General features: G+C 33.1%; 9 protein-coding genes and 1 long non-coding RNA gene across 10 annotated transcripts; 5 read left to right on the top strand and 5 right to left on the bottom strand.

Moving 5' to 3' along the window:
- Positions 1-6,096: 6,096 nt before the first annotated feature.
- LOC142632105 (cyanidin 3-O-galactoside 2''-O-xylosyltransferase FGGT1-like) lies at positions 6,097-8,841 on the bottom strand. Its single transcript, XM_075806523.1, has 2 exons — positions 8,699-8,841; positions 6,097-7,675 (listed from the first exon to the last, which is right to left on the bottom strand). Exon 2 carries the CDS (start codon positions 7,668-7,670, stop codon positions 6,297-6,299), a length of 1,374 nt encoding a protein of 457 aa, XP_075662638.1. The 5' UTR covers positions 7,671-7,675; positions 8,699-8,841; the 3' UTR covers positions 6,097-6,296.
- A 3,817-nt stretch (positions 8,842-12,658) lies between these two features.
- Positions 12,659-19,819, top strand: LOC142630540 (polynucleotide 5'-hydroxyl-kinase NOL9). The gene is made up of 10 exons (XM_075804530.1): positions 12,659-12,969; positions 14,268-14,365; positions 14,516-14,549; positions 15,385-15,554; positions 15,735-15,915; positions 16,494-16,674; positions 16,945-17,044; positions 17,948-18,075; positions 18,892-18,945; positions 19,535-19,819. Exons 1-9 carry the CDS (start codon positions 12,782-12,784, stop codon positions 18,943-18,945), a joined length of 1,134 nt encoding a protein of 377 aa, XP_075660645.1. The 5' UTR covers positions 12,659-12,781; the 3' UTR covers positions 19,535-19,819.
- Positions 19,820-22,150: 2,331 nt separating this feature from the next.
- LOC142630539 (putative myosin-binding protein 5) lies at positions 22,151-27,542 on the top strand. The gene is made up of 5 exons (XM_075804529.1): positions 22,151-22,909; positions 23,336-24,238; positions 24,415-24,646; positions 27,000-27,125; positions 27,219-27,542. Exons 1-3 carry the CDS (start codon positions 22,165-22,167, stop codon positions 24,621-24,623), a joined length of 1,857 nt encoding a protein of 618 aa, XP_075660644.1. The 5' UTR covers positions 22,151-22,164; the 3' UTR covers positions 24,624-24,646; positions 27,000-27,125; positions 27,219-27,542.
- A 775-nt stretch (positions 27,543-28,317) lies between these two features.
- Positions 28,318-29,315, bottom strand: LOC142632899 (RNA polymerase II C-terminal domain phosphatase-like 4). Its single transcript, XM_075807217.1, has 2 exons — positions 29,022-29,315; positions 28,318-28,953 (listed from the first exon to the last, which is right to left on the bottom strand). Exons 1-2 carry the CDS (start codon positions 29,313-29,315, stop codon positions 28,318-28,320), a joined length of 930 nt encoding a protein of 309 aa, XP_075663332.1.
- Positions 29,316-32,229: 2,914 nt separating this feature from the next.
- Positions 32,230-33,390, bottom strand: LOC142632898 (RNA polymerase II C-terminal domain phosphatase-like 4). The gene has a single exon (XM_075807216.1). It carries the CDS (start codon positions 33,388-33,390, stop codon positions 32,230-32,232), a length of 1,161 nt encoding a protein of 386 aa, XP_075663331.1.
- A 2,411-nt stretch (positions 33,391-35,801) lies between these two features.
- Positions 35,802-40,419, bottom strand: LOC142632047 (serine/threonine-protein phosphatase PP2A-2 catalytic subunit-like). The gene is made up of 6 exons (XM_075806473.1): positions 40,013-40,419; positions 38,056-38,170; positions 37,298-37,406; positions 37,112-37,189; positions 36,370-36,561; positions 35,802-36,285 (listed from the first exon to the last, which is right to left on the bottom strand). The coding sequence occupies exons 1-6, from the start codon at positions 40,266-40,268 to the stop codon at positions 36,112-36,114; spliced, it is 924 nt and encodes a 307-aa protein (XP_075662588.1). The 5' UTR covers positions 40,269-40,419; the 3' UTR covers positions 35,802-36,111.
- A 2,608-nt stretch (positions 40,420-43,027) lies between these two features.
- LOC142630380 (5-formyltetrahydrofolate cyclo-ligase, mitochondrial-like) lies at positions 43,028-47,051 on the top strand. Its single transcript, XM_075804367.1, has 8 exons — positions 43,028-43,338; positions 43,479-43,619; positions 44,558-44,722; positions 45,240-45,281; positions 45,389-45,434; positions 46,326-46,396; positions 46,491-46,617; positions 46,693-47,051. Exons 1-8 carry the CDS (start codon positions 43,062-43,064, stop codon positions 46,703-46,705), a joined length of 882 nt encoding a protein of 293 aa, XP_075660482.1. The 5' UTR covers positions 43,028-43,061; the 3' UTR covers positions 46,706-47,051.
- Positions 47,052-50,975: 3,924 nt separating this feature from the next.
- Positions 50,976-51,870, top strand: LOC142630735 (germin-like protein subfamily T member 2). The gene has a single exon (XM_075804774.1). The coding sequence runs from the start codon at positions 51,049-51,051 to the stop codon at positions 51,712-51,714; it is 666 nt and encodes a 221-aa protein (XP_075660889.1). The 5' UTR covers positions 50,976-51,048; the 3' UTR covers positions 51,715-51,870.
- Positions 51,871-57,632: 5,762 nt separating this feature from the next.
- Positions 57,633-58,536, top strand: LOC142630897 (germin-like protein subfamily T member 2). Its single transcript, XM_075804957.1, has one exon. It carries the CDS (start codon positions 57,715-57,717, stop codon positions 58,381-58,383), a length of 669 nt encoding a protein of 222 aa, XP_075661072.1. The 5' UTR covers positions 57,633-57,714; the 3' UTR covers positions 58,384-58,536.
- Positions 58,537-64,734: 6,198 nt separating this feature from the next.
- On the bottom strand, positions 64,735-67,031 carry LOC142630671 (uncharacterized). Its single transcript, XR_012843397.1, has 4 exons — positions 66,873-67,031; positions 66,572-66,772; positions 66,304-66,357; positions 64,735-65,119 (listed from the first exon to the last, which is right to left on the bottom strand). It is a non-coding gene; the product is annotated as an uncharacterized LOC142630671 (long non-coding RNA).
- Between the last annotated feature and the right edge of the window lie 3,636 nt (positions 67,032-70,667).

Below are 70,667 nucleotides of genomic sequence, written 5' to 3'. Positions count from 1 at the left end.
GTTTGTACATGGAACCATATGTTTAACATTAAATATCTATTATAATTGTGTTTGTATATTGAAAATCAGTTATTGAATTACAAAAATAACTTTGATTCTAGGAAATTAAATTAAATACTAACAACCTAATTAAATATACAAAGGCCTGAAATAAATTGCTATTGACCAATAAAAATCCAATTGATTTCCAAAATAAAATAAATTTGTAGTCAAACTTTGTCCCTTTTTCAAAGAGCACAAGAAAAGTGCATAAAAAGAAAAAGACTAAAGAAGAAAACCAAAGAAAAAGAAGAAGAAGAAGAAGAAACAAATGGGTTTAGGAAAAGACAAAAATTAAAGGAATGAAGAAAAAGACTGAAACAGATGGGTTTATAAAAATACAAAAATTAAAGGAAGGAAGAAGAAGAAAAAGAAAAGAGGCCAAAGAATTTATGACAAACTCATATACACTTACACATGAGTTTTTAGTCTTTTTCTTCATTTGGAGTTTCCCTTTTAGTTTTCTCCATATTTTGGGGGAAAAAAAATTTTAGTGGACTAAGAGCATTCACATAAGTCTCCTCAAATATTTAGCTAAATTAATACAAAAAACTTAACTTTTGCTAGTTTAGTTGTCTATTATTTTCTTATACATATATCAGTCTCAATACTTTATTAACATTGAAATTTAATGTAGTGAGGATAGAGGCTCACTAAATGTAGAGATAAGACTATCCTCTTTAAAAATTTTAGTTAATTTAGTGAGGCTGATGTATGCTTGTTTTAATTAAGTTTAGATAAATGTTTACTGAAATATTAAATTGGTGAGATTGATGTAAATGCTCTAAGGAAGAAAACACCTACGCTCCACCAAAATTTCTTTCCTCTCCTTCCTCCATTCAAATACCTAATAAACATAATTACGTGTCTAGTATTCACTGTTTATAACCTTTGTCTACAACTATAAAAGTTAGACTCTTTTGTAGTTGTATTCTGGTTATATAATGTATTATAAACTTGGTTTAAAACACTAATATTACTTTTTTTGTGTGTATTCTAATAAGTATTACTGTTTACTAAAAAAATGGATGATTATCCCACGTTGATTGTGTGTGTCTAATGTCCGCTGTTTATAACCACAGTCTACAACTACAAAAGTTAGGTCATTTTGTAGTTGTACTCTGGTTATGTAATGTATTATAAATCTTTTTTAAAACATTAATATTATTATTTTTGTGTGTTCTAATAAGTATTACTGTTTACTAAAAAAAAGGATGATTATCCCACATTAGTTGTGCATGCTTAGTGTCTGCTGTTTATAACTCCAGTCTACAACTATAAAAGTTGGGTCATTTTGTAATTGTACTCTGGTTATGTAATGTATTATAAACCTAGTTTAAAACACTAATATTTTTATTTTCATGTGTGATGCATTGGTGTGTGTGTCTAGTGTCTGTTGTTTATAACCTCATTCTACAACTACAAAAGTTAGACCCTTTTGTAGTTGTATTTAGTTATGTAATGTATTATAAACCTGGATTAAAATATTAATATTTCTATTTTCGTGTACTTTCTAATAAGTATTACTGTTTACTAAAAAAAAAAAGGATGATTATCCCACATTGGTTGTGTACGTCTAGTGTCCGCTGTTTATGACCTCAGTTTACAACTACAAAAGTTAGGCCCTTTTGTAGTTGTACTCTAGTTATGTAATATATTATAAACCTGGTTTAAAATACTAATATTACTATTTTCATGTGTGTTCTAATAAGTATTATTATTTACTAAAAAAAAAAGATGATTATCTTACATTGGTTATGTGTGTCTAGTGTCCGCTGTTTATAACCTAGTCTACAATTACAAAAGTTAGGTCATTTTGAAGTTGTACTCTAGTTATGTAATGTATTATAAACTTGGTTTAAAACACTAATATTACTATTTTTGTGTGTGTTCTAATAAGTATTACTGTTTACTCAAAAAAAAAAAAACCTCCAACTAAACAAACCCTTACACAACTCCCCCAACCCCAAAATTCAAAACTTCTAGTCCACTATCTAACAGGGTACATTCTACAACTTGGCCTCAACGACACTACCTAGATTTTTTGTGGACATTGATCTCGTCATTTAATTTTTATATCTACATATCTACACGCTTGTTGAGTCACATCAGCTGTCATATCATTCACCCACTTCCAACATTCTATCTCTTTTTTAATACTTTTTTTTCTTATTAATTTCTCAACTTAATATCATACTTTCTCCAACTTTCCCCCTCCTTTTTACCTTTTCATCTCTTTACTACTATCTATCATAATATCATTTTTCCTCTATCCTTTTATCTTCCTTTATACTATAAATTTACAATTCTCTCTCTCATTCTATACATAGTTTTTCCACACACAAAATATTATCTCTCTCTCTCTCTCTCTCTCTCTCTCTCTCATTTTTTGTTGGATTTTTTTTTTTTTGCATCTCTACTTTAGGTTGATAAATTTTTGTATTATTTGGAACTCTACTTTAAATTGATGTGATTAAGTTGTGTCTTAAAGTTGTTATATTTTTATCTTCTCTCTCTCTCTTTTTTTTTTTTTTTGAGAAACAAACACACACACACACACAAGGAAGAGGGAAAGTGGTTCTCTTTGATTTCATAGATGTTATCCTATTGCATTATATATAAAGATAGTATATAAGAATATAATTTTATTTTATAACATAACTTTGCATAACATGACTTGGATAATTTAGTGATTATTATAATATTTTTTATTTTTACTTTTTTTCTTTTCATATTATTTTCTATAAATTTTTTATTAATTCTCTCTTGAAAAGTGATTATTCTCTCTCTCTCTCTCTCTCTCTCTCTCTCTCTCTTTTATTCTTTCTTGCAACTCTGCTTTCTATTGATGAATTATTGTGATTTGTAATACTCTATTTTGGGATCATATGTTTTGGTGCTGTATTTTTTAGTTCCCCATAACAAGTAGTATATCTCTCTCTTATAGTTTTGGTTTGATTTTTGTTTGAGTTAATACTTGATTATTTTGGAAGTAAGAATTTGAGTTTATATCAAAACACAATCTTGGCTATGCTAATAACAGATTGGCATTTGGTCCATTTTCAATTTTGGTCCAATTTGGCCCATTTCAGTTCAATTAGGTCCATTGGTCTACTTCGGTCAATTCAGTTCAATTCGGTCTAGTTTGGTCCATATAGTCCTGTTCGGTCCATGTTGTTCAATTCGGTTCATTCAGTCTACTTCGGGCCATTCAGTACACTTCTATCTATTCGGTTCAATTTAGTCCATACGGTCCACTTAGGACTATTCGGTCCAATTTGGTCCATTCGGATCACTTCAGTCTATTTGGTCTATTTCAGATCACTTTGGTCAAATTTGGTGTAGCTACTTAAGAATGACAAAATACATGTTTGAGTTGATAGCACTATTAATTATTTGAGTAATATCAATTGTAATTATATGATTAATTTTGATTATCATAATAATCTCCTTAAGAAAATGGGAATTTGAATAATAACTTTGAAACTTAAAAATTCTAATTATACCAAAAGAAATTAGGAAAATAATACATAATAACAATAATTAGAAGAATATAAACCATTTCATAAAAAATATCAATAAAAAACATAAAAAAATGATAAAATTATATATTTGTAAAAATAGAGTAATGAAAAATACTTTTTGAATTTGTTTAATTTTTAGGAAGAACAAATTATCTACAAATCAATTTAAAGAATAAATTAGTCATATTTAGTATAATTTTATTATGATTTTTTATTATCATAATAATCTCTTATAAGAGAAGGAATCATTTGAATAATTTATTTAAATAAAAATTAGACATACACACACACATACATACATACACACACACGCGCACACGCACACGCACACGCGCGCGCACACGCACACATGCACACGCACACACACACACACACACACACATATATATATATATATATGCTTGAAGGTATAGTTAACCTCATGCAATTCATTTAAAAGTAATGACGTTAAAACAAATGAGTAACTACCCTAAAGATTAGATTTGTATATTCATAGCCTTAAGGTTTAGAAAGACTTTCACTTAAATTTAGCCGGACCGAAGTGGACTCAAATTGCTACATTAATGTGGCTCAACAAAAGTGTAGTAATAATAAATGTTATGCTTAAGATTTTAGATATTATGAATTTGAGATATGTATTTTTTTTTTTAATAAATTTAGATTTAGAATAGATACTCTCAATCCAAACATGTCTTTTCCTTATATGTAAGTGCACAAAAATAGAACAAAGTGGATCAAAATAGCCCGAAGCGGTTCGAATGAACCGAAGTAGACGCAAATGGAACGAAATGGATTGAATGGACTGAATAGGACCCTATGGGAACAAGGTGGACTGAATAAGACAGAGTTGACTAATGTGGACTAAATAGGACCGAAGTGGACGGAATAGGAACGGATAGATAGATTAAGACCAAAATGGACATAATTGACCAAATAAGAACAAATAAGACCGAATAGGACCATAGTGGATCAAATAGGACTAATGTCGATTGAATAGGACTGAAGTCGATAGAATTGACTGAATAGGACCAATGTAAACGGAATAGAACTAAAGTGGACAGAATGGACTGAATAGAGCTAATATGGACCGAATAGGATTGAAGTGAATAGAATAGGACCAATATGGACTGAATGAACCCAATAGGACCAAATAGAACCAAAGTGGATAGATTATCAAAAAAAATAAGAACCAAAGTGGACTGAAGATGACAGGATAGACCAAAGTGGAAAGAATAGGACTTTTGAATATGTACCATTTTTATTGCATTTTTAGGGCTCATAATTCTAATTTATAATGTCTATTTTTTTTTGTATTTTTTTAAACTCAAAACTAAAGAGTTTAGCCCAAATATAATAAAATTTCATACTTTTCAACCCAAAAATTAAGAAAAAAAATATGAGTTTTTGAGCTAAACTTGAAAAAATAATGTACAAAAAGAATCAATTTAAGGCCCAATTAGTTCAAAATGGAGGGAAGGGGACCGAAATTGACCGAGTGGACCAAACTGAACCGAATGGGACCAAAGTGGACTAAAGTAGACCTAATTGGACCGAAGTAGAGCTAATTGAATCCAATAGAAATTGTTTAATTTTAGGGAGAAAAAAATTATAAATTATATTACAATTACAAAATAATTATTAATTCTCACGCATTGTGTGAGTTTGCGACTAGTTCTTAAGTAGAGAACATTTATGTCTATCTACTTTGTAAAAAGTGATGAATAGATCACAAATATAAATTCTCAACATGCATGATTTTAACATATACCTCAGACAAAACTGTAAGTAGCTCCAAGAATTCTGGTATGTATTCAGGATGAGATTTCATCTCATCTTTAAACCAATTCACGATACCACTTGCAAGCCAATTAAGCATAATAATATCCTTTTGGTTTTATAATATCACAAGATTTCTATCACTTGCTTGCTTTCAAAAAAATATGCAGCACCCAGATAATGATTGACGATTTTTTAAAGTGGTATGGGAACCCAAAAAAGTAATTTTTGATGCATGAGATCAATTATCTGATTCTTTAGCTACCTCTACTAAAAACATAAAATTCCGGTATAGGTTTCTCAGACATGTAAATGGACTCAATTTGCCTCAAATTACCACAATCTAAAAAAATTAATGAACAAGAAGGACTGGTCCAATTCAAGTGCTTGGTTAGACAGAAATTGTGTTCTGCTGTAAGCACATAACTTATGTTATAATCCAAGTGTCCCACATATCTTAAGTGTAAACTTAACCATGTGTATATAAGTCCTTGGACACCCTTCCTTTGCAAGTCAGTTTTCAAAGGAGAGTTCCACCCATTTTGGATCAACTTACAATAAAATATTATTAAGATCTGCAACATCCATCAATGAGATGTTTATGCTGTCAAATACCAAGCAACACTCACAAAGAGCTCTCAACTTTCAGCACAAACACAAATCCAACCTGCCGGTCGAAACCTTTTTTTCATGCTGTTGTAAGATGTTTTTGAAATTAATCCTTCAAAGATAATCATTATTAGAAGTCCCAATACAATATATTTAATCTTTACCTTCACATCCTCATCACTCAAATTCAAAATTATGCATTCATGCCTTACATGTTTCTTTAAAAAAAAAAAAACAAAATGAGTTTTAACAAGACGACTTAGCAAATATTGGCTTAAGAACAGTCATGATGAAATATCCGAGCTTCTTATATATATAGCTAACTTCCAGAATATAAATACCATAAAATCATTTGAGTAGAGAGTACAGCTTTTGAACAAAGTTATCAATGTAGGAGTTTTCAAGCCCTTTGCTGGACAAGAACTCTCTCCATTTAGCATGGTTAGCTCTCACCTCTTTCCCCACTTCACTATAATCATCCATTACAGCTTTCACTGCCTTGCACACACCTTCCCTAGTAAACAGCCCATCTTCCTCACCCTTCTCAACTTCAACTCCCACTCTTAGATCTCCACCCATCAGCCTTGCATTGATAATTTGATCCCCAGCGTGTGGTAACAGCACCAATTGGCACTCGGTCACCAGTGCCTCTGATAAAGAACCAGATCCACAATGTGTCACAAAGCACCCTACAGAAGGATGGCTCAGTATCAACTGCTGCTGAACCCAATCCCCATGAACAACACCTCTTCCTTCTACTCTCTTTTCAAACCCTTCTGGCAATGCAGATTCAATTGTTTCAGCCTCCATTGGTGGTTTTAGTGCAGCCAAAAAAGGCAAGCCTGTTAGCTCAAAACCCAAAACCAGTTCTTGAAACTGATCTTTCTTTAAAATGCATTCACTTCCAAATGCACAGAATACCACAGTTCTAGCCTTGAAACTATCCAACCACTTTGTCCATTTCTCCTCTAATTCTATAGTTGGTGGCTTAGGCACTACTGGCCCTGTAAGAATAACGGGTTTTTTAAATTGTTCTTCTACATAGTCACAGTAAGGCCCTTCCATCTCCATGCAAGCTCTGAAACTAATCGCATCAGAATTGTTGAAAGACATAATTTGGCGTTCTGTGAATGATGTGTCTGGGCCAAATTGCTTCACTGCTGAAAAGGATAGATGTCGAGTTTCAAATGGAAGTAACTTGATCGATGAAGGTGGGAAACATGGTGGAGGTTCTTTATAATCAGCTGCTGTTAATGGTTTTTCATTGAGTTTTCTTTCTGGGCTTAGCAAAAACCCTATAGACGCCGGGCTAATGCTGCAATAATGTATAGACTTAATGCCTAGCCGGTGTGCCAACGCTGGTAGCCAGTGAGTGAAATCATAGAATACAAAATGGGGTTTGAGGTCTCGAAGAGAAGCTTCAATAGAGGGTGCTGTAAGGTCCATAGCAGTCATTAGGAGAGAAAGCAATGGGAAAGGAACATCTGCGGTTGTTTCAGCACCAGGAGGGAGGCCATCTACATGTGGAACAATGATTGGGATGAAAGAAATGAGGTCTTTGTGAAGATTAAAAGACTCTAGCTTAGCTTGAGTTTTGTTTGGCAAGAAGAAAGAGATTCTGTGGCCTCTCTCTGCAAGTTTGTTGGAGATGTGGAGGAATGCGGTCAGATGGCCCATGGCAAACCATGGGTACATAACTATGTGAAAGGTTTTGTCACTCATAATTGCTGCAAAACAAAAATACACATCAGCTGGTTAACTAGATTTCAATCATGTTAGAATAATGGTTAAGTGATTAAATTTACAGTTTCTTATCAGTTTTGAAAATGCTACTTGTAGATAACAATTGTTTCCCACATGCTACCACTACTAAAAACATAAAACCTCAGTATATGTCTCTCCCGCATGTAAATGACCTAGTTACTACAAGCTCAAATTAATGAATAAAGACTGATCCAAAGTGCTTGAATCTAGAAAAAAAGGATTAAGATTTCTAACGGCCTGAGAACAATAGATTAAGGATTCTAGAATGCTAGTGGCATCAAGAAGGAAATTATCAGCAACCTAAATTGGAAAACAAAATGTTAATTTATTTAAAACAGAACATTATGACACATATGGCTTGATGAGCAGAAAAGCCACAGAACAAGAAATTAACTATAGAAAAAATTCTGATTAGAGTGGACTACAGAACAAATTATGATTAGAGTGGAAAAATATGAATAGAAACCGATAAAAATAAACCATCACGCAACACCAATAAAAAACTGCATAAACTAAACTTTGAATACTACAAGTTATTGAAATAGAAGGAAACCAATAGTTTTTTGAATTTTTTTTTTTGGGGGGAGGGGGGGGGGGGGGTTGGTGGTTAGGAAAATTATGAGTTTACATTGAACTATCAATGTAAGATTTAAATTGTAGACTAAACAGTACATAAACGAATAATAAATAAACCTTTCAAAAGCTGTACATGAGGAATAAGTTAATGGAAAAACTAATATAATCCAGGAGAAGGTAGTTATTGTAGAAAACAGGGAGCTTGCGAAAGAGAGATAAAAAGTTAACTGCTGGAAATAAATCAAGTCTAAAGCATTTTTCATACTAAATAACGATTTCAGTCTAGTATGATGGATTGAATAGAAGAATGAGTTTCAACTTTCAATTAACTTGGAGAATATTGTGCTTGGAAAAACTCATAATTTTTATGCTGCATAGCCACAAATAAAGAGTTGATCTCGTATATGTACCTGTGATTTAATTTTGCAATTTTAAACACAAAGGGAAAACTTGAAAACATGAACTAGCTGGAAGTTTTGGTAAGTCCAGCAGATAATTTGTTGGTGCCAAATTCATTAATTTGGGTTCATCCATTCTAGCAGGTTCCTCCTAAAATTTGGCTTGATGGAACTGACTTTCAGTTTTGATGGAGCCCATATATAGGGTCCCTGGCAGTGAGTATATATCTGAAAGAGATCAACATTGCATTAATAATATTACTATTTTGGGACAACAAAATGGCTGTTCTGTATGCAGTTTTCACTTGTGATCATAATGAATAAGGGAGACGTACCTAGAAGCACGAGAATCACTATCAGTATCAACTGCTTCGTATACACAACACAAGGGAAGAGAAGAAAATTTATTGCATGTAGTTGGAAACTTCAAAGGGGACAGATTCATTTCCCTTATCTCCAAATTTATTTCTAAATATTTTTTCCTTCATGACAACACAAGAAATGGTCTTGTGATGATCCTATTTATACGGCTGTGGTGGTTGCCCTTTTCCTTGCATAGTCTCCAAAAGTGTTATGAATACCAAATTTTAACAATATTTTTGCAACAAATCATAAATAGTAAGTTGTCATTGGTTCTAATTTGAACTCATCACTTAAATTACTTTTATATCCATCAATAACAACTATGGTCGAGTTCATCTAGGACCATAAATTTTGCTACAACTTTAACTTGACAAACTATGACTAGCTAGTTATTACTTTAACTTGACATACTATGACTAGTTATCTATTACTTTCACATCAACTCATTATTTTTTCTCCATTATTCATAATTATCCACATCAAGGTTGTATTTACTACTTTTTCTCCATTATTCATGGCACAAGAATTGTGTCCACAAATTTTCTCAATATGGTCCTCTACCTCCAAATACTCTTCTTCAAGCTTCAATCTCCAACGAAGCTTTAGTGTAATATATCAAATATGGTGTAAATTTACTTGTTTATTTTGAAAGATTTTATAAAAAGATATGGATTGTTTGGATTTTGTCTCATTTATGATATTCATTAAGCTTATTTTTTTACCCGAAAATAAAATTGAGAGTTAGAGGGCATTTGGGTGCTACGTTTTGCGTCCACGTCTGGACGCAAAACGCGTTTCAGTATTTTTTTTTTTCGTTTCTGCTGCGGGGGGACAAAACCGTAGTGTGCGTACTGTATGCGCACTGTTTACGCACTTTTTCAGAATTTTTTATTAAAAGTGGGTCCCACGGTACTATTTACATATTAAAAAATTATTTTGCTACAGTATTTTTCAGTTTTCAGTTTCAGCTGTATCCAAACGGACCCCTTAAAACCCATAAGCTTGATTGTTAATAGTTTCTGATGATGCCAAAATCATCAGTTGAATCACTCGTCCAATCCAAAGCTTTAGACGATCTTGTAGGACCTGTAAGATAAAGAGAGTTGATCGAAAAGACCACCGGATTGTACCTGGTGGGGGAGCCTCCGATGCTTAAGTTAGTATCAACCCATATTTTTCGTAAATAGATAGCATTTTGTAGTGGTTTTTGACGTACCTTAGAGCATTTGCATTAGTTCATACAAAATTTTTGTAAATTTACACATCTAAAACCTACTTTTTCTATTTTACATACTCATTTTTACAAAACATTCACATCAGTTTATCTATTTTACACATTTATTCAATAAAATATTCATTTTTTCCCCATTGTCATCTCTCTCACAAAATCAAGACAACCCACACAGCTGCCATCGTCCAACCACCCAACCACCATCATCAAGCCACACAAACAACCTAGCCACCATCCCATTCAACCAAGCTACCATCAATGAAATTCACATACCCACTCAACCGAGCCACCATCATCACCATCATCAACCTACCCAAATCTAAAGATCCAGAAATCCATTTATTAGAAAGAGTGAGGGACGACAATAAAGGTCAGAGAGATAGAACCCACAGATCAAACAACAAGATCGACGGTGAAGCTGGGCGAACGACGAAGCACTGTGAAGCTTGATAGAGAGATCGAACCCACTGATCAAACAACGAGATCGACGCCTTTAGCGATTTATGAGATGAGAGAAAGAGAGTGAGGTGAGAGTCAGGTACAGATAGGAGAAAGGAAAAGAGAGTTGATCTGAGAGAGAAATAGAGAGGAGAGAAAAAAAAAATTAAAATAATAAATAGAAGAGCTATAGTAACCGTGTAAATATACACGGTTACTGTAGCAAGTGTATAAATTTACACATCTTTGCACACTTTTAAAAGCACTGATGTGGAGCATTTTTGAGGCAAAAAGTGTAAAAGTTGTGTCTTTTTTTATTATACAAGATTTTGCATCCACTTATGTGGATGCTCTTAGCTAGTGAGACAGATTGTCTCTTTTATAGGTGACTTAGGTAGCTGTTGTACATAAATTAGGGTGATTATTACCTTGATTATAACATTCTTTGTCTTGATGAGAGTTTAAGACCTTTGATGGTCATTATTGAATGTGTTGAGCGGTTATCTTTGATAGCCTACTAATGAAGTAAGGTCGTCCATATTAATGGACGACCTTAATGATTTTTTTGGACTCATTAGTTTCACTTAATATGCAATTAATATGGATGACCTTAATGATTTTTCTGGACTCATCAGTTTCACTTAATATGCAATTGAGAGAGAGATTAAAATAAAGGCCAAGCTAAAGAGGCACATGTCCATATAGAATGGATATGCAGTGCAAGTTGACAAGTTCTATATATTTTTTTTTTGTTTGATAAATTTGATAATTATTATAGGGAGGAAATATTTGAATCATGTATGTTTCCATTAGAAACATCAAAATTTGACATGTGTTATAAGGCTCTTGACAAATAAAGCTAATAATTTAATTGTTTTTTCTTTATCTACATTTTAAATTTACATAACATTTAGTTATTTGAATTTCATTCACATAAGAATGTTATCCCATTATATCCAAATTGTGCTTTCTAATAAGGTGTCAAATGGGTGGGTATAACAAGTCATCTTCAATCAATTTCCATTTTGTAGGTTTTGAAATGTTACATTAAAAAATTTTTAAAATAACAATTGCAACCAAGTCTAAATTTAAACATTTTTGGTAAGTTATGGATTTTTGACAGATTAGCTTGAGTTAGCTAAGACCTTGTTATTATTATTGTTCAATTTATCTTGTTTCCATGTCAACAATGAGTAATATTATTTTATTGAACATCTTTATTTTTTGTTCAAACTTGGTTTTGCCATTATATAGTAAGGTTTGAAGACAATTTGATGTTAGTGTTTGAATATGTAATGAGATTAGACTTCATAAACATTAAATATTCGTTTTTTTATTTTTATTTTTGTTAATGATGATATTAATATTTTTTAATTTTTTTTATAAATATAATAAAATTTAAACCTATAGAGTTTGCTCCATAATAATTAGTTTAACCATTAATTAAAGATCCTAAGAGTCAATAACTCAACTGGTTCTTTTTGGCATTTTTAATAAAGACGTTACGGTCAATAACATATTGGGATCAATTCCCGCCTAAACTAAAAACTGATTGATATTTTATGTTGATAATAATGAATACAACCATAAAAAATAAACGTCATAAGTCAAAATATTATCAAGACATTAAAGTTCAAATCCAATTATCGAATTATAAGAAGAAAAAAAAAATTAGTTTAAGACATCTATGAGTTTTAGTTTGATGTAGTTTCACATTCAATATCAAATAATTTATTTAACTATATAAAACTTTTATTATTATTATTATTATTATTATTATCATAAAACTTTATAAAAACTGAACTAAAAGCAATCAATCTCCAAAATTGATTGTTTCTCAAAAAAAAAAAAAAAAAAAAATCTCCAATTGATTTGTTCACAAACTCAACGTGTCCCCTCTTCACTCACTCACGCATGTTCCACCACCATAACAACAACAACAATAACACACATATTATAAATTGTCGCCAAGCTTATAGAAACAAAAACAAACAAACAGAAACAGAAAAAGAACAAGAACACAGCGAAAGAGTTTGAACTTTGAACTCTTGAAGTTGAAGTTGATGGCTTCGCTTATAGAACCCGAAACCCCATCAGAGAACATTTACATACCAGAGGAATGGTCCGATGCCGCAGACTCCATAGCTTACGATTCTGTCACTTCGCCGCCTCCCATTGCTTTTGTCTGCGGCGCCAAAAACTCTGGCAAAACCACCTTCTCTCGCTACCTTCTCAACATCCTTCTCCAAAGGTCCATTCCCATTCTCTCTCTCTCTTAATTAATCTCTCTTTATATATATAAACTATCTTTGAATTTGTATGGATACCATGTTAGTGAACCTTTAAGTATGTATTTGCTACTAAAATTTGTTTCTTTTTTCCTTTTTCTTTCATGGGTATGCTCTCAATTTCACAACTTTTATGCCTGGTAATATTTGTATGTCTATTTAGTATGTATTTGCTAGTGAAAATTGTTTCTTTTTTCCTTTTTCTTTCATGGGTGTGCTTTGAATTTCACAACTTTTATGCCTGGGAATATTTGTATGTCTATTTAGTATGTATTTGCTAGTGAAAATTGTTTCTTTTTTCCTTTTTCTTTAAAGGGAGTGCTTTCGATTTCAAAACTTTTATGCTTGGGAATATTTGTATGTCTATTTAGTATGTGTTTGCTAGTGAAAATTTGTTTCTTTTTTCCTTTTTCTTTAATGGGTATGCTTATAATTTCACAACTTTTATGCCTGGGAATATTTGTATGTCATCAATGAAAAGCTGCACTGAAATTTTACTATTCTCATTTAATATGTTTTTGTTAATTTCTTACCCCCAAAAGGGTTTTTGTCAATTAGATTTCATATCTGATAGAAACAGTTACCTTGATCTTAATTTGTTAATTTATTATATTTGATTTGTATGTGATAATGTGAAAAGCCATCCATGTTCTACATGATAAGTCTGATGTTTCTTTGTTGCATTGCTTTATTGAATTCAGTGATTTTTTTTTTTATTGCAAGATTTCCTCGCATATATTTGACAATGAGTGATGCTAGCGGTACTAATTTATTTATTTATTTATTTTACATAAGCATTACAGACTAATGTGTCAACTTTTAAACACAAAATACAAAGGTAATTAAGAAATTATTTATTTTGTTAATGTGGTGCCAATCACATTCATTGTTATGTCAAGTTGTAAGCTGTTTGTAGTAAAATTGGTAGTACCTTTAATATTTTCCATTTGATTATATTGTTTTAATTCAGAATATGATCCTCATTAGTAGACCTGTGTGGATAAATTGAAGATGTATCGTCTACATAGCCTGTGTTGAAATTTGAAATATATCCCAGTTGTTATTTCTGCCAGTTGAAGTACCGAACCAGGTTTATAATCTTTGATATTGATGTTTTGTTTTCCTTTTTCATTTGTTTGTGAAGTGATGAGGGTTTGGGAAATAGTTTTGTGAGCTTCATGCTGCTTTTCTTTGACTGGTATTTTCATTTTCTTACTTATAGTTTTTCTCCCCTAAAAAATTCAATTTACTTCTGTTATAGGTATAAGAAAGTAGCTTATTTGGACACAGATGTTGGTCAACCTGAGTTTACACCTCCCGGTTTTTTATCCCTCACAATAGTTGACCAATTAACTCCAGGTAATTATTTATGGTTTTAAGTTAGTTAACAATCTTGTCAATTCATTGTGTTACTATAATTTCACTATAATTTCACTGGAGTATTATTGTTTGTTCTTTGTGATTTTTATAATTATTTATCCAGATTTCTCTTTCGTTTCATTGAATTAGATTTGACAATCCCATGTCTGAAGACTCCAGAGAGGTATGAACTGTTGAACCTTGTCCTCCTCATTATTAACCTCATTCTTAAATATTAAAAACTGGCACTGTTGCTAGTGGATCAATTATGTAACCATGTGGTATGGTATAGAGTTGACAATCTGCAATGAATAGGAGGTATTGGGCTAAATGAGACTGACTGGACAGTATTGTCTTTAATGAGAAGTAGGTTAAACAGTTGCTTGTCGTCTAGCATGTGAAGGGCATTGTAATGATGGATTTTTCATGGTCCTGTCAATAGGCCTTTCTGGCCATAACCCTTGATTAATCCATTGCCATTGTTATGATAACATTCACATAAGTTATAACATTATACCTGTCATTGTAATTTTTTTCTTATAAAAATATTTTGAGGATCAAGTGTTTCAAAGTGGGCACTATAAGCTTAGAGTTTGGTTTTGGTATATAACTTTAATTGTGGTGGAATTGGAAACTCTAAATGGAAGTTCCTAATATTATGGAGAAGTGTATAAATTATAGTTTGGATTCCCACAATCAGTACAAAGTTTGAAACTTTTTTGGTCTGTAGAATTTAAGATGGGATCTTGCTACTTTATGAATGTAGATCAAACATTACTTGTGACCTATTACATGAGCACTGTCTGTTGGATGCGAGCTCATACAATTTTTTTTCTTCCCAAAATGTAATTAGTCTCCAAGGGTTTACTATCACATGCTATCGATTAACTGTTCAACTATTTCTCTCTTCCGCTCCTCTTTCAATTCCGCCTTATGTTGCAAGTAGGCATTTACATGTATATGCTAGATTCTATCGAAGAAAATACATGTATTGACATACTATTTTCATTTCCTCTTAGATGCTTCTTCTTCGGTGATGTATCTTCAAAAAGGGATCCAAAAGCGTACTTGAATGCTATATTTTCCCTATGTGATTACTATCAAACGGAGTATTGCTTGTCAAACAAGAGTAAAAACCCTACTAAGACTGAATTGCCTCTTGTCATAAATACTCCTGGTTGGGTGAAAGGTAGCCTTATTTGAGTGGTTAATTGCCTCTCTTTTTTTCTTCTGATTTGCAATGTGATAAAATTTTCTCCAAATTCCAATCTTGTATTACTTCTTTACTGGGTACCGATGTATTTACATGAATATTATTTGATTTGTTTCTGTAACAACACTATTCTCTCCAAATTTTCTCATGTGACAGGTGTTGGTTATGACATATTGGTGGATATGTTGAAATACATTGCTCCCACCCATGTAGTTAAAATAAACATATCCGCTGAGAATAAGAATCTACCAGCTGGGGCATTCTGGTTAGATGAGGATAAGGAGATGGTTAATCTAATTGAGATCAATTCAGCTCGCCAGGATTCTTACAATAGATCGTAAGTTCTTAGCTATCTCCTGGTTTATTACATTGTGAGTGCAGTTTAGTCTCTACAAAATTGTAAATCTTGATTCCTTTGCGTTATCAAATATATATCACTTTGTCTTATGTTGGTTTTCATTCTTCATACATGAGGATCATTGAAATTATGACCTCGTTCTTTTCTTCTGGAGTTTTATAATGTAACCTATCCATAATAAAAAAGTGTGTTCTACTGATCACATTAGTTTGTTCTTTTACTTTTCTCTTTTTGGTAATCTTTGCTTTGCTTTGTGCCTTTTATGCATAAAGAAGCTTTGTGAATATACATCTTTCTTACTTATCAAAAAAAAAAAACTTACTATGTTTTAAAAGGAATTTACAGTTTATTTGGCTGTTTGAATGTCATAATGTCCTGGGTTTATTTTGGATCTTTTATGCAAAGAGTTCTTGGGTAGTCAATCCTAAAAGTAATTGTGGTAGGATACTATACAATTTGTTGCCTTGATGAGTGGCATATTTATTGCCACAAGGCATGGATTTTTGTTAGAGTTGTGGCTTTTCTTCTTTACATTTTATCTTCACTTTGTTTTCCAGGGTGCTTGTGCAAAAGGATGCACGTTCTTTGCGGGAATTTCGTATAATGGCATATTTCAGGCAGTGCTTTCCTAGTAACCTGAATATTGCCACAATCAAAGAACTTGCGCATGCATTAGCTTCACACCCACCTTATGAAGTTCCAGTATCAAGCGTCAAGATCAGGCATCTTCATTGTGAGGTCAGTTCAAGATGTTGATTAAATTGCTGCAGTGTTGTTTTTAAAATTTATTTTTCAGTGCATACCACTTTGATTGTAATATTACGTTCCTATTCAGTGTAGCCTAGGATATATTAAGGCAGAATTCAGAGAGAAATAGATCATGTCATTAGAATTTGCTAAACTATTGCTATTAACTTTTTTTTTTTTTTATCCATGTCACAGGAATGTATACATTTATTTGTTAAATTATTTCAAGTTCTTAAAAATGTTTCAATTTTTTAATGCTAGGTCCCAAGTTCTGAGGTATTCTACAGTTTGAATGCAACTCTCGTTGGCTTGGCAGTTAGCTCTGAAGGCTCTGAAAATTTACCTTTGAGTGTTGGCCTTGGTGGGTCACTTTTACTTTATTGTGTCACCTTGCTAAATTGATCATTATTTACTTTCTCTCAGCTGCATAGCTCTGGCCAGTGTTTTTAATCAGTCATGATTTTTTCCATTGTAATGCTAGTTTGTCTGGGGAGATGGAGGGTAAAGTTTTATTGTATAAAATAAGCTAGAATCATTTTTCGTAATAGATGGCTACAGATTTGTGATCAAGTTGTAGTACTAAAGTATATTCTATTAATTATTTCTTGCCCGATGATTGCATGTTATTATTATAAATTAATTACATAATATCATAAGAGATATTTCTAATTTCCACTTACAAAAATTCTAATGGAAATTTTAGTGTTTTAGCATGCCAGATGGTGTATTTACTATCCTAGCATGCCAGAAGCTCCTCCTATGAGCTTACTTCTCTCTCTCAATTTCATATATGATATTGCAAATGCTATACCCCTCTTTGGAAGATAAACTCAAGGAGATTTTTATCCTTCATGGTCATCATCTTATTGTTCTTGGTTGCATATCATCTAACAATAACACTTTTTTAGAACTATATCCCATCATCAATTTCCTGCAGAGCATTCCATGCCTTTTCATCCTTAGAGTCACACTGGAATTATTAATTGCAATATAAAAGATATTCTGATTGGAAAAGGTTTTTACTTGTGAGCTTTAACAAGTTTTGAGGGAGTAATAAATGTTTCATTGCTTTTAAAAGATGGCAATGTTTCAGTATTTATTTAAGATAGCAGTTTGTACTTCCAATTTTTTTTTTCCTCTTGGAATTGTTTCCATGAATCATTTTATATCCATTATCATATTATGTTTCCATTTCCTTATTCAATGTAATCCTTAAATTTGATGACTCTGACAATCCCACGAACTTAATTCCATTTTGTACCAGGGATAGTGAGAGGCATTGACACTTTTAAAGGTTTGCTATATGTAATCACACCTGTCCCTCAGAGCACTCTGGAAAAAGTCGATCTCTTTCTGCAGGGTTTTATCCAAATTCCTACTGGCTTATTGCAGGTAACATACCACCCTCCTCTGTCATATCTTGTCCTGGAAAGGAAAACATGTTTTTTCTGCTAATCATTTATGTGCTCAACTTTCTGTACCACGTCCTGCTTGATTTCTGTCTGCATGCATTTGTTTGTGTGAAAGATTTGGGTAATTTTTAATTTTCTTTTGCATTTTTCCTGCTGCAAAATTGTCTTTTAGGATCAAAAGATGCTTGTCCATTTTTTAAGTGTACTAGTTACCCTAATATGCTTGTTGCATATGTTGATGAATCAGTTGTTGGGATGTTATGAGGTATGCATATAAGGATGAGTAGTTTAGGACAGACTGCCACATGCTGGTTACTGCGCGGGAAATTCATTGGGGCAAAAATAAAAGGGAGGTGTATTTTGCTGAATTTTTCAGCATCATTGCTAAAGGAAATGTGGGTGTGTAGGATGTTTGTATTCAAGCTCAACTTGATAAAGCTTTAAATCTCAACTATTCGATTATATACATGATCCCTTTTGCCATATCATTTGTCAAATCATAAGCTGTCTGACCTTTCTTATTGCAATAATCTGCACTCTCTTCTTTAAAACCATAACACAGAACGTGCCTTACTATTCTCTAAACCATAAATGGGCCATCTGTGCCTCAATTAGCTCATAAGCATTACATGATATAGGAATGACCAACTTGCTGTGCTTACTACCTTATTCATTCACATTTTATTTAAAAGCATTCGAGGACTCCTTTTACTCATTTTATTCTTGTCATGACAATTAGATCCTTAAATTTTGATTACTGCTGTAGTCCTTATTTGAACAATTGACTTCTTTTCAGGTCCAGGGATGCGTTTCACCTTACATGTCTGCAAATGTTTTCTCTACAAGCTAGGTCTTATTCTACTGATTTCCAAGTATATTCTTTTTGGATTTCCTTTGCGGTTATCTTCTTTTAGGATCTCCTTTACAGTTATTCAGCTAAGTTATGTCCCAACCACGTAAGAGATGGGTTGCATAGTGGCTGCAGAAGCCAGTCTTATATGATTTTAATAGACATCAAAGACTCTGTTATTCTTTTGTTTGATTAAAATTTTGATCCTAAGTATTATTCTAATCTCTTATATGTTAGGAATACCTGTATTCACCAGCGTTTCTGTATCCCATTATTAATTTTAGCCAGTATGATATGTGAAAGCTGTGTTTTAAATTTCTAACTTTCATGTGATGAGTAGAATGTATGAATCATGTGAGAATAGTTCAATCTTTTGGCTGGATGATGTGCCAAAAAAAAAAAGATGTCAAGAAACCAGAAATGAGAGTGACTGTTATGTAGAGGTTGCCCTTCCATGGTTTTTTAAACCAGGTTTCAGTGGTGTGGGTGCTGACCTGCTAGTTAACTACTTGTCTGTTATTTGTTCGGTTGAGCTACTTAATAAGTCTCATGGGTGTTATCTCTCTCTCTCTCTCTCTCTCTCTCTCAGGAGGGTTGTTCTGGACTCTGGATGTAAGGCAAATTAAATTAAAATTGTGAAATGGTTGTGATGGACCTGACGGTGGAGTCAAGTTTGGACTAGAAGAAGGCTTCTTGCATTTTACTTCTTGGAGTTAGGCAGTTGACATGGTGGAGCAATGTTAAGATTGGAAACTAAGCTGGGAATAGAAAAGTCTAGTGAACAACTCTGTTTCTGTACAGTAAAGATTTTAAAATTCCATTTGTATCAGAATCATGCCCTTGGAATAAAAGTTCTGTCAGTACAGTCTTAAGGGGCGAAAATAGCAAACTAGCTATAGTTTCCAAAGAATATAATTAGTAGTTACGGTTTATAAACTATATTTTTTACTAGCATCTCGAGTCTAAAAGACTCGATTTTGGGCTTAAAAATCGAGTCTTTGAGGGTCGATTTTTACATCTGATGTGGCATTTTTTTCACGTGGAGCTTACCTGGAAATCGAGTATCTAAGACTCGATTTACAAGCCAAAAAAATTTTATTCTCAGTCTCTTAACATTCATTCCCAGAAAATCCCACGTCAAAATCCATCCATCGTAGGAAGATCTGAGCAAAACTTAGCGCAAAAAAAAAAAAAAAAAAAAACCCAACGCCAGCAAGCTCATATCCATGGCTGCGGCCTGGGCGCGTGGTGGCCTGGGTCGTGCGAACTGGCACGTCGCGGCTTGGGTCGCGCGACCTGGGAGTGGCGGATCCGATCAGAGTAGGTGGCCATGGATCGGGTTCAGCCGTGGATCGCGATCGTCGTCGGTGAGTTTTTATTTTTATTATTTTTATTTTTATTTTATTTTATTATTATTTTTTTCTCTATCTTTCTTCTTTGGTGGCGGATCCTCCGATCTGTTTGGGTTTGGTGTTGTTGGATTTTAGGTGGTGGTGGTGGTGGTGGTGGCTGCTGTGCTGTGGTTGTATTATTATTTTTTTCTATCTTTCTTCTGATTCTGATAGCTATTAGGATTTTGGGGATTCAGAAACATTATAAATCGAGTCTCTAAGACTCAATTTCCAGGTAGATGCCACGTGGAGAAAATGTCACATCAGACATGAGCAGACTATGAAAATCGACCCTCAAAGACTCGATTTTTAAGCCCAAAATCGAGTTTTTTAGACTCGAGATGCTAGTAAAAAATATAGTTTATAAACCGTAACTACTAATTATATTCTTTGGAAACTATAGCTAATTTGCTATTTTCGCCGTCTTAAGGCATACTTAACAAAAGTCATCTTTATAATATTTAATAGAAAAAAGTTTACGGATGTCATAATGGCATTGATTTAGAAAGTATTTTAGAAACTTTTTTATGGGCAAAGAAAAAAAAAATTGACTACTTTTTATACTTCTCAGAAAAGTGGTGTCAGAATTTTCATAAAATGTTTTATTAACAATATTTCTAAAGGCACATGTTAATAGTACTCTATTGAATATACTTATCTCCTCTTTGAGAAATGAGAAGTTCGTCACTGCTCCTTTTTGTTAAAATATAAGTACTAATACGTTTTCTTTCTATTAAAAAAAAGAAAAAAAGGGATGAATTTCAAGTATTAATGTCATTTGAGAAAACTTAGGAGGTGTTTGATAGGGGTATTTAAACAACAGTTTTCGTTGTTTAAATAATACAAAATGTATTTTTACAACATTTTTTTACTCACACGTATTTTCAAAAAACTTAAACAACATTACCAAACAAGCCCTTATATTCCAATGTCAATTATCTCTAGAGCATACTTACCATCTTTATGCTTCTCTTTTCTTTTCTTTCTTCTTGTTAAGTAATGAGACTCCATGCAAGGACTTGGCATGCAGTCAATTACAGTCCTGAACTTTTAATTACTAATAAAAAATTTTATATAAAAAGATAATTGTACCTAAAAATAGCTCAGGCCAAGATATAAATTGGCTTTTGGTAGAGGTAAAATTTAGTAAAATTTTTAATATAAATTAGATAAAAAGATAATTGTACCTAAAAATTACTTAGGTCAAAATATTAATTGATTTTTGATTTAAGCAGAATTTTTCGACGACAAGAAAATTTACTAGTTGAGATATAACTAAAACACATTGAAGCAATATGCTTGACAACTTATCGAAACACATTAATCTATATAACTCTCACATCTAGCCCACCTTTCCCACCAAATATCTACAGGCCCCAGATTCAAGTGCCAGATATGTGGGCAACGGGACATGCAAAAAGTTTCCATGAAACAATGTGGATTGACTGTTATTTGGTTGGTTGGAAAGTGCTTGATGGACCGTTATTTCAGCTACATGATCTGCCTAACAACTTTGATAACTTTGTCTATTTATAGACCAATGGAATACACCACCCAAATTTAGAAGTCTTTGCTTTGAAACATCAAAATCTCCTTCCTAGTACTCTCCTTCCTCAGACATAAAATCTCACAAACAAAAAAGGTCATGATCTCTGTTCGGTTCATCCCTCCAAGGTCATCATCTTTCATCTCACCAACCTGTAGGCACTTGATTTCATTTCATTTTAGACCCATTTCAATTTCAACAATATAGATTAAAAAAGAAAGAAAAGAAAGATAAGATAAACGTCATTGTCAGTATTATTTCATTTCCCTGTGTTTGGATCCAATGGCGAAGCGATCATTTACACGTTATGTCGAACAAGAGCTGGGAAAATTCCCACACTTCCTGGTCTGTGCTGTGCTCGAATGGGTGTTAATAACTCTGCTATTCATTTATGGATTTCTTGTGTTTGTTGCAAATGAATTCGCCAGGTACTTTGAATTGCCAATGCCTTGCTTGCTTTGCACGAGAATCGATCATCTGCTTGTGAATAGAAAACCTGATTCATACTACAATGATTCAATATGTGAAGGTCACAAGAAGGAGGTTTCGTATTTGGCATATTGCCACGACCACAACAGACTGGCTGATATAAGAAAGATGTGTGAAGGGTGCCTTTTTTCGTTTGCAACTGGGAAGCATTCTGATCGCGATACATATAAGTCTCTAGTTGGGATTTTGCATAAGGATCTTGAGGGCTTTGTTGAGGATATTAACCCAATTCATCTCAGTTTGCCTACTCTAAAGAAGGATGATACTTTGGAGGTTGAGAAGAATGGCATTAATTGTTGTTCTTGTTGTGCTGAGCCATTGAAGGTGAAATCATCTTATTCAAAAGGAAAAGTTTCTGGTGCATATTCACAAGCTCCTGCTCCTTCACCTCGAGCATCGTTTGTGACATTGAAAAATGAGGAATCTTGCAATTTGGATTTGCCTCACATCCGATACACAGAACTCAAATTTATGTCTGGCAATGACTCACCTCCGGAGGATGAGGATGGCCTTAGTGCAACTAATTCTGATATTCAATGTGAGTTTGGATCTAAATTTTTGTTATTTTTCTTTATGAACTCATAAACTGATTTCTAAAAACAGAACTCTTCATACTTTTGAGTAATTTTAAGTCTGCGAGAAATCTTAGGTAATTAGATATAACCCAGAACAATATGCCAGTTATAGTTCAATCATTTAGGAATTGTTTATTGATATTGTAATTATTCTCAGTTGCTTTTGATTTGCTTTAGCTTGATTATACTCCTTTTTTCTTTACTGTTTGCAATGCTTCTTGCTTTGCTTGAAAGTCTTGTACCTCTAGCCTGTCATCTGTACTTTCTTGCTTTGCATTTGAAGTTTTCATTATTTTCCCCCTAAAATAAAAAATCCAAAATGCCGATTACAATCCAATATATTTTTGTAATCATCTCATTGATTTAGTGTCTGGATTTTGTATTTCCAGTTAGGGAAGATGTCAAAGCTGCTACAGTGCCATTATTGTCAGAAACTGTGGATTTGAATGATGATGCCTCTAAGACTTCTAACTTTGATAGAGGGAACAAGTTTTTTGGGATCTCACTAACAGATTCACCTGCTAATAGTCCTAGGTGGGCTCCTAAGATTACAAGGAAATCGTCACTTTCAAAATTAGCATTTGCTTCGGAGTCTGTTGAGGGTAAACTGCCAAATGAAGCTGAAAGTGATTCCATTTTGCATTATTTGACGAAACAGGTTCACTTGGATCGCAAGTCACTGGTGGCTTTGTACATGGAACTGGATGAGGAAAGAAATGCTTCAGCTGTTGCAGCTAACAATGCAATGGCCATGATTACCCGGTTACAAGCAGAAAAGGCAGCTGTTCAGATGGAAGCCTTGCAGTATCAGAGAATGATGGAGGAGCAGGCAGAGTACGAAGAAGAAGCCCTAAAAGCAACCAATGAGTTGCTTGCCAAGAGAGAGGAAGAGATCAAGATTTTAGAGGCTGAACTTGAGGTATTTAGACAAAAATATGGATGTTTAAGTGAAGATGATTTCAGGCGATGTGAAATTGGGGCTGCTGAGGATTACCGAGAGTATACATCTTACTCACCTGATGGTGCAAAATCTGAAAGTGACAGCTTTAATGTTGGTGTCAATGAAGGGGATATTAATGGAGAAAATAGGCAAAATAATTATCTAGCCTTGTCAACTCAGGAGGCAAATGGAGGGGGTACCCTAAGTGCAGCATTGAAAGATTTTAAAGCGGAGAGAACCAATTCTCTGGGATGGTTCAAAAAACCAGACAGGAGAAATCACTTGTCATCAGAAAAAATTCATTTCTCACAGTCGGGCAGTGATGGATTTGAGCATACAAATGATAAGACAGGTAACATACATACAGAAAAATCAATATATGTACAATATGAGCATGTTATAAGCGTATTGATGATTGGATAGGTAACATACAAAAATCCATATACATCAACAAAGGCATGTCTGTAATAATATTTTGCATTTACAATGTCACCATCAGATGATCAGTTAGTCTTTCTGATTTTGCAGGAAAGCAAAGGAAAGCTATCCTATCAAGAGAATTGTCTCTTCTTAGTAACAGGGTGAAGGCCCTTAAAGCAGATGGTGGATTCATAGAGAATGCTGCTCAGAAACTTGGAAAAGAGAGTGAAGGAACAAAACTTTTGACAGAGATTTATCAAAATCTGTGGAAGCTTCGTCAGATTGTGATAATGCCCCCTGAGGAGAATGATGCATGATTGTAATCATAATCTTTTTTATGGTAAATGCAATTTAATCTGAATTAATTGTGCTTAGTTGACATGATATGTGTGATGGGTCAAGATTCTATAGCTATCCGCTGAGATGTAAAACAAAATAATGAATGCAGATAGGATGGCCAGTCTCTTTATTCAGAGTTGATTAATAGGACTAATAGTAGGTTTTGGGAATCGAAAATCGATCCTAACATTTTTGAAACTTGTGTAGTTTTGCTAATGGCTAAGAAGTAGTAGGAAGCCTGGTGCTGGCCCCTATTACTACTACTGGTTGTACATGTAGTTTTGCTAATGGCTAAAAAGTAGTTTTCTTTTTCCTCATATTTATGCGACAAATCTGAGTCAATTTGGGTACTTATTGAAGGCCTTGTTTCCATTACATGTGAACACTATATATTTCTTATTACTAGGTGAGCATATTGAACTAGCCAACTCTGTCATCATGGATGGTTAGAAGCACTTGTCTGTGTAAAGTATTGTTTGAAGTACATCTGACTTATTGACTACACAACTGTATCCACAATAATTTGATTAGTTGATTGGCCTCCTCCTGATACCATCCAATACTTCTAGACACAGTCACCATAACACAATGGACATGTCACCCATGTTAAAAAGTGCCCACTACATTGCATGGTGGTGAATATGGCTTCAAGGTACTGAATGGTACCTGGAGAAATCCAGATCCTAGGATGAATTTCTTTTATAACAGAGATTGGAAATTTTTTTAGCCTTTTAGGTTTGTGTCAGTCCTCACAAGATTGAATTACTGAAGGTTGAAGATATTTGGTTAAACTTTACAGTGGCTCCATGGTCATAGAAGTTCTTTCCTGAGCATGAGTTTATGGTGTTAACCTAAGCATAACATGGGATTTGCAGAAACATAATACCCTTCTACCATATGAAGCACTTCCATTATCTCTAATTTTCATTCATCATCTAATATCTGAAGATTAACAGAGTAAAGCTTGTGTCAGCTATGTAGTTAATCAGCCATAAACGTCAAAAGTCGTACAGAAGGATACTAACCTCACAAAATGATGATATAAGAAAGTACTTACTAACCATACCAAATGTGTATTACTAAGATTCAGGATATTGCTCCTTGTAGTTTCACCTGCGATGGTGTGTATGCTCTCATAAATGTGTTTGCACTTTCCCCATACATACTGAACTAGCAGTTCTTAAACCAAATTAATCAATATATAAATTTTTATAAGATTGTATTTTTGGTTGCAGTTTCTTTTATTCTTAGGATGTATATACTTTTCCTGCATGCTGGAAAGGTATTTTTATTTTAACTTTGAGGCCTCAAGAAGCTCTTGGTCTTGCTACCTTCTTCTCTTGGGGTAAGTAGGGCTTTCTAAAAAGATAAATGGAATAGTACATAAACGGATTTTCTGTCAGAATTCATGGGCTTGAAGTCTCAGTTAAATTGATTAGTACAGATCCTCCATGTTAAGCGGTAACTTGCTGAAGAACCATAAATACTTGTTTGCATTATATCATTTAATCTGTGCCACGCTTCTTACTACTAAAACACCCAATAATATTTGTCACTTTTATTGCATCATCTGGAATTTCATCAGTAGTTTGATGTTGTCTTATTGCCTTGTCTTTTAGCATTTAACTCTGGGATGCAACAACACAAAATTTACTTAACAAAATAGGAACACCACTCAATTATTTAAATCATTCGGCAGTCTTCTCTATTCCGTTGTGGCTATTGGTTCATGTCCTTAACAAATCTTTATCTGAGAACTGCTTCAGTTTAGCCTGATCTTAAGAAAAGGGAGATCAGGCTTTGGAAGTTTAATTTGGAGTGATTTTAGTATGTATCTTATTAGATATCCATCTATATACCTATTTCAGCACAAATAATTCCTTTCTGCCATTCCTTAGTGCTTCAATCTATTCTATTGCATATGTAGGAACATCTTAAACAGAGCGAAGAGTATCACATTTCCAATAATCTTTCAAAAAATTTGAAAAAAAATTAAGGTGGTATATAAGCACCCAAGAAACTAAACAATTTAAAAGTGAAGAGAAGACAGATTAAATGAAACAATCAGTAATCAGCATAAGTGACGATACAATTTAAACAGCATCATTCCATGAAACCTATAAGTATCTCATGCAATTTGGTAATTTCAAGTGTGCCTCTTATTTTCATTTAGGTGCTGCAATCCAGGTAATGAAATTAAATAGAATAGCATTAATTCTGATTAAATGTTACAAGTTTGTTTGTTGTTTTGGTTTTATGTAATGCCTGTTTTGGTTATCATTATATTGTCCAGTTTTACTTTATTAAAGGGAAATAAGAAAGGAAGAAATTTTTTTTGACTAAATGTTGTGCAGGTGAAAGCATTGACATTGCACTGTCATTGGTGTCAACGGCAACTCTTCACCTGAATGCACCTACAGCTTTGATCTAGTGGGAGTCAACTTGATTGGGTTGGCAGAAAATGGTTGCCGTGCTTTAAGGTTATATATCATGCACCTACCTGGAAATCAAATGATGAAACTATAATCAACTGTAAATTATGTTGACTAAAATTTATGTACTTCAATTACAAGGGTGCTGGGAGATTGTTGGTGATGTCAGGGTCCATAGGAGAGACAAAGATCTTCATAGCTGATGAGTGAATCCCAAAATGTGGAGAGCTAGAGTGCTTTCTGAACCCTCCATAAAATTTGAATAGCTCAAATTATAATTGTTTCTTCCATCAGAGTTGTTGCTTCATGTAAGGATCCAAATCTTTTGGTTTAGGGTAAGTGTTTTCATTAGAGAACAGGACTAATGCTTAATGTTATCTTGCAACATCATTATGGACTATTAACACTTTTGAACATTTTGCTCGTCGATAGTGCATGTACATCCATAATTCTTGCAAAAATATAGGAGGCTAGAACCAGCCCAAGAAGAGGCTTGATAAATGAAATGAAACCATACATGATCTTCAGTCTGTAAGAGTGATTGTCTCTTACTAACGAAGGATTATGTCTGGCTTCATCTCTGGTGTATCACTATCAAGCCTCTTCAATAGCTACTCTTGGCGCTTATTTGTCTCTGGTTTGAACATTTTTTAAAACAATTATGTATTGGTAAATTTCACTAAATCCTTCTATCTTTTTGCTCTTTCTGCAAGCCATTTTTAACAGCTGGGGGTATATGGTCTTGCTATTTCTTGTGATAGACCATTTATCATTATTGTTTACATTTCCAAACCAAGACTATCAAATAGCAGCGTGGGTTATAAATCAACTTGAACCTATGAAACTTTCCTACTTTTTCAAATTACTCATTACAATTCTAAACTGCAAATTAGAGCAGGGGCCGTATTAGATTGGCTACAAAGAGAAAAAGTGTCCTCTTAATGGGACACACTTTCATAAATGTTTCTTTGCAAATTTGTCAATCTTGCACTTGGAAAGAATTTTATTTCAAAGAAAAAATGTTCACTAACTTTAAATGAATAAAGGACACATTTCATGCATCTTAATTCAACTGGAACAATAGCAGAAAAATAGCAAAAACTAGAATAATTTTTCTAAGAATACATGTCACAAGAATGCCGTATGAACTGGGAAATTGTCTTCTGGTTCCCTTCGACATGAATGATATGAAACTTCTATCCAACCTGGATTAACCAAGAACTTTTTCTGCTCTGCCCACTTAGCCTCCTTCGTTTCCATGTCCAACATCACCATATGTGTTACTGCTGGACCAAGTTCCAAGCTGCACATTGCTCCTTAACTCCTTTGCCATAATCCAGAAAGGCACTTCCTCCGGTGGATACCCCATAAACCAACTTGTGCTGAAAAATAAAACACACCCAGCTAGCACCTTAAGTCGAATCATTTTGAATATTAACCTTGCATCTCCATGAGCAAGATTAACTTCAAGCTCTGGATGAAGAAACTGTCTGTAAACTCTTTGAAGACCTTCAAGAATTCTGGCGAGCATCCCATTAGCCTCATTTTCATCAATCTTCCTCTCTGCAAAAGACTTATAGTTGTCATCCTTTGTACTCCTTGAAGAAAAGTACCGATATGCATGAATGTTTATCAAATTTTCTTGATGATTTGGCCACATGTCTCTGTTGTCATCAACTATAAGAACCATATTTTCATGCCCCACCACCTCATCAAGGCTCTTTTTCTCACAACCAGGCCTTTCATCCCTCGTGATTATCCTAGAAGCAAAGTAATCCCCATCTGGGTCTAGCAAACGAGCAACCCTCAGGGCATAGAATCGGTTTGCATTAGTGTAAATGTGCATCTCAAACATGTCATTAGCCGCTTTCAGAAACTGCTTAACAAAGGGTCTCAGTTTCACCAACAGTTGGAACTTTTTGTCTTGGTACGCAAAAAGTGTACCTTTGCCACTTCAACAACTTCAGCCTCCTCAAGCAAATATTTCTCTTCCGAACTAAACTTTTTACTTCTTGTTGACTCCATCAATGTGAGGTCCAAATCAAGAACCAGAATAAGCTTTTTATTACGAAGCAAATGATGGGTTTTCCAGTCACGTTCCAATTTGATAACATTGTTACGATATTCATCAAGTTTGCGTCTTTTGATGTTTTGTTGGTGTGAATCAGAATCAGTTCCCAAGTGTTCGCTTTCAAGACCATCTTCAGGCTTAGAACGTAAACGTAGTCGAAGCTTCATCCTTAGTTTGCTCTGAGACTCTCAGAGAGAGATCGATGCTGGGCTAGCAAATAAAAAATGGGGTTCTTATAGTGTGAGAGAGAGAGAGATTGAAAGGAAACTAGGAAAAAGTTGAGAGTGGGAAGAGTATTATGGATTCTTGAGAGCCAAGTTTATCAAAGCAAAGCAACGGCTATTGTATAGATTGATTTATTTTTTATTAAGTCGGTGCTGCTTTCAATTACCGAGTCCAAGTAGTAATAGGACTTGCCACTATCATATGGTGAAAACCTAAACCCAATATTAGTGTGAAAAAAGAAAAAGAAAAAAAAGAAGCCGACTTATGCTCTAGTGTGAATATATATATATATATATATATATATATATATATATATATATATATATATAGAGAGAGAGAGAGAGAGAGAGAGAGAGAGAGAGAGAGAGAGAGAGAGAGAGAGAGAGAGTTTTTCTCAATCAACACCACAACTTTGGTTATTGTTTTTGGGAAATTATTGTATATTCTTGGAGTACCATAAATGCATACTCCATCTTCTCACATAAATAGTAAGTCCCACTAATTGGGTACCATAAATTATTGGATTCCACCATGAATTTAATTAGTGGGACCCACCATTCATGTGAGAGGGGAATACGTATTTATGATACTCCGGGAATACCTAATAATTTTCCATCATATTTTGAGTTGAGGTGGCACTTATGGAATCCCTCATCATGGTATATTGACAAAATAACTTAAATTCAAGTGATATGTAATATTAAGGGTACATATTTAAATTTTGAAATTTTAAGTGGAAAAATCAAAATTATCCTAAATTTTAAGAATGCAATTTACACTTTAGTTCAAAATATAATTAAATGCTATGAATTTGTCGCAGTGTGCCTCGTTTGTTTTAAGCAACATTTTATTTTCGTTCTCTATATGAATTAGTTGTAGGCCCACACAAAGCATGGGACACTAGCAATTTTGTTAAGTAAAAAGTTTGGTGCTTCTTTCATTCATCAAAGAATTGATACTGAACTTAATATCATAAATTTACAATTTTCTTATCCCTTTATAAATAAATAAATAAAAACCCTCAATTGGTCTTCAAATTCAAATTATATTATAAGAAATACTAAAATTGTGTATTCACTCAAAAACTAAAATACGAATATTAGCTAAGGAGAGAAAATAGAACATAAAGAAAGATAATACCACAAATCATTAAATATAATATTAAAAACAAAAATATTACATTTTATCAGCTACATTTTTTAATAAATTTGAATTTAAAATAGGTACTCTAATCCAAAACTTATTTTTTCTCATTCTTAAGTAAGTACATTGAAATAGACAAAAGTGGACCAAATAGACTAAAATGGACTGAACAAACCAAATGGACTGAATAAGTCAAAAACAGACTGAACTGAACTAAAGTGGAGTCGTGGATCTAATGGACCGCATTAGACTAAACTAGACCAAATTAGTTTAAATAGACTGAATTAGACCAAAGTGGACCAAATCATAGGCCACATCAACTTTTTTATTTATTGATTTGTTCCTCTAATTTTTTTTTTAAAAATATATTAACCAATGGACTCTACACATTCATCTTGGACGGTTTTTTTTTTTCTTTTTCTAATAATATCTTGGATGATTTTAACTTTATATATACTTTGCCTTTAATAATTTATCTACTTTAATTTAGAAAGAACTCATTCCACACTTTTCTTTTTCTTCATTACTTTTACTTCAATTCATTAATTTTAATGTTTTAAATATTATAAAAAATTAAAGGAAGAAGTTAGAGGTTGATGCAGAGTGATTTTAGTTGAGTTTAGCCAAACTTCTGTTGAAATGCGGTTTTAGTGAGGCTAATGCTATTGCTCTAAGTTCTTAATAAATAAGGATTAAAACGTCCATTGCCTCTAAACTCGTGTATATGTGAGTCGCGAGCTACCAATGCAATGTATTTTGATCTCAAAAAATATAAAAATAAGAACTCTAAAGCATTTTGTAAATGGCTACTAGAAAAATCATTTACTTTTGGTTTATAATGGATAAGTGTTCAAGAAATTGCAAATAATGCTTGATTTTATCTTGCAACATCATTGTGGAGAAAAGGAAAGAAGCAGCTCTAGAAGAGGCTTGACAATTGAAATGAAGCCATACATGATCTTCAGTCTGTAAGAGGGTTATCCCTTACAAACAAAGGAATATGTTTGGCTTCATCTCTGGTATATCTCACTATCAAGCCCCTTCAACAACTATTCCTCTCCTCTACTGGGTTAGAACATATTTAAAACAATTATGTAAGTTTCACAAATAGTTCTCTTATTTTTGCTTCTTTTTTGTGATAGACTAAGTTCACGAAATTTGCTGAACCAAGACTATCAAATAGCAGCACAGGTTATACATCAATTTGAACTTATGGCTGGGTTAGAACATAATTTAAAACAATTATTTAAGTTTCACAAATAGTTCTCTTATTTTTGCTTCTTTTTTGTGACAGACTATTATAGTTTACGAAATTTGCTGAACCAAGACTATCAAATAGCAGCACAGGTTATACATCAATTTGAACTTATGGAAAATTTATTCATTATGACCTAATTAATTATAAATTTAAATTGCAAAATTAGAGCACCTGTACAATATTGCAAAATTAGAGCAGTCTTGGTGATACATCAGGGCATGTAAGGATTAGCTAGAAAGAGGAAAATTGTCCTCTCAATGGGACACACTTTAATACATGTTTCCTTTCAAATCTGTCATTTATTTACATAGCAAGAATGTCATATCACAGATAAAAAAATAAAAAATATTCACTAAAATTGATGAATGCATTTTAATTCAAAATTAAGGAACAACAACATAGTTTTTATATTAACAAAAAAATAGCAACTAGAATAAGTCTTTAAAGAATTCAAATCAGAATGTATCAACTGGGAAATTGCCTTCTGGTTCCCTTTGAAATGAATGATAAGCTGCTTGTATCCAAGTTGGGTGAACCAAGAACTTCTTTTTCTGCTCTGCCCACTGAGCCTCCTCTGTTTCAATGTTCACTGTCACTACATGTGTCACTGCTGGACCGAGTTCCACAGTGCACATTGCTCCTAATTCCTCTGCCATGCCCCAGATATGTGATTCCTCCGGTGGCCCCGAAATCAATTCACTGAAAAATAAAACACACCCACCTAGCACCTGAAGTCGAATCAGTTTGAGTGCAAACCTTGCATCTCTATGAGCAAGATCAACTTCAAGCTTTGGATGGAAAAACAGTTCATGAATTCTTCGAAGAACATCAAGAATTCTCGCAAGCGGCCCATTAGTCTCACTTTCATCAATCTTCTTCTCTGCCAGAGACTTGTATCTGTCATCCCTTGCTCTCCAAAAACTTGAAGCAAAATACTCATATTTCTGAATGTTTATCAAATTTGCTTGATGCTTAGGCCACATGTTTCTGTTATCATCAACTATAAGAACCACATTTTCGTGCCCCAACACCTCATCAAGGCACTTTTTATCACAACCAGGCCTTTCATCCCTTGTGATTATTCTAGAAAGAAAGTAATCCCCATCTGGGTCTAGCAAACGAGCAACCTTCAAGGCATAGACTCGACACGCCCGAGTGTATATGTACATCTCAAACATGTCATTAGCCTCTTTCAGGAACTTCTTAACAAAGGGTCTCAGTTTCACCAACAATGGGGGTTCAACTTCAAACTTAAAAAGACTACCTTTGCCACCAGAACTTGATGTGCAATCTTGATCACCATCAGCCTCGGACTCAAGCAAATAATTCTCTTCCGAAGTTAACTTTTTAATTGCTCTTGCCTCGATTAAAGTCTGGTCCAAATCTAGAACAAGAATAAGTTTTTTCTTACGCAACAAATCATTGGTTTTCCAGTCACGCATCAGAGCAACTTGATCAACAACATCGTCATCATCATCATCATCCAAGAACGCTTGCTCTATGGGACTGGGGTGCTCAAGTTTGCGCCTTTTGACGTTTTCCTCACAGAATGTGTCATTGATATACACGACAAGACCCTCATCGGCCTTAGAAGATGAACGTAGTCGACGCTTCATCCTTAATTCTGGGCTGGCAAATCAAGAACTGGGTTCTTGATTGAAGAGAGCGTTTGTTTGTTTGAGAGGAAAGTTTTGGCTTTTTTTCTTGAAAGGGTTTGAGAGGAATTCTTGAAGAAGATTAATGGGTTTGATTTGAGGATAAGCAAATATATTAAGGAAACTCAAAGTACTCCGAGTGAAAAGTGGATTCCTGCGAGCCAAGCAAGCTGATCAAAAAGCAAACGGCTTGACGGCTTGGGAAATCAATATTTGACATGTGGAATATCAAATAAATTTTACCCTGTCGCCGACTTCGCCCAATTTGTGGCAAATAAAAAGTTTTTTTTCATTTTTAATCAGATTAGCAATGAATTAGTTGAGTTTCTTGAGGAAAAAAAAGTTTTAGGAAAATGAATGACATATTAGGAGCTTAGATATATTAAATTAAGTCTCTTTTTTATTAAATAGAGACGTGATTCAAATAAATAACTCCATAAAATAAAATAAACCAACTAATAAATAAACTCCACACTCAGTGTAGGCGGGCTAGATTTAATTTGAAACCTCCATACTAAGAGCGCATATTTGAGTAATATTTTATATATTATATTTTAAATATCAATTAAATAATATTTATATAATTATTGATTAATTTTTTGTATTGAGATATTGCTAAAAACATTTCTTTTCAATTAATAATAGCTAATCCACGTAAAATTCTTGTGACATAATCGATCTTAAGTAAAATTTTGTCAATTTTAATTTTGAAAAACTTATTTCTTCAAAAATATTGTAACTGCAACTGTTTGGAAAAAAGAATCATCTTGCACTCGTTTACATCTTCTATATTATATCAATATCTACAATTGATACAAAATATTCATATTTTAAAAAATGACTACATTTTAAAACATGAAAATGGATGTAAAAAACACACTACATTTTAATTTTGAAAAACTTATTTCTTCAAAAATATTGTAATTGCAACTGTTTGGAAAAAAGAATCATCTTGCACTCGTTTACATCTTCTATATTATATCAATATCTACAATTGATACAAAATATTCATATTTTAAAAAATGACCACATTTTAAAACATGAAAATGGATGTAAAAAACACACTATTAGAATACCATTGCCTTAGAATTTATGTACTTCTATTGCAGGGGTGCTAGGAGATAGTTGATGGTGTCAAGGAAAGTAGAAAAAGAAAGAAGACGGTGATTCGAGTAATAATTGTTTCTACCATAAGACTTAGGGCATCATGTAAGGATCCAAATCTTTTGTTTTATAATGGATAAGTGTTTTGACTTTTAGAGTGAAAGAAGACTAATGCTTAGGCTTGTTTGGTTGGAGCAATTTTAGGGAAGATGGAAAGGTGGGTGGGGGGAGAGAGAGAGAGAGAATTATATTTTTGTATATTTGGCTAGAGGAGAAAATGTGAGGAAAAATTGTTAGTGTCCAGGTGTTTTCCCCTTAGGTCCACCAAACAACAATCTCCAAAAATCATGAAGAAAAATGAAGAGAAAAGGGGGGTAAATGGTTGGGGTGTTTTGGATGAAAATGTCCCCTTGTACAAGGTTCTTGTTTTTTTAATGAAGTTCCCAATTCATACACATTTTTTTAATAAAAGTATAATTGTTATTCTTTTTTTTTATCTAATAGCTACATGAAAATAAATTTATACAAACTACATTTTCATTTTCTCATTTTTCTTCTCAATCAAATAAAAAAAATTTTCATCCCTCCTCATTTCCACCCTAAACGAATACCATGAGGGGAAACTAAAATATTTTCTATCCCATTTTTCCATCCCATTGTATTTTCTATTCTTCCACTTTTCCACCCCAACCAAACAATGCCTTAATGTCATCTTGCAACATCTTCATGGACTATTAAGGCTTATGTAATTTTGCTCATCAATAGTGCATTTACTATCCATTATGCTTGGCAAAGTATAGGAGGAAAGAAACAACTCTAGGGCTTGATAAAAACGAAGCCATACATGATCTTCAATCTGCAAGAGGGATTATCCCGTACTAACAGAGGATTGTCTGCCTTCACCTCTAGTGTATCACTATCAAGCCTCTCTGGCTCTTCAACAGCTACTCCTCTCTTCAACTTGTTCCCCATGCCTTGTTTTGGCGCTTATTAGTCTCTGATTCGAGCATGTTTTAAAACAATTATGTAAACTTAACTAAATCCTTGTCTCTATTTTGCTATTTCTGTTAGCCAGTTTTTAACTGTTGGAAATATATCGTTTTGCTTTTCTTGTGATAGACCATTATTGTTTATGAAATTAGCCGAACCACCAAATGTGCCTTATTAAGAAGCAAAGAGGTCAAGCCTTCTTGGCTATGGCTCTCTCTTCTCATGTCAGTTGAAAATCTTAAGGAGCATTTGGAAGGAGCAAACCACCTTCCCACGTATTTCAACTTTCAACCATAAAAACACAATTTATGAAGCCAAAGAATACATTGTTATTTGCTATTTCCTTCATCTTTTAAATACAAGACAGAACAGGAAGGCCCCTAAAACCTTATACCAGGTAATCCTATTTAACAAGAACAAGAGTACAAAGAAATAATGATTACAAAAATGATTTCTTTAATCTCCCCTCACCTAAACACCAACACTCCTCATGTAAGCCACATTCTACCAAACACACACACACACACACACACACACACAGGAAACAAGAAGAATTGCCAGTAATAGTACATGATGAACTTATGATGATTATAAAAAGTAGTCTGGAGTCCGGCGTGTGCTGTCAGGTTCAACCTGACGAGGTGCCGGGTCAAATTGAAGGAAATTTTGATCCATATTCTCTCCAATCTCGAGAATTGCAGCCATATTTCCACACCGATAGCAGTAGTTTGGAGCACTAAACACTGTAACCACATTCTTCTCCTAAAAAGGAAACAAAGAAAATACATAATGATTAACCTCAAGAAAAACTGATTTCAAATATGATTCTGCTTTCCTTTCACAAACCTGGCACCAATTATATCCTTCCATAACAAGCTGGTGAGCTCGGGAAATAAGAGTGAGCCCGTTATTGTGGTTGAACTGTGCAGCGATATCTTGTCCAAATGTGTACCCTGCACCCCGAGGAGATATTCCCCACCCACATCGGTCATCTGGGTCAGACCACAAGAGATCGCACATTGGACCCTCATGCGGAACCTACGCCCAAACAAAAATTAAAAATATATTATATTATATTATATATACAATTGAGAATATTAGATAAACAAGGGAGTAGGAATACTAAATTTTTGATTAATGGAAGGCTCACAGTGACCCGGAGGAAAGTGATGTATCATTGGAATCTGTTCAACTAAACTTTTTTTTTTATTTAAATAATTGTTCAAGTTAACTTTTGCCTGTGGCATCCCTCCAAGTTGATATACTTAATCTTCTTATAATGAAAAAAGGAGGAACTTTAAGTATCAAAATATCTTTAAAACTATTTTATTTCTAATAGAGGGAAGAGGCTACAGTGCAAATTAGATTACAAATTGCATGTAAATTGAGGCTGTTATGAACACATCAAGCCATTGTACACTTATGCTCTTCTACAGGTGATTTATGTGGTAACAACTGGTAACAGCAATGCGATAAGACATTCACTTGTAGTCAGAATCCAGTACAAAGACATTAGGAATAAAAATCAACATTTAATTATATGTTGTGGTAACACTTTGAACTACGAGATGGAAAACTGTAATTGTACCTCTTGTATCCGGTCCAGAGCACGGATGTTATCTAATGTATCTAATGAGGGGGACAGGCCACCATGCAAGCAGAAGATCTGCAACCACAAAAACAAATAAAAATGAATAAGATTGGGATAAAGCAAGCTTGTTAAATGAGATCATCTGAGGAAAATAAGGATAAGATTGCATTATAAAGTTCGAACCTGACTTTCAATTAAGGCTGTGAGTGGCAGATAATCAAAAACGTCAGTGAAATATTTCCAGACATTAGCATTTCCATATTTTCTCAAGCACTCATCATAAAAACCATACCTGGGAAAAAGAAACCACCAAGTTATTGATGCAAAACAGAATATGGCATTATGAAATTATAAACCAAGAGCCCTGAACACCTGTATGCTTCAATTTCATATTAAATTAGCAATTTAAACAACTTTGGCTTGCACTCTGATCTCTTTGTTTCTCCACCATTTTTTTGGTGTTTTCTTTTTCTTCTGAAAAAATAAATGGCTTACATTTTGTTAACAAATGAAGTTGAAAAAAACAATCTAACACATGTATAATAGCTCTCTGTGGGATGTAATTAATTCTATATTTATGTTTTAGGGTTAAAATTTTGGAAGTAGCTCTGTAAGCCAAATATGTAAATATTTAAAATGATCTTAAAAGTTTACTTATAGCGTTGCTAATTCCCTAAAATAAATTATCAAATATGTGTTGCATTAATATTGCTGAATCTGAGTACATCTTGTGCAGATTATGCAGTTGTATGAAAAAGATTGCCTACAGTGACAAAACTTAAACATAGTAGGTCACAGTTTCTAAAACATATACAAGGAAACTTTTGGATTGTACATGGCTGCATGTTGGCATTCACAAGCATGCAGATACAATGTTTTTACAGACAAAATTTCTATGCACTTTTTTAGAGTGAGAAAACTTGAAAAGAATAAGTTCTCACACTTGAGTTATTTGTCGACTCTCATGATTTCCTCTAAGAATAGTAATTCTATCCCTATAACGTACTTTCAGAGCCACTAGAAGCGAGACAGTCTCCACCGAGTAGTATCCTCGATCTGCAACCATTGAAGAAAATTGTAAAATACTAAAAATATTTTTTTGATCAGTAAAAACATGAAGTAAATAAAATTCTTAACAATATTGTATATCTAAATTTCAAAAAGAGATGTATAAACATAAATGGTCAACTAAAGTACATTTAGACAGTCAACTTCGCCTTTTCAGAGTGCAAAAGGTCTTGTTCTAGTTGCAACCAAATAGTCAAATAGAAATTTTGCAGCTGCAAGTAACCTATGGCTTCGACAGTAGCATGTTGAGTCAGGCTTATTTTAATAAACTGGCCTTGGGTTGGAAAAAAATAAAAAATAAAAAACACACACACACACACAATCTTTATCAGACTTATATGTTGGTATGCGGCCCAGATGCAAGTCTACTGTCCTCAAAAAACTCTTCTAATCTCTCCAGTGACAGATCTATCTTGCTCAAATTCTCACTCTTTTTCCTCCCTTTTTTTTTTTAATGATATGTAACCTCACCAAGGCAGGGTCCTTTGGACTTATCTTTTTCCTCCTGAATTCATCAAACAGGTCAAATTCAACAACATAGACAAAATAACTTCATCTTTGAGTTTTTTCCTCCCCAATTTTGTTGGCACTGCACATTCTTCAATATGGTAAGTGCTACTACTAAGATGTCTGTAATCTGTAAATAGCAAAACCTAAATACTCATATATAGTCATTCATTGCTAACTATGTATGAAAGTCTACAAATGAAATGCCTTCTCTCCATTACCAACTAACTTTCATATACTGACATTCTAGCTCGAAACTCTCATTCCCCTGAAAAAAAACAGTATTAAATCCCATATAGTCAAATCTTGTTTTACCCTAAAATCACTCCAGTCCACATCACTCCAACATAAACATCATAAACACATTCTTATCCCTTCCACATCCCCCCACCAATGACCAATCGTTTCACCCAAACACAATCTCCACCTATTAGCAACCTAAGAACCACAAACACTCCAAAATCCTGACATACCTGACAGACAGTCCTGTATGCATGTCCTCAATGCGTTGGGAGGTAAAAAAAAAAGAAATTTTTATTCAAAAATTCCTAGAAATAGACATAAAATATACCTTAAGAAGAAGGGGAGTTTGATATTCACTCTTTCTATAATGCTTTGTCTAATGCTGCCACTTTCCCTTGGAAAAGTATTTGGGGTGTGAAGGCAGTATGGGGGAAGATACTCACTTGTGACAATCTTAGTAAGTGACCTACTATAGTAATTGGTGCTACATGTGTTGATGTAGTGGGAAGGCGATGAATCACCTTTTGCTTCATTGCAAGGAGGCTTATCAGTTGTGAAGCTTTGTTATTCAATCTTTTGGGATCTACTGGATCCTATCAGAGAGGGTGATTGATCTTATACTTGGTTGGAGGAACCGGATGAATAAACATTCATCAAATATTTGGAATTGGGTTCCTTTAAGTTTGATGTGGACCATATGGCGAGAATGAAACAGGTGTACATTTGAGGAATTGGGTTCTTAGGCGTTTTGTTTGATAGATTCTATTCCATTGTTTCTATAGAGTCTCTGTCCTATAGAAAGTTACATTAACTGTCCTATCACCACCATTTCGCGTCCAAATTTTTCAAGAATTGACATGTCCCGGCATCAATATCTATGCTTTCTTAACCATAATGTCACAAAACGTCGCCATAAATTCAAATCCTATCATTCGCAACACAATTCTTCCATATCAAATTGCCACATTCTTGTTTCAAAGCTTTATTCTACACACACCCACATGCTCTATATATATAACTAAGCTAATCCAAAAACGAAATGGCAAAAAAGTAAGAAAATTTTTGGCAAAAAATACAGACCTACATAGTCGCCCATGAAGAGATAATTGGTATCGGGAGCATTGCCGCCGATCCGAAAGAGCTCGAGGAGGTCGTAGAACTGGCCGTGGATGTCGCCGCACACGGTGACGGGACACTTCACCGGCTGCACGTTCCATTCCTCCATTAAAATCGACCTCGCTTGCTCGCACAGCCCTTTCACCTCTGCTTCTGGCAGAGGCTTGCACTCCATTAACTGCTCGATCTGTCGCTCCAGATCGGACTGCAACGCTGCCATGGTTTTCGCTGAGTGGGTTTCGTGTTTCTGATGATTTCGATTGTGTGGTGATAAGTACTACTCAGCTCAGGTCATGGTTGCCAAGTTAGGGTTTGATTGGGCATCGAGGAGAGAGAGAGAGAGAAATGTGAACACAGTTTTTCAGAATTGAGGATTTTTTGAAGGGGTCCCTGGTTTTATGTGTATTTATGTTATTGGTATCAATATTTGGAGGAGTTTTTTTAAAAAAAAAATACAAATATGCCCTGGACAAATTGGGAAGGAAACACCCTCTTTTTTTTTTTTTTTTTTGGGATAGTGGGGACCGTTAAGAAGGAGAAGGGAGATATATGTCTTTGGTACAACTACTCAAATATATGTTTTCAGTTTTTAAATAATATTATACATTTTTTCACCCACACATATTTTTACACATGTTTTTAGTTTTTAAGTATATGTACCAAACACCCCCATAATGTTTTTAGACTTAGTCTCTGTTTGGATACCAATGAAAAATGAAAATTATTTCACTGTTTAGCTGATTTTTGCTACTATTCAGAGCCCACAACACTTTTTAGTATTATTCATGGGCTTCACTGTATTTCAGCTAACTTTTACATTTATCTACAATATTTTCAACAATAAATTTTCAGTTTCAGCAAAATAAGCAGTATTCAAACAAACTCTTAGTATTGAGAACATAGTTATTAACCTTGGACTGAGCCGGCCGGTTGGACCAAAAACTCAGTGACCCTGCATTTAGACTAGTCCGAGTGTTTAAATGGATTGTTTCTGCATATGACATGGTGAAATCCAGTCAACCTCTGTGGGTTTATGGTGACTTGGATGACCCGAATGGGTTTATATAACTTGGTTGGGTTTGTAAAATTTATAAAATTACATTTATAGATCCATTTTATTTGGGAAACACTTGATTTATGTTTATTGCAAATGAGTTAAGCTCGAGCAAAGTTTAAGCTCAAGAAGTTGAACTCAAATGTAATATTATACTTGTAAATATACATGTGAGCATAAGTTTAGATTAACATTTTATCCATATAAAAGGGAAAAAATTGTAAAAACAAAATAACGAAGTGATCTCTATAATTTTTTTTTTTTTTATAGAGATTTTTCACTTATGGCGTCTGCTTCTAATGATAGCTCTTTATCGTTAGACTAAAACACCAATCAGTTTTTGGTGTAGGTGAAGATTGAAACCCAAATCTCCTATTCAACTATGAGAGATTTTACCTGGAATCCACAAATGGTCTCTATAATCTATATACAATGGTGGAGGCAAGAAAAATTTTTGTTTGGAGGCTTGATTAATCTTATTTTATAAGTTTTTGGAATGTTACAGTAGTTATTGAATTTATTATTTAGTAAATCAATTATTATTAGACTATTGTGTCCTTTTATATTACATACTTACAAAATATTAAGATGGTTAGAGATTGTCGGGGACGTTTTTGCTACAAGGGCCAAAAATGCGAGAATGACCCAAATCTCCAAATCTCCCATTAGGTTCTTTAGAAATGTTTATTTGTGAAAAATCAAGCCCAAAATTTCAAAGGTACAATTAACAAAAGGTTAATGGTGTTTTAACAAGAGAAAAATCAAAATAACATAATCGAAAATACAAGAAAATGCTGAAAAAGTGCACAAGTCTGAAATTTCGACTCACAGTCAGCTAGAAGAGAAAATTGTGAGAGGTTGTGAGAAAGAGAAGGAAGGTTCCTCTGTACCCCTATTTCCACCCCCAAGGTTTAGAAATGTGAGAATGTTAACTGACTGAATGAGCTTTTACTCCTAAGTTTCAACTCTATGAGAAAAACGTGGTTGGTTATTTTTGAGCTGAAGAGAGAGTTCTATATAGAGTTTGGGATGTTGCTAATGACTAGTTTTTGAGTTGTAGAAGAGGCTTTTATCTCTCATGATACTAATTTTGCATTTTGGCTTGGGTTGCTTTTGTTTAGGAAAGAGTTTGACATGCTTTTAGTATGATTTTAGAAATAAAGTGGCTGACTCCATTAGCTATTGTTTCCTTGTCATTGTAGGCTTTTGACAACTTGACTACAATAGGCTAGCTAATTAGTTTAGGGTTAGCTATGTTTTTCGGGTGGAAAAGAAAATATGGTAGCAAAATTAGGTTAGGACAGAAACTTTGGGCCACAATTAACTAGAGCATAAAAGCTGTTTTGAGGTAGAAATTTTGGGTATTAGACCTCCTTTATGAGCTAGAGGTGTTACCAACATCCCTTGTCCACTTGGTAGCACGCATGGGCTGGCCTTATGCAAAAAGGTTCAAAAGGAATTGACTCATATTCTCTAAACCACACTTCCGCAATTTCTTCTATAAGTTGTATGGACTTAAACCATGCTTAAAAGAATAAAATAAAATATAATACATGAATTAAGTCCACAAGAAAGTTGAGCTTGGTTGAATTGGGCTCGTAAAATATGTGTCGCGAAAATGGGTTTCAACAGAGATTAATAACTTTCTCATATATATAATAATTAAAATTCAAGTTTCTTCAAAGGATAGACCAAAAATGAACTTATAACCAAGAATTTTATAATTTAACTAATATTCTTAGGTGTTTCTAACCTGGATGGATTCAAATTTAACATTCCCGTTGTAACTATTGAATTTAAAAAAAAAAAATTAAAATGGAAAAAAGTTTACGGTGTAATTTTTATAAACAAATTCAAAACATGAGCTGATAATCTGTTAATGCAAAATAAAATAAAATAAAATAAAATAAAATAAAATAAAGCACGACAGCAGAGAGAGAAGGAGCTTCATGCTATGCTATGAGGCCAACTGGGCTGAGCCGAAAAATGAAACAATTAGGAGTATTGATCACCCAACCGTGCAATATTGTCACAACAACAACAAACCCACTCTGTTTCCTCTCTGGCCCAACCTCGCACGCACCACGCTACAGTTTGAACTTCACGACAACAATGGCCAACAACAACAATGAAGAACAAGATCGTCTGAACGCTTTGTTCAAGCAAAAACAGCTTCTCCGATCAAGGGTCCGCAAGAAACTCAAGAATATGGACCCAACTCTCAGATCCCAAGAAGGTAACATTTAACATGTACTAATAATGCCAAATCATTTTGCTTTAATTTTTTACTACTGGGTCTATCTAGAAAATGATTAGATTGATGCATCTTTGTTATTGAAATTTTTTCACTTGGGTGTTGTTGATTTTTGTTATCAGACAATGCAATCCAGAGCATTGTTTTGGAATCTCCTTGGTTTAAATCTAGTCAGAGATTGTGTGCCTATATAAGTTGCTCTTCTTTACGAGAAGTTGATACATCAAAATTGTTATCAGAAATCCTGCAAAACCCAGCTCAAGGTTTGTGTTTACTTGCTGTCTCCTACGTTTTAGTTTTGCCATCTGACATTCAACTCTATGTGTATGTGATTGTAAAATGGAATCTGTAGAAAAATATTACTCCTAAAACTTGTTTGTAGGATTGATCTTGAGCTTGATTTGGACTTGTGCTTGGCTTGATGGCTTGACTAATGAAGCAAGCTGAGGCAAGTCAAGTTCAAGCTACTTGTAACAAGCCCAAAATCAAACATTATAAGTGAGCTCAAGACGAGCTTGAACGCCTTGTTAGTCTTGCCAAGACATGTTCAATCATTCAATACCTGGCTCGATCACAACTCTATCTCAATTGAAAGAGTTTATGAGCAGGGGGATCATACTGGGAATGAATGATTCTCATACAAGTCTATGCAAAAGGATTAAAGTATATTTTTATTTTCTTTACTGGAATATAACACATGCATCCAATTGGTCTTGAATTAACTACCCCACCTCCACCTTGGTCTTAGAAGGGGAGGAAGTGCCCCCCAGTAGCTTACTTTAAAGTGTTTGTAAACTAAAAAATGTCGCAGGAATGACTGCTTGGTTCTTCCTCACAAGAGATTCTTTAGAGAGATAATCATTGGACAGAATGCTCCTAGTTTTTTTTTTATATGAACATGTTGTAATTGTTTGAGAAAAACATATGCATATGATTGTTGAGCAGATAGTTCCTAAGATTGTCTTATTTAAGTATTTCATGTAATAACTAATAACCATCTCTTCCTCTGTGCTGTAGAGCAAAAGTTTATGACACTTTTTGTGTGTGTGTGTGTGTTTGGATGAGCTTATTCTTATCAACTTATTTTGTTTATTTAGTGGTTGTATGATACATGCATTTTCATTAAATTTATCTCTTTAATAAAAGCTATCTTGACTTGTTGTCAAACTTCTGAAAGTATTGACATTTTATTTTGACTCAGATGATCATACAAAGATGAGCAAAATGCTTTATGTTCCACGTGTGGAGGATAAGAATAGTCACATGCGCATGCTGAACATCTCAAGTATTGATGATCTTATTGCGAATTCAATGAACATTTTAGAACCAGCTTCAGTGGATGGTGATGGAAATGAACATAAAAATGGTAATTAAAAATTTGTACTAGTATGTGTTGTGACAACTCTCTCTATCTCCAATGACCAGCAGGCTGCTCGCACTATGAATAATTTATAAGTTGTAGTCATTTCTGCTTATTCAATTACAAATTTCACATGATGAGGAGTGAGAATTAAGTTTAGGCATCAGAATGATGACAGGAGTTGTCATCTTGTAACTTATCAGTGCCCAAGATAAACTAGTAGATGAAGAAGAAACGTGATTAGCCTTTGAAAGTAATATGGTTAAACTTTGCTCAGATGCAAAAACATTTGCTTTTTATGTTGGGGAGGACCAGGGTGCTACTTAGGAGCTTCTGCTTCTCTGGAACTCATGACACAACTCACATGCTCCTTTCACTTTGTGCACTTTAACCTTCTTGCAAGCGAATGTCTCCATTTATTTTCTTCTGGTTCATATTTTCTCATAGGCTTGACTTTATATTTCATAATTGCACGGTTTGCACATAAATTAACACTTATGATAAAGGATCACTTTTGATGCAGTTATGCAGGCAAATGAGCCAGTTGATTTGTTTCTCTTACCTGGTAAAACTTTATCCCAATTTTCTTAATTACCCGCAGAATGCTCTAAAGTTGCAGTCTTGCGGAAACCAAAATTTAAGCAATAGTAATTAGCAATTTTCTGCCTGCAGGACTAGCATTTGACAGATCCGGAAGGCGCCTGGGTCGTGGTGGAGGGTATGGCTATGAATCTTGGCCTATATAGAATTTCATTTAGCCTCTAATGTTGTGGGAGCTTAGTTGGTTAAAGATATCATTTACTCATTTTGATATAAAACCTATTTTTTAAGCTCCTAGAGTATAACTACTAGCATAACTATTGATTTGTGAATATTATTGTAGTTCCCTAATAATTGGTGAGCCAACTTTGTGGGATTGCAGAATGGTGATGATTGTATGGAAAATCCAACCCAACCCTCCTAGGAGAAAACAGGGGGGGGGGGCTTTGTTGGGCTATGTGGAGTCTAGTTTGTATTTGATCCAGATTATAACCCGATCCTATATTAAATTGTTATGGTTTTTAGTGAAAGATTTTCTAAGATTTAGTCCATGGAGCGGAGGCTTGGGCCTATTGTTATGGTTTTTAGTGGGAGATTTTCTAAGACTTAGTCCATGGAGCGGAAGCTTGGGCCGATAGGCCCAAGCTGGAGTGCTTATGAAAGTTTTTGGCCCATGTTTAGCCTATTGAGGATCCTCTTTGTAGGATATAAATACCGTTGTTTTAGATTGGTGTTGTTGTGTTGTTGAGAGAGAGAAACACTGTAATGCTGCATCTAGTATTTTTTTTCATGAAATAGTAAATCATTGTAACTCTGTAGACGTAGGCAAATTTCCGAATTACGTAAATATTGTCTTATGTGATTGTTTTTTCTTTGGCTCATATTTTCTCTTTTTTTTTTTGGCATCCCACAGATCTAGGAATTGGGTTATATTCCTAACAGGCTCATGTTCATCTCTAAAAATCTCAATCACTTTAATTCTAAAATGAAACTTGACCATTTATCCATATTCACTGATAATTCTTAAAATTGTGCATAACTCATGTTGGTGTTTGATGAAAATCAATAGTTATTATGATACCTTCTTGAAGAACTACCAAGAGCTTGTGAAGGCAAGGGATTGGAAGCAACCCCTCCTTGGTATGCACGACAATAATTAATAATTGCTTATGGTCTTATAGTCAGCTTACATGTTTTTGTTAGTCTTTTGAAATGATTGGCTCTGGTTCTGCAGTTGCCCTATCCTATTCTCTGCAGATATTGGATGAAGGGGTTATACCAGTCACTGCAAATGATGTTCCTGTTGATGCTCTTGTGTCCCCAGCTGGCGTGATTCCCATCAGCCCAGATGCTTTAGACAGGTATAACTACGTAAATTCCTCTTCTATTTAGATGAGTTAGATTCTCTTTTCATCCAACTAGTTAAATATTTACAGGATGAAGCTTTAACATTTGACTTGGAAATCAAACCTGGTCACTTTCTTCAAATGATAGATCCTCAATCCTGCATTTGAGTTTGGTTGTCTCATAAGCTGTCAAATGCTGTCTTGATTGCTTGAAATGCAGTAATTGTGCTATCAAAGGAATGAGGTAAATTTATGATGTTTTTATAGTTAAGAAGCCATGGTTGATTGTCCACAACGTATGCCCATTGAAATAGATCTCAAAAATGGTAGGTTTTATATGACTTGTATATTACCGATTGGGACCAACACACTTTGAGAGATTGGAAATACTACTCAAGATTTATCATTTAAGGAAACGGTTTTATTCAATGCAATAAATATTTGTATCATGTGAAGATGTTTTCTTTTCTTTTCTTTTTTAAGATAAAGTTGCATCTATATGGTATATAGAAGCAGAAGTAGAGAACAAGTATGTATAGCCCTAGAATTCCTACAATTGTTCCACGGATATGCTACCTATGCAAAATTGTGCCACTTTATAGTACTGTTAAGTTAAATAATAGATAACATCAAACCCAAAAAAAAAAAAAAAGTCAGTTTATTAAAGGTAGGAATTATTTTTTCTTTTTTTTCCTCTTCTCTCTCTCTCTCTCTCTATATATATATATATATATATGAGAAAAGAAGAGAGTACAGCAACCTCAACAAGTCCAAAACACCACACAACAGCAAACAAGAAAATAGGGAAAACCTAAAACACATCCCAGATGCAAAATAACTACAACTCCTCCTACTTGGTCACAACTCACAAATCATAAAAAATTGAGTGCTTCACAAGCTCTGGCAGGCACCCCCAAGCAGTTCACTTTCAAACAAAGATTTAGCAGTCCATTTAGCTGCTAACTCAAGTGCATCTTTGTTTTCTTCTCTTTTTGCCAACTCGAAGGACAATTGAAAATGGTTTGCCATCTTTACTTCATCCCATGTCTTCTACAACTTGAGCTATTTCCTAACATGTGCTTTTCTTTGGATGATTCACAACTTGAAACACAGTTAGAGCATCACCTTCGACAATAACATTGTAGAACCTGGCGGCAATGGCTCACTCCATAGTCCACTTAATTCCCTGAGCTTTAGCTGCTAGAGAAGGGACAAATGAGATTCTTTTTACCCAATGCTTACAAGAATTCACATGCATAATTCATTGCCACTATTGCAACATGTACTTTATTATCTAACAAGAAGCATCAGCATTTGCTTTCCAACAAGAGTAAGGTGGTCTCTCCCACTAGTCTTGTCTAGAAATTTGCCTGCAAAGTTGAGTTTAGGGGTCTTGGCTTCAAATCTCTGACAGTCCAAATGAATTTATTGAATCAAACCATCAAGATTGAGAACTTACTTGTTACCATCACTTTGTTTCTTAATTTTCAAATAGTGTTCATGGTCACAGCTACAATAAGAAGAGTTTGATCTTTGGAAAGCCCTCCTTCCAATAACTCACTATCTAGGATACAAAATCCTTAATCAAACCAGAACTTGAGTCTACACTAACCTTGTTTATCTTTGGCCCAAAACTGATCTAAGCCGTGTAATCTTACCACATCACTTTTTCCTCTTTTTGGAGAAAACAAGTGAACCTCAGTTCTGCCTTTCTACCACATAGATACCATGTGCTGATGTGTCTTCTTCCCTCCCAATATTTTCACTAATCCTGCTTTTAGTGGTAACCAGAAGCATCAACATTTTTAACCATTCAAAGAATATGCTTTGCCATAAAGATTTCCAAAAGGAGGTATGAGAATTATTGAATCTGTGCTGTTTATCAGCCCAATATTATGTGGACTTGACAAAAAAGAGTCGAGATCTCTCTCTGACCAAATCACGTTATCTTGTGTAAGAAGAGTAGGAAGAGGATTCTTGTACTCTCTAAAAAAAACAGGAGTCTCTAGCAGCCTTTAAAATTCTAGTATGAGGTAGCTCCTCTTAAATTTTTTATTTTATCGGAGGAAATAATTCCTTTTTTCTTTTTCTAATGGGAAAATGAGATGAATTGGGGTCATAAAGTTGTGGTAAAATTTATCTACAAATATTCCACTCTTCTATTAATAATAGACTAATAGTATTCTTAGAAAATTCAGCATCATTGTTTTATGGTGGGGGGGGGGGGGGGGGAACTAAAGAGTGAAAGGGGGAAGTCAATATTAGTTAGTAGAAGCTTGAAACTTCATCTAAACGATATCATAATACTCCTTCCTATGCTGAGAATCTATTGCTTGAAAAATCAGAGAGGTCATTGGTAGACAGTCACATCCTCAATTTTAGTGAAACTGATTCTCATGCACAAACCCATGACATATCAATTGGGCAAATAGCACTTGTCATTGCACCAAACTCTGGCCAGTTTTATTACTAATTCACAGGGAAACAATAAATTCTATTTAGAGAGTAAAAAATCAAATGAATGAGCAAAATATATTTTGATAATGATTTTACTTTATAGTGTGATGGAAAATGTATTGCATACATTGTAGAGGTTGTTTTTAACATAATATTGTTTTAATCTTTAAAATTGACATGAAGTTCAAATTGATGGGTATTTGGTTTGAGTATCACTCATAACTCAGTTTCCATAACTCAAATCTCTTAACTCAAACTCGATTGTCATAACTCGTATCTTTAACTTTAATTTTTCACTCACTCTAGAAAATATTTGTTTGGTTTCATATCTTGGATGCATATCTCATTTATAAAACTCAAATAATGCATAAAGTGGTGGGGTCTGATTAAAGAAGAGAAGTTGCTTGAAAATAAAAAAGAAAAAAGTAAAGAGCTAGCTCCCAACGGTCACACATTGGTTTGATTTGATAATACAATGACGCGGGCCCTACTATGAATGAGTTATTTACAATAGTGCCATTGAAACATTTAACTCAAAATTTGAAAACTTCCAAATTTTTTTTTTAGTTTTTGTAACTCAAACTCAAAATTTTGAGTTTTGAGTTATGAAAACTCAACTCCAAAATCAATCCAAATAACTTGATTTTCGGTGGGGCATTTTTTGAGTTTTGACTTTTGAGTGATGAAAACTGAGTTATATAACTCAATTTTCATCTATCCAAACACCCATAACTATCAAAAACTTTTTTCCCCTTAAACTATTGAAAACATTATACTTTATGTCATTCAGTACACTCCGTTAACTTTTTATCCCATGTATCTAACAAAATGCCTAGGTAGAAGCAGTACTAATAAATAGAGTTATTCTAAGATCACAGTTTTTATGTTATACTTTTTTTGTCACAATTTTGATGACATAAACCGTGGGTTTGTGAGAGTTATTATCAAAGTTGTGGCACAAATGTTGTGTTTATAGATTTCTAATAAAGAAATAAATAAAACATAACTCAATGCAATCCATAGTCTGAAAGTAAATATGGCATGTGAAGAAATTGGATTACACATGATTTGAAGAAGCAAGCAACTGCCTTCTTGGAAGACACGACTCAGTCTTCTTGTTGATTTTTCTGGCTTGAATTCTGATGCAGTGGATGCTGCTACTAAACCTTGAAATTTGGACCTTTGCAAGTCAAAATAAACAATGGATAATTGCATTGATTTGTTCAAGTGAGCTATGCAGATCCACGGAGTATGGATTATAAGACTAATAAATGGAAAACCATAGTTGTACAGGGAAAGCTGGAAACTTACACAGATGACAGACCATGATGTATTTGCATAAGATTTCTTATGAAACACTCAATCGTGTTGTTACTGCTCATTTAACAGAGGTTCCCAGGACCATCTGGAAAATTTGTTGATATTGAATATTATAGCAACGACTAAAGTTCTCCATAAAGAGCCATAATTTCCCAGGTTGAAGGAGTCAAATGTATTGAAACTGCAAAAGTACCAGGGCCCCATTCACATTCATGTCATAATAAAACTCTTTCCATTAAGTCATTGAATTGTTTATTTACAGCCATCTACTCCAAGATTAGTTAAAAAGAATCTCTTTTAAATTATTGTATTATTCATCTGACACTGTCAAAAAAAGACAAATGTTCTAGACCATGAAAAAGCTTTAGAAAATAACTGAGATTTTTCCATTTTGCTATCTCTATCAAAGCTAATTGATCCTTGATAGTTTCCAAGAAGGACACGAATTGCTAATACAAAATTTAAAAGATATTTTGACAACATCCCGCCATCTCCATGGACTTTGTTGCTGCTTGTGTCACTTCCTATGTTCTGCATCAGCAAAACTAAGAAGACTATTGGGGTTTTCACATAGAAAGAGAGTTATATATAGAACCGTGATCTTCGTTCTTCAACCAACCAAAAACTTATCTTGTACTCTCTAAACAACAGGAGTCTCTAGCAGCCATTATGAAATCATCAAACTCACCCCTCTACCTGCTACCTTGCCTTCTAATGTTACTGCTTCTCCCGGTGCCTTCCCTATCGGCTGACCCTGATTCGTTACAGGACTTTTGTGTTGCAGATTTGAATGCATCCATATCAATCAATGGATTTCCTTGCATACCTGCCTCAAAAGTTAGTGCAAGTGATTTTTTCTTTGATCTGAGCAAAGAGGGTATCACTAACACATCGAACCTAAACTTCAGTGTCACTCCTGCAAATGTCCTTTCATTTCCTGCTGTCAACACTCTTGGGATTTCCATGAACCGTGTAGACTATGGCCCTGGAGGACTTAATCCACCACACTCTCACCCTCGTGCAACTGAGATGGGTTTGGTCGTTAAAGGGAGGATACTTGTGGGGTTTGTGACAACTTCCAATGTGTATTACTCTAAGGTTTTGACTGGTGGAGAGATCTTTGTCATTCCTAGGGGACTTGTACACTTCCAAAAGAATGTTGGAAAAGGGAAAGGTATTGTCTTCACTTCTTTCAATAGTCACATGCCAGGGGTTGTGATTCTCTCAACAACTCTCTTTGGTTCACAGCCCCCAATGCCTAATGAAGTATTAACTCAGGCGTTCCAAGTAGACGATGCTGTCGTCAATAGCATAAAATCCAAATTTGGTTCTTAAGCCATTGCCTTCCTGATAAGGTCCCTTTGATTTGAAGATTGTGTAATAATACTTTTTGAGATTGCCTGCCTCCCTCTGTTGGGCTGTGTTATTCAGGTTATCAGTGTATGTTGTTTTGATTATTGATTAATTCTATAAAATTTATTGTTTTGATTATGCCTATGTTGTTATGTTTATTGACGAATTTTATAAAGTTTTTCACCTGTGAGTTGAAGTATTGAGTTCTAAATAACACAATTGAGTCTCCCTCACTGTAAAAAAATACCTTGAAGAATATACCTCTGAATTCGGATACAATAATCTAAAAGTTACCTGTATCAAACCCCGCATACAATGACAGCAAATTGTCATGGATTATTTTTAACTCAAATTAATTTCCATTTGGTTTCATTTTAAGTGGAGAGTAATGATTCAAATTGGCTTTAATGGCTTCTCTCGAAAACATAAGAAGTAAATCATCTCCTATGGCATTTGTCAATTACTCATTCTATAACATATAACATTAATTTGATTTTAATGACTCCAAAATTTTGCATTATTTGAATTTATTCATTACAATTATTGAAACAAGAATTTGTACCAATTAGTAACATACTTAACAATGAAAGAGAAACTTTGGAAAGCACAATTCTCTCATTACACAGTTTGGCATGAAATTGTATCAATTAGTAACATACTGTAAAGATGAATAAGAACTTGTAATTAAGTTTCAGAAGGGGGAGGTTGGAAGCACTAGACATGGTCGGATGATAACAAGTGTTCAAAAATAGACACGTGTCACAATCCCAACGGGACCAGTGTCACTGGACACAGGACCTAATCTGGATCCGTTCCAAAAAGCAGGGTCCTTTGCTTACACAGCTTAAGAACTAAATCAAACTAGAATATTTTTTCTACTTCTAATAAAATTAACTAAAGTGTATCCAGTAAGATGATAAACAAAAATATTAATGCATTTTCTACATACGATTTCATATTACAATTTTAGGACATTAAAAGAGACTAGGAAACACACTTCAGCATCAGACATGGAGAAATCTACAGCACAGTTGCCCTTTGATTATAAATGATTAAGTACTAATTCTTCTCTAATCTTCTTACGCACTCAAGATTATGTTGCTCTTTCAAAACTACCGCCAACATGCATATGCTGCCATTCAGGTTGTGAGCTTTGAACATATTCCCTCGTTGCTTGTGATCCAAATATCATTCCAGAAGCATCAAATGGCTGTGCACCAAGCTGAAACACCAAATCAATTCGTTACAAAAGTCATACAGCTTCTAATTCCAAAAAGTCTTCTTTTTGGATCTTTGATACAATTAAAAAAAAGATATTCTCTTCACAAGAGGATAACATAATAATCAAAGCAAATTCTTAAGAGCCTATCCACCAAAAAACTAATGGGTAAGAAAAAACTGACAAGCACGATTTGGTCCTTGGGAATAAAATACAAGCCAACATTACAAATTGAAAGGGATAAATGAATTTGGGGTGGAAGAGTGCGCCCATGTCGAAGGGTGGCACCAAATGGTGAGAGGAGTTGGCATAATCATGCATAACAAAAGCCAATGGTTGCGCACAGAGTTGGCATAATCATGCATAACAAAAGCCAATGGAAGCTCTTGAAAGAACAAGTAAAGCAGAAAAAGAAGAATAAAGTGAAGGGGAAAAAAAATTGAAAATAGGCCAAACAAACTATATTGGTCCTGAACCATGTGAGAACATTCAATTTCATCGTTAAATTATTGATTGTGTCAATTTAGTTGCTAAAGTTCTAACGAAGTTCAAAGTTACCTTGTTCCCACTTCTTGTCAACATTAACTACAGGAAGTTGTACTAATTTCCCCCCCTTCAAACTCTTTATTCTTTGTATTAATAAGGATCAAAGTAAATTCACTCAATTTGAAAAGAATTTCATAGAAATCAATCAATTTCTCTAACGGAAGTGGAAGCAAGTGTAACATGCAACCATTTTCAAAATATTGGAAATAAATTGGAACAATTAAAAGTTGATGGATGAAATTGAACTCTTAATATATCTAGGGATGAAAATGGTAGCTTGCCAAAAAAAAGGGGGGTAAATCAGAGGATGACTTGATTGTAGATGTGAAAGAATATGTGTGTGTGTGTGTGTGGTTCTTGTAGTCAACCCAATTATTTAGAAATAGCCATACTTGAGATCCATAGAAACATATCAGAAATATTCACATATTCATTTTTTCTGTGTCAAAGCTTGTAGCATTTAAGGTGTTCTCTTCCAATTGTCCATGAATTCATAGCTTGAACACAACAATTTCCATTGCCACTATATGTCATTCAGAGAGCCCAACTAAGGCCATGACTTACAAAGCCAAAAAAAAAAAAAAAAAATCTAAAGGCATTAACAGACCAAATGGAATATACAAGGAAATAGGATATGGGAGTGATGGCATAAATCTAAAAAATTAATAACAGAGTGAAGGGCAGCTTCAAGCTGCGCCATACAAAACTTTGGTTTGGAAAGTCAATTTATCACTTTTTATAAAATTTTTATGAATTTATTAGAAACACACACCTATTGAGGTTGCAAAGAAACAATGACTGGCATAAGAAAGTAAAACAGACATATGACTATTTAGCAAGGAAGTCAATACCGTACCGGAGGCTGTACCGGTTTGGCCACCGGTACGATATATTTCGGATACCGGTCAACACCGGTGTACCGTTTTGGGTTTACCGCTATTTTATATATATATATACACACACACACACACACACACACACACACACCAAAATCTTTAGAACCATGTTTATAAACATATAATATTTCACTTATATTATAGTAAATATAAAAGTTTATTATAAAATATTACCTCAATTCAGAATAAATTATTCATAGTTTTAGACTTTAGTATCAAATAAAAGAAAAAAAACACAATATAAAAAATAGAAAACTTAGTTGTTCATTGCATACTAAGAAAACAAATAATACTAAGAAGTTAATGTAAATAAGTTACCATTATGCCTTTACAAAAATTCAAAAATTACAAACCTAAAAAAAAAAAAATTTTTTTTTTCTGTACCGGCCGGTACACCCGGTACCGGCTGGTATTACCCGAAATTGGCCGGTATGACCGGTACACAGCCGGTACGGCCGGTATTTTTTTCGGTACAATATAGAAGTGTACCGGTACCGGTGTACTGGCCGGTATGGTATGTACCGGCCGGTACGGTATCGGCCACACTGCTATTTAGCAGGCATCAACATTTGCTTTCCAACAAGAGTAAGGAGTTCTTTCCCACTAGACTTGCCTAGAAATTTGCATGCAAAGTTGGGGTTTAGGAGTCTTGGCTTCGAATCTCTAATTGTCCAAATGAATTTATTGAATCAACCATCAAGATTGAGAGGCTCACTTGTTAGCATCATTTTGGAGCCGTTTAATAACGTTGTTTGTATTTTTTGGAAATACGTGTAAGTGAAAAAATGTATGGAAATATGTGTAATGTTGTTTAAAAACTGAAAAATGTTGCTTAAACTACCATACTGTCTGAATTTCCAAATCATGTTCATGGTCAGACTCACAGCTACAGTAAGAAGAGTTTGATCTTTGGAAAGCCCTCCTTGTAATAACACACTATCTGGGATACAGAAGCCTTAATTAGACTAAGACTTGAGTCTAAACCACACTAATCTTACCACATCACTTTTCTATTTTTTTTTTTTGGAGAATAACATCACAACTTAAAAACAAGTGAACCTCAATTCTATCTTTCTACCACATGAATACCATTTGCTGATGTGTCTTCTTCCCTCCCAATCTTCTCACTAATCCTGCTTTTAGGGGTAACAAGAAGCATCAACATTTTTAACCTTTCATGAAATATGCTTTGCCATAAGGATTTCCAAAAGATGATATGAGAATTATTGAATTTGTGCTGTTTATCAACCCAATATATGGACTTGACAAAAAAGAGAGGAGATCTCTCTCTGACCAAATCACGTTTTCTTGTGTAAGGGAAGTTGGAAGAGGATTCTTGTAGCCACAGGATCCAAGGATCATTCCAAACGTTTATACTGAGGCCTTGCCCTACAAGAAAGCATCCACGCCTAATAGAATTTCTTGTAGTAATCGACATCAGGAAAATGACACATTCAATGCTTGAGGTTCTCACTTTTCTGAGGCCTAAGAATGGTGATTAGTAGAAACTGCATTCTCAATTTCTCTAAAATTGAGGGCCTGTTTGGTAAGAGATTTCTAGTAACATTGTTTTTGTTTTGTGGAAATACATGTAGGTGAAAAAGTGCTTGGAAATATGTATAATATTGTCTAAGCTCTAAAATTGTTGTTTAAACAACAGTAACAAACACCCCTTGATTCTTGTGCTTGAACCCACAACATACTAGTTGGGCAAATAGCACTTGCCATTACACCAAAATCTGGTCCCCTTTTATTACTAATTCATAGGGAAGCAATAAATTCTATTTAGAGAGTAAAAAATGAAATGAATGAGCAAAGTATATTTGGATAATAATTTCACTTTATAGTGTGACGGGAAAATGTACTGCATACATTGTAGAGATTATTTATAACAAAATATTGTTTTCAATCTTAAAATTGACATGAAGTTCAGTTTTCATTCATAAACTATCCAAAGTTTTTTTCCTCTAAACTGTTGAAAATATTATACTTTATGTCATTAGAACATTCCATTAATTTTTTTATCCCATGTATCTAACAAAATGCTTTGGTGAAATTACTTAATTTGACATGCAACACTAATAGATAAAGAGTTATGCTAATGGGTGCTCTTAGGACAATGCTTAATAATTCATTTTAGGAAAGTTTTGACACTACTTTTATGAAAAATGGAAAAACTGTCAAAACATTAATTGCTTTTTTTTTTTATAAAAATATTTTTTAAATGAATTATTAACTATTGTCCTAAAAGTATTTGTTAGCATTTCTCATAAATAATTAAATAGTTATTTCTCAAAAATAAATAAATAAAGAGTTATTCTTGGATTACAACTTTTGTTTCATAACTTTTTGTCATAGCTTTCATCTTATCAGCCATAAATGATTGTCTATCACTTTCACATAAATGCCCCACATTTTATCTATCACTCACATTTAACCACATTTGTGGCACAAACATTGTCCACAAATTTTCTCATAAATAAATAAATAAATAAAACAATATTCCTCAATGTGATCCATAGTCTGAAAGTAAATACGGCATGTGATGAAATTGGATTACACGTGATTTGAAGAAGCTACCAAACCTTGAATCATTTGGACCTTTGCAAGTCAAAATAAACAACGGATAATTGCATTGATTTGTTCAACTGAGCCACGCAGCTCCAAGGGGATGGAAAACCGTAGTTGATCAGGGAAAGCTGGTAACTTTCACAGATGACAAACCATGATGTATCAGAATAGAACTTCTTAGGAAACACACAATCGTGTAGTTAACTGCCCATTGAAAAGAGGGTCAAGGTTGAAGGAGTCAATGAATTGAAACTGCAAGAGAACCAGGGCCCCATTCACATTCATGTCATAATAAAACCCTTTCCATTTAGTTATTGAATTGTTCCTTTACAGCAATCTACTTTAAGATAACTTAAAAGACTATTTTAAATTATTGTGATATTCATCTGACACTGTCAAAAATAGACAAATGTTCAAGACCACGAAAAAAATTTAGGAAATAACTAAGATTTTCCATTTTGCTATCTCTATAAAAGCTAATTGATCCGTAACGGTTTCCAAGAGGGACACGATTTGCTAATAAATATAAAAGAAATTGTGACGACAGCCCGTCATCTTCAGTGGACTTCGTCGCTGCTTGTGTCACTTCCTATGTTTCTGCATCAGCAAAAGTAAGAAGACTATTGAGGTTTTCACATAGAAAGAGAGTTATAAATAGAACCGTGATCTTCATTCTTCAACCACAAAACCAACCAAAAACTTATCTTTTACAATCTTGTACTCTCTAAAAAACAGCAGTCTCTAGCAGCCATGATGAAATCACCAAACTCACCCCTCTACCTGCTATCTTGCCTTCTAATGTTACTGCTTCTCCCGGTGCCTTCCCTATCGGCTGACCCTGATTCGTTGCAGGACTTTTGTGTTGCAGATTTGAATGCATCCGTATCAATCAACGGATTTCCTTGCATACCTGCCTCAAAAGTTAATGCAAGTGATTTTTTCTTTGATCTGAGCAAAGAGGGTGTCACTAACACATCAAACTTAAACTCCAGTGTCACTCCTGCAAATGTCCTTGCATTTCCTGCTGTCAACACTCTTGGGATTTCAATGAACCGTGTAGACTTTGATCTTGGAGGACTTAATCCACCACACTCTCACCCTCGTGCAACTGAGATGGGTTTGGTCGTTGAAGGGAGCATACTTGTGGGGTTTGTGACAACTTCCAATGTGTATTACTCTAAGGTTTTGACTCCCGGAGAGGTATTTGTCATTCCTAGGGGACTTGTACACTTCCAAAAGAATGTTGGAAACAAGAAAGGTATTGTCTTCACTTCTTTCAATAGTCACATGCCAGGGGTTGTGATTGCCTCAACGACTCTCTTTGGTTCACAACCCCCAATGCCTAATGAAGTGTTAACTCAGGCGTTCCAAGTAGACGATGCAGTTGTCAATAGCATAAAATCTAAATTTGGTTCTTAAGCCATGGCCTTCCTGATAAGGTCCCTTTGATTTGAAGAATGTGTAATAATACTTTTTGAGATTGCCTGCCTCCCTTTCTTGGGCTATGTTATTCAGGTTATCAGTGTATGTTGTTTTGATTATTGATTGATTCTTTAAAATTTGTTGTTTTGATTATGCCTATGTTGTTATGTTTATTGACGAATTTTATGATAAATTTTTTCACCTGTGAGTTGAAGTATTGAGTTCTAAATGACAAAATCGAACTCCCTCACTGTAAAAAAAAAATACCTTGAAGAATATACCTCTGAATTCGGATACAATAATCTAAAAGTGTCCTGTATCAAACCCCACATACAATGACAGTAAATTGTCATGGATTACTTAACTCAAATTAATTTCCATTTGGTTTTATTTTAAGTGGAGAGTAATGATTCAAATTGGCTTTAATGGCTTCTCTCGAAAAAAAATAAGAAATAAATCATCTCCTATGGCATTTGTCAATTGCTCATTCTGTAATATATAACAATAGTTCAATTTTAATGACTCCAAAATTTTGCATTATTTGAATTTACTAGATGATGTCCCGTACGATGCGCGAATTACTTTACCATGTCATTTGAGTTTATTTTTTTTTTATATATTATGACTTATATATAATACTTTTTTTGTTGTATAATAATATTTATGTTTGCCTACAATATTGTTGAATACTTTGAAACTTGATTTTATTAATTCATATTTTATTTTTAAAAAATTGTATAACACTATAAGACTATAACAAATTATAATATTTACCATTAAAAATAGATTTTGTTTTTTAAACTGATTAAATAATTTTGAAATCTTTAGATAAGAATTTAAAGCATAAAATAAGATTTTATCAAAATTTAATTGTCTTTAGTTGGGATTCCGTATCCTTTTAAAAAAAGCGAAAAATTCTTTGAAATTATCATCGTTTAATTTTTATCACTATGGCTCATACTACACAAAATAGCAGTAAAAAACCTACAAAGAAACCTACAAATTATGAGTTCTAAAAATAGCTAACTTCATAAATAATCAATTAGAAATTTTCTTTTTCTTTAGTTTTAAAACAAAATACATTTATGACTTTCCCAAACCAAAATCTCAAACATCTAAATACTCAAAGTGAATCACAACCTTCACAAAATCCACAATGTCCGACTTTAACATAAAAACTGTAAGCAACCGTTAATAAATAAAAACCCAAGCCCCTTTCCTTGGTCAAAGTGTACTTATACGGGTTAGGATCAAATAGTACTGCAATGTTGGAGTTATGTAGGTGTTGTTGAAAGGTTGAAGGTAAATCATATTATTTTTTTTCTTAGTGTATTTGAGATGGGACGGCATGAAGCCAAGGGCTGTGGACATGTGTATATAAAGGAGTAGTAGTTATAAGAAGGGTGAATGGTGTTAGGATATATGTGATTCAATGTTAGGAACATATGTCACTATTTTATGTAATTGACTAATCCTTTGACAAAACGCACTTTACTTGTAATTTGGTAGATCTAGGATGTGTTTAATACTTCAAGAAACCTTGTTTCAAGTCCAAGTATTGAAGCTATGCAAGTTTGTCCAAGATTCAAGTGTGAAAAGTGCTGTTCATTAAAGCTCGACAACTAGTATCTATCGAGGATTAAAAGAGCTGTTTAAGCTTGACGCTTGACAGCTAGGGTATCCATCAAGGTTTATGAAACTCAGAATGTTTGGTCTTTTTTCATCCAATCCGTGATTGTATGTTTGAGCTTTCTTTTCTCACAACCCTAGACATATAAAAAGATTATTTTAAGGGTCGTAAAAGGTTGCACAGCCAAGACACAAGTTGCACAAGTGCTGAGCAAAGTTTGTTCATGCAAATTGTGATCGGAGACAGAATTTGCCCTAGTTTATCTTTCTTGTGAAGAAGCTGCTGTGTTTGTACACCATAGGGTTTTGTGACTAAGGAGCTTCTTGATCTTCATCTTATGATGAATTAAAGAACTTTGCAGCCAACAACCTTCTCTAGTTGGTGATTGAAGTCTCGTACGGGGATCCGCATAATTGGTTAGTCACGTATTTGGAGCTGTGCATTAAAAGGAGAGATTGTCAGTACAGAACAAGTCCAATTGGATATTGAGGTAAGGGTTCAACTATAGGTTGGTATAAGGTACTGAGATTCCTTTACTTGTAACCGCTTGTTGTGATAATAGTGGATTCTTGAAGTGGTGACCTTGAAATCACCCGATAGAGTTTTTTCCGTGTAGGTTTTCCCTATTCGTAAACAAATCACCGTGTCAAATTTATTTTTTGCTGCATACTTTATTTTCTGCTGCATATTTTAATTAATCAATTAATTCATCACAAGGGGTCAATACATTCTTGGCCTATCAAATGGCAATACAAAGAGTTTTTTGTGTGTAAGAATGACAATAAGTCTTGAAACAACCAAATGAAATAAATAGTACTCTTAAAACATTGAATAACAAATGTAATAAAAATTATTAAACCAAAAGAAATAAAGAGTCCTCATTTTTAAATTTATTCTTATCTCTGATGTGGCTTAAGAGTATTTTAATTCTTTCATAGAGTGCATCACATGACAAAACTTCATGCTCTTATTGATTAGAGTTTGAAACTTGAAATCAATTTTATATATATTATGACCGACAAATAATAAATTTTTTTTTGTTGTATAATAATATTTATGTTTGCCAACAATATTGTTGAATACTTTGAAACTTGATTTTCTTAATTCATATTTTATTTTTAAAAAATTGTATAACACTATAAGACCATAACAGAATATAATATTTACCGTTAAAAATAGATTTTATTTTTTAAATTGATTAAATGATTTTGAAATCTTTAGAAAGAGTCTAAAGCATAAAATAAGATTTTATCAAAATTTAATTGTCTTTAGTTGGTATTCTGTATCATTAAAAAAAAAGCGGTAAATTCTTTGAAATTATCAACGATTTTTATTTTTTATCACTATGACTCATACTACACAAAATAGCAGTAAAAAACCTACAAAGAAACCTAGAATTTATGAATTCTAACAAAGAATAAAAAAATAACTGACTTCATAAATAATCGATTAGAATTTTTCTTTTTCTATTTCTTTAGTTCTAAAACAAAATTCAATTATGACATTCCCAAACCAAAATCTCAAACATCCAAAGACTATAACATCAAAAATGTATTCTACCATCACTAAATAAAAACCCAAGCCCCTTTCCTTGGTCAAAGCCTACTCATACGGGTTAGGATCAAATAGTACTACAATGTTGGAGTTATCTAGGTGTTGCTGAAATGTTGAAGGTAAATGGTATCATTTTTTGTCTTAGGGTATTTGAGATGGGCTAGCATGAAGCCAAGGGCTGTTGGCATGTGTATATAAAGGAGCAGAAGTTAGAAGGGTAAATGGAAATACAAAGAGTTTTTTCTGTGTAAGAAAGAGGAAGAATCTTGAAACAACCAAATGAAACAATTGGTAGTCTTAAAACATTGAATACAAAATATAATAAAAATTAGTGTTGAAACATTGAACCAAAAGAAATAAAAAGTCCTTATTTTTAAATTTATTCTTATCTTTGATGTGGCTTAAGAGTATTTCAATTCTTTCATAAAGTGTGCCACATGGTAGAATCTCATGCTTTCTTGCATGAAGTCTCTGCTTTTATATATAACTAGCGTTTAACCCGCGCAATGCGCGGGGTCATTTTACTTATTAGAAGACAATAAAATACATTAAAATTCTTATGGGGCATGTATAATTTAACTGATTGTTAAAATAAACCATCATCAAATTGTTAAATTTTAATTACGGAAACAATATTTTATAACAACTCTAAAAAAGATGTATAGAACAACCTAACATAAAAATTATATACATAAAAAATCAATAGACATATACAAATGTTACAATGAATTATAGAATCAATTTAAAATGTAAGATAAATATATATGGTACAAATAGATAAATATAAGGTTTGTCAAGCAAGATGAGGTTTGGGAAGAATAAAAAAAAGTCTATCTACATCTTCTGATAATGACGAAGACACAGCAAGGTATTAGTGTAATTTCTATAACTGATAAGGGTAATTTCTATTTTCACCTTCTAATCATGATGAAAATGCAATCACCAACAACCTATTATGATATAGCACATCAAGGGAAATAATTAATAACTCTACCAAAGAATAAAACATACATATAGACACATAAACAAAAGAAAACATAACTCTAACTAAAGTGTTTTAACTTCCTTAGACAATGTGGCTCAAGCCACAGCAAACCCTTACATGTAAATTAATGGGGGAAAAAACCCAAAGACTATGACACTTCATAGCAAATATTGAATAATTATAAAAATCTAAAATAAATTGAATCGAAATTAAGTCAAATAATTTTTTTCACAGCAAATTCAGTATAAAAAATTAAGTATAGCACATATACAGCACTGAAATAGTGAAAAGTAAAAACGGAGAAAGGGAAATATACATTAAGTTTGAATTATATCACATCCCAGTAAAGCAAATTGTAAAAAAAGAAAGAAAAAAACTTTCAAATGCTCCAAGTTCAATCAAACAAAACTATCAATTTATATAAGAAAAAAAGCTGAAATGGTAAATTCACCTTTTTGCTTAGAATCAAAACAAAACAACTAATTATGAAACTCAAAGGTTACTCCAAAAGAATATGGCCTAAAGCCTCATCCTTGGATTTGCTCATAATATAACAATAAATATAATTAATAGAAATAAAGAAATGCACTTGTTCAAAAATAATAATTAATTAAAATAAAAAAATAAGTTCTACTCATTAAAATCTTTCAAATACTTTATTCCTTGCTTAATGACTTCCTGTTTCATCTCTAAATCTTGTAGGTCCAAAGTTGTTAACAACCGTGCTTTTGAACATTGCATTTAATCTCATAATTTCTTCATCGGCTAAACATAAATTAAATATCATCAGCCAATGTAAAAAATATTCCTAAACCTAGAAAAGCTTACATAATGCAAGTTCAATCTTGACCAAAGGAAAATCCAATAAATAAGAAAAACAAAGTAAAAATAAACATGATATGATAAAAATTCTAAGATAGTTTGGTTATATTTATACACACAAAAGTAAAAGTAATATTTTAGCCTGGTTATATTTATACATGTAAATTTTAAAGCAAAAAAAAAATAGTAACAATAATTAGTTTAGAATATTTGCAATTGCTTTTGATAATCACATGCTTCAATCTATTATATAATTCAGTCTTCAATATACATTCATCCATATTTAACTAAAGAAAAAATTCACATAATATTCATAAAATTTTAAAATAAATATAGTAAGAAGTACAAAGTTTGACTACAAACTCACTTACAACCAATGTCTACAACTCCCACTAAAAAAATTAACATAATTATATATTTTGAAAATTGAACTATTGGATTGCATATTTTTTATGTTTTTAACACGCGTGTCAAATTTCATACCAATTAGATTTATTATTCAATATGAAAAGAAAACTGTAAAATAAGAAAAAATGACCTTTGAATTGCTAAATCAAGTTTTTGCGTAAAACCACAGCTTTCCAAAGTACTATGAAATCATAGGTCAGTACTTTGGTGATACTTAGTGTGAAAGTATTCAAGTTCTCTAAGTGCTACATAAAATCACAATGTCGGTTAAAATTATTTGACACACTTAGAAAGAATTTAGTACCAATTCAAACTGATAATTCAGCATTTATAAATTAGAAAGCAAAGATGATCAATATTAAATCTGGATAACCCATTTTACCTAAAAAATGTTCATATCCTTACACTAATTGATCAAAAAATATCTATATTAGAATTAATTTGTAGAGGAATAATCACCAAATTCAAATATAATAAATGCATAAATTAAAATAATTCAAAGACCTGCATCATGTAAGTTTGAGAAAGTTGTAAGGTGCAATGAGTACAGAAGAAATTTCAAATTCTGTCAACGTGAATTAGCTACATTAACATTACCTGATTTTTTTCTATCCTTCTCACGCTTTCAAAAATCTTCTTAAGTACCTCTTTGTTTGATTTTTGAATGCCCTTACAAACACAAAGTGTCATTGAGCAGCATTAAGAAATTCACCCAGTGAAAGATTTTTAAAATTCTGTACTTTGAAAAATTAAATTGAAATCTTATAAACATGAGAATGTACTTAGTGACTCTAGTGGAAAAAACTTGAACAACATGACTAACCCTCCAAGATAGCAAAATATTATAACAAATTAAGATGCATCAAACATGAAAAGAGCAAGAAACTAAATGCATATGAATGGATAAATAAGAAAGGATAACGCGTTAAAATTTAAAACAACAATTCCATAGTGAAAGAGTAAAGGGTTCTTCAAATTGTTCATATTGTTAAACTCGTATCTCAAAGGAAACAACAATTTCTGAAAATTTTATTGATTCTATTCTTTTAAAAAACAGGTGGAGCACATCACTAAACAAATATTTGAAATAAATAAATATTGGGACTTCAAGCTCAAATATTTGACATCTAAAAATATTTGTCACGGTCTGTATTTCTCTACACCTGTTGGTCTGCATTTTCTGCAATCTGCATACTTGTTGCTCTGAATTTCTCTGCGTGTACCTATTGGTCTGTACTTCTCTACTGTATTTAGCTTCTGGTTCTTTCTGTTTTCAGCTTCTTGTTTCCTCTGTATTTGGATTTCAGGGCTGTCTTATATGTATTTGTTTTGATCTGTTATCAATAAATAGGAACGAAAATCCAATTCAGATGCAAAGTCTGCAATCTTAGCCCTATTGATCAAATATGGCCAACCTCATTCTACAATACAAAGTGTGTGTATACCAACGTAATACAATTTAAAAATAAAATTGACACAATCATTGTGATATGTGAACTATATGGGAAAAAAAATCTAATACACAGAAGTATATACTGGAAAAACTTGATAACAATGCTAGAAAAGAAACATGGGAAACGAAATTGTAAAGGGAAAAAATGTTTCAACAAAAAATTTAAAACAAAATAAATAAAATGAAAGCTTTAAAGTGTAGAGATATACTCAGAACAAATTGAAGCCAATTATCCAAAAGGAAACCAAATCCAACACAAATAACGGATATTAAAAACCATTCTTAACCCAAATTCCTTATTCAAAACCAAATCTAAGCCAAAAAGCTTTATGCAATCCAATCCAGTCAAAATACCCCTGCCTAAATCAGATTTGACCCCAAATTAAAAAATAAAAATAAAAGTAAAAAACCAAAAAACAGAGACTATACTGGTGGAGGGAATGGGTTTGACAATGGCAGAGACCAGGATTGTTGCTTGACGCAGTTGGGGGCAGATTTCTCAGTGTTTTTTTCTCTCTCTCTCCACTCTCTGTGCCTAATAGACTCATTCTCTCTCTCTCTCTCTGCAGATTGTAAACTTTATTACAGAACAGCCCCAAAACCAATTCAATTCCTGATATCCAAAACAAAAACAAATACTCACTAAACAAATTCTAATTTCTAACCCAAATACCTGAATCAAAACCAAATCTAACCCAAATGACTAAATCCAACCAAATACCCAAACATAAATCATACTATCTCTGAGAAAATTATCTTTTTTTGATAAGTAAATCTTTGAGAAAATTATTCTCTACCATAACATACAAAGTAATCAATTTTGTACAAAGAACATCATTCTTTCAAATTTAAGAATTTAAAACATGCAAAACCTAGAAAAACCCAACATCAAAAATAACAAAATCATGACTTAAAAGTATCTTTTAAATAAATATCATCTAAAATCTTCAATGTATAAACAAATTTTTTTCAGATTTCAAAATCCCACAATTTCAATTCTCCTTGCAAATAACAGAACATGTAAGAGAGGTAAAGTTGGAGAATATTAGGAAAAAAAATTGGAACCTTTGCTTTGATGAAATTAGAGACTCCAGATTGAAGAAAGATTCCACTTCATTTCTGCAGAGAAAGAAATTGAATGTTTTACATCCAAAAGAGACAAATTTAAACAAACCCATTACTAAAAATATCTAATAAAATAGTCACATATTAGAATTTCAAATTCCTTAACCCTAATTTCTGGAACCAAACCCAACTGTAATTGTAAAAGTTTGAAACATATAAGTATAACAGATCTAATTTGTGAGGAAAAAGTCGGAGAATGAATACTAACCCCGTCGGAGGCATTGTTAATAGGCAGAGTGATTGTGTTGTAAGGTATGACTTTTCATAGTTGAAATCTAAACGTGTTATAGTGTTTTGAAACTTTTTGATTTCTTATGCCCAATCAATTGTCTTTACCGTTCTGCCTCTTTCTCTGTTTCTTTCTCCGTGTCTCAGGCCTCATCGCCTCTCTCTCTCTCTCTTTCTATCTCTGTGTGCATTGTATTTTAACCGCCAGTTAATATGCTAATTCGAAAATGAAAATCAATGGCGAAAAGTTTCAGAAAACCAAAACAGAAAAAAACGCTGACCTTTAGAAAAATTTTGTTGCAGAGGAGAGATGAAGCAGAGCAGAAGATCAAATGGCGATGGACGGCCGTACGAACGTCCACTGGATCCCAATTTCTTTTTCCCCTTCTTCCCTTTCTCTGTGTCGCAGTATCTGTAGGTGATTTAATTTAGAGAGAGAAGATATTAAACGTAATCTGATAACAGATGGCTAGGATTTTTTTAACTGAAATGGTTTTTTTCTTTTTTTTTTAAACGGACTTTATTTTTAATGTAACCTTTCTTGGTTTTTAATTGTCAGACGTGGCAGGGTTAAAAATCCAACTATTATACCTTACGGCTTTTTAAAAAAAAATTATATGTGTCTGAATATTAAATAGGCAGTTATTCTATTTGTCAATATGTCCTTAAATGTAGGAATTAACTTTCTCTCAGCTTTGTCTATTATATATATATATAGATATTGATGGATTAGAGTTTGAAACTTGAAATCATTTTTATATATATTAAGACCTACATATAATACTTTTTTTGTTGTATAATAATATTTATGTTTGCCCACAATATTGTTGAATACTTTGAAACTTGATTTTCTTAATTCATATTTTATTTTTAAAAAATTGTATAACACTATAAGACTATAACAAATTATAATATTTACCGTTAAAAATAGATTTTATTTTTTAAACTGATTAAATGATTTTGAAATCTTTAGATAAGAATTTAATGTATAAAATAAGATTTTATCAAAATTTAGTTGTCTTCAATTGGGATTGCGTATCCATTATAAAAAAAAAGTGAAAAATTCTTTAAAATTATCGTTGATTTTTAATTTTTTTTTTTATCACTATGGCTCATACTACAAAAAATAGCAGTGAAACACCAACAAAGAAACCTAAAAATTATGAGTTCTAAAAATAGCTAACTTCATAAATAATCAATTAGAATTTTTCTTTTTCTTTTTCTTTAGTTCTAAAACAAATACAATTATGACTTTCCTAGACCAAAATCTCAAACATCCAAATACTCAAAGCAAATCACAACCTTCACAAAATCCACAATGTCCGACTATATCATCAAAAACGTATGCTACCATCACTAAATAAAAACCCAAGCCCCTTTCCTTGGTCAAAGCCTACTCATACGGGTTATGATCAAATAGTACTGCAATGTTGGAGTTATGTAGGTGTCATTGAAATGTTGAAGGTAAATGATATCGTTTTTTGTCTTAGTTTTTTTGAGATGGGATGGCATGAAGCGAAGGGCTGTGGGCATGTGTATATAAAGGAGTGGAAGTTAGAAGGGTGAATGAAAATACAAAGAGTTTTTTGTGTATAAGAAAGAGAAAAAAGTCTTGAAACAACTAAATGAAACAAATAGTAGTCTTCAAACATTGAATAACAAATGTAATAAAAATTAGCCTTGAAACATTCAAACCAAAAGAAATAAAGAGTACTTATTTGTAAATATAATCTTATCTTTGATGTGGCTTAAGAATGTTTCAATTCTTTCATAGAGAGCAAACATGGCAGAACCTCATGCTCTCTCGCATAAGGTCTTTGCTTTTATATATATATATATATCGATTAGAGTTTGAAACTTGAAATCAATTTTATATATATTATGACCTACATATAATACTTTTTTTTTATATAATAATATTTATGTTTACCTACAATATTGTTGAATACTTTGAAACTTGATTTTCTTAATTCATATTTTATTTTTTAAAAATTGTATAACACTATAAGACCATAACAGATTATAATATTTATCCTTAAAAATAGATTTTATTATTTAAAATGATTAAATGATTTTGAAATCTTTAGAAAAGAATCTAAAGCATAAAATAAGATTTTATCAAAATTTAATTGTCTTTAGTTGGGATTCCATATCATTTATAAAAAAAAGCGGAAAATTCTTTGAAATTATCAACGATTTTTTTTTTTATTATTTTTTTTTATCACTATGGCTCATACTACATAGAATAGCAGTAAAAAACATACAAAGAAACCTACAAATTATGAGTTCTAACAAAGAATAAAAAAAATAACTAACTTCAGAAATAATCAATTAGAATTTTTCTTTTTCTTTTTCTTTTTCTTTAGTTCTAAAACAAAATACAGTTATGACTTTTCCAAACCAAAATCGCAAACATCCTAAGACTAAAAGCGAATCACAACCTTCACAAAATCCACAATGTCCGACTATAACATCAAAAACGTATGCTACCATCACTAAATAAAAACCCAAGCCTATTTCCTTGGTCAAAGCCTACTCATACGGGTTATGATCAAATAGCACTGCAATGTTGGAGTTATGTAGGTGTCGTTGAAAGGTTGAAGGTAAACGGTATCGTTTTTTGTCTTAGTTTATTTGAGATGGGATAGCATGAAGCCAAGGGTTGTAGGCATGTGTATATAAAGGAGCAAAAGTTAGAAGGGTAAATGGAAGTAAAAAGAGTTTTTTGTGTGTGAGAAAGAGGAAAAGTCTTGAAACATCCAAATGAAACAATTGGTAGTTTTAAAACATTGAAATAAAAATTAGTCTTGAAACATTGAACCAAAATAAATAAATAGTACTTATTTTTAAATTTAATCCTATCTCTGAGGTGGATTAAGAGTATTTCAATTCTTTCATAGAGTGCACCACATGGTAAAACGTTATGCTCTCTCGCATAAGGTCTATGCTTATATATATATATATATATATATATATATATATATATATATATATATATATTGATTAGTGTTTGAAACTTGAAATCAATTTTATATATATTATGACTTACATATAATACTTTTTTTGTTGTATAATAATATTTATGTTTGCCTACAATATTGTTGAATACTTTGAAACTTGATTTTCTTAATGTTTTATTTTTAAAAAAATTGTATAACACTATAAACCATAACAGATTATAATATTTATTGTTAAAAATAGATTTTATTTCTTAAACTGATTAAATGATTTTGAAATCTTTAGAAAAGAATTGAAAGCATAAAATAAGATTTATCAAAATTTAATTGTCTTTAGTTGGGATTCCATATCATTTTTTTTTAAAAGAAGAAAATTCTTTGAAATTATCAACGATTTTTATTTTTTATCACTATGGCTTATACTACACAAAATAGCAGTAAAAAACCTACAAAGAAACCTACAAATTATGAGTTCTAACAGAGAATAAAAAAATAACTAACTTCATAAATAATCAATTAGAATTTTTATTATTATTATTTTTTTATTATTTTTTTTTTATAGTTCTAAAGCAAAATACAATTATGACTTTCCCAAACCAAAATCTCAAACATCCAAAGACTAAAAGCGAATAACAACCTTCACAAAATCCACAATGTCCGACTATAACATCATGAATGTATGCTACCATCACTAACTAAAAATCTAGCCCCTTTCCTTGGTCAAAGCCTACTCATACGGGTTAGGATCAAATAATACTGCAATGTTGGAGTTATGTAGGTGTCGTTGAAAGGTTGAGCGTAAACGGTATCATTTTTTGTCGTAGTGTATTTGAGATGGGATAGCACGAAGCCAAGGGCTGTGGGTATGTGTATATAAAGGAGCAGAAGTTAGAAGGGTAAATGGAAATACAAAGAGTTTTTTGTGTGTGATAAAGAGGAAAAGTCTTGAACAACCAGATGAAACAAATGGTAGTCTTAAAACGTTGAATAAAAAATTTAATAAAAATTAGTCTTGAAACATTGAACCAAAAGAAATAAAGAGTCCTTATTTTTAAATTTATTCTTATCTTTGATGTGGCTTAAGAGTATTTCAATTCTTTCATAGAGTGCGCTACATGG

The sequence above is a fragment of the Castanea sativa genome, chromosome 4 (genome assembly GCF_040712315.1).
Source record: "Castanea sativa cultivar Marrone di Chiusa Pesio chromosome 4, ASM4071231v1".
Lineage (NCBI taxonomy): Eukaryota > Viridiplantae > Streptophyta > Magnoliopsida > Fagales > Fagaceae > Castanea > Castanea sativa.
Note: the sequence above shows the minus strand (reverse complement) of the source record. Positions and strands in the feature narration are given on the sequence as shown.

Bases quoted from the DNA above. Each gene is read 5' to 3' on its own strand.
- LOC142632105 (XM_075806523.1), bottom strand. From the start codon at position 7,670: ATGAGTGACAAAACCTTTCACATAGTTATGTACCCATGGTTTGCCATG.
- LOC142630540 (XM_075804530.1), top strand. From the start codon at position 12,782: ATGGCTTCGCTTATAGAACCCGAAACCCCATCAGAGAACATTTACATA. The intron at 14,550-15,384 runs GTATGAACTGTT...ATTTCCTCTTAG, and splicing joins TGTCTGAAGACTCCAGAGAG to ATGCTTCTTCTTCGGTGATG. The intron at 18,076-18,891 runs GTAACATACCAC...ACTTCTTTTCAG, and splicing joins TTCCTACTGGCTTATTGCAG to GTCCAGGGATGCGTTTCACC.
- LOC142630539 (XM_075804529.1), top strand. From the start codon at position 22,165: ATGGCGAAGCGATCATTTACACGTTATGTCGAACAAGAGCTGGGAAAA. The intron at 22,910-23,335 runs GTGAGTTTGGAT...TTGTATTTCCAG, and splicing joins AACTAATTCTGATATTCAAT to TTAGGGAAGATGTCAAAGCT. The intron at 24,239-24,414 runs GTAACATACATA...CTGATTTTGCAG, and splicing joins GCATACAAATGATAAGACAG to GAAAGCAAAGGAAAGCTATC.
- LOC142632899 (XM_075807217.1), bottom strand. From the start codon at position 29,315: ATGAAGCTTCGACTACGTTTACGTTCTAAGCCTGAAGATGGTCTTGAA. The intron at 28,954-29,021 runs GTACACTTTTTG...TTTGTTAAGCAG, and splicing joins AAGTTGTTGAAGTGGCAAAG to TTTCTGAAAGCGGCTAATGA.
- LOC142632898 (XM_075807216.1), bottom strand. From the start codon at position 33,390: ATGAAGCGTCGACTACGTTCATCTTCTAAGGCCGATGAGGGTCTTGTC.
- LOC142632047 (XM_075806473.1), bottom strand. From the start codon at position 40,268: ATGGCAGCGTTGCAGTCCGATCTGGAGCGACAGATCGAGCAGTTAATG. The intron at 37,407-38,055 runs GTGAGAACTTAT...TCTTTTTCCCAG, and splicing joins AGTCGACAAATAACTCAAGT to GTATGGTTTTTATGATGAGT. The intron at 37,190-37,297 runs GTTCGAACTTTA...TTGTGGTTGCAG, and splicing joins CAGCCTTAATTGAAAGTCAG to ATCTTCTGCTTGCATGGTGG.
- LOC142630380 (XM_075804367.1), top strand. From the start codon at position 43,062: ATGAGGCCAACTGGGCTGAGCCGAAAAATGAAACAATTAGGAGTATTG. The intron at 43,620-44,557 runs GTTTGTGTTTAC...ATTTTGACTCAG, and splicing joins CCTGCAAAACCCAGCTCAAG to ATGATCATACAAAGATGAGC. The intron at 44,723-45,239 runs GTAATTAAAAAT...CTTTTGATGCAG, and splicing joins TGGAAATGAACATAAAAATG to TTATGCAGGCAAATGAGCCA.
- LOC142630735 (XM_075804774.1), top strand. From the start codon at position 51,049: ATGAAATCATCAAACTCACCCCTCTACCTGCTACCTTGCCTTCTAATG.
- LOC142630897 (XM_075804957.1), top strand. From the start codon at position 57,715: ATGATGAAATCACCAAACTCACCCCTCTACCTGCTATCTTGCCTTCTA.